The sequence below is a fragment of the Macrobrachium nipponense genome, chromosome 6 (genome assembly GCF_015104395.2).
Source record: "Macrobrachium nipponense isolate FS-2020 chromosome 6, ASM1510439v2, whole genome shotgun sequence".
Classification (NCBI taxonomy): Eukaryota; Metazoa; Arthropoda; class Malacostraca; order Decapoda; family Palaemonidae; genus Macrobrachium; species Macrobrachium nipponense.
Window position 1 is genome coordinate 19,895,546 of NC_061108.1, and position 72,089 is coordinate 19,967,634.

General features: G+C 41.9%; 2 protein-coding genes across 2 annotated transcripts in view; one reads left to right on the top strand and one right to left on the bottom strand.

Annotated features, from left to right (window-relative positions):
- Positions 1–43,011: 43,011 nt before the first annotated feature.
- On the bottom strand, positions 43,012–59,938 carry LOC135216686 (serine/threonine-protein kinase ULK3-like). The gene is made up of 2 exons (XM_064252092.1): positions 58,866–59,938; positions 43,012–46,433 (listed from the first exon to the last, which is right to left on the bottom strand). The coding sequence occupies exons 1-2, from the start codon at positions 59,774–59,776 to the stop codon at positions 45,875–45,877; spliced, it is 1,470 nt and encodes a 489-aa protein (XP_064108162.1). The 5' UTR covers positions 59,777–59,938; the 3' UTR covers positions 43,012–45,874.
- Positions 59,939–70,746: 10,808 nt separating this feature from the next.
- The window catches only part of LOC135216736 (uncharacterized), a 23,307-nt gene continuing 21,964 nt past the window's right edge, over positions 70,747–72,089 (top strand). The window contains exon 1 of the mRNA XM_064252205.1: positions 70,747–70,953. Within this exon, the coding sequence (XP_064108275.1) occupies positions 70,905–70,953 (49 nt within the window). The 5' untranslated portion in view covers positions 70,747–70,904. The remainder of the gene's footprint in view (positions 70,954–72,089) is intronic.

Sequence of the window (72,089 nt, forward strand, 5' to 3'; positions counted from 1 at the left end):
CGGATTTGACTCCGTTCGGTAATGTTAAGCTCCGTGCATGCATGATGACACCACAGATACGAGTTCCCGGAGTTGTGAACTGTGCAACTTATCTCCGATAAAAGGTATACGTATTAAGTTCTATATCAATATGATCTTGGATCACTCTGTTGTTGTTGTTTTAGATTTAGCTGGCCTTATGCCAGCACGGGCTCTTGCTCCTAGAGCAACCTGTAAAGGATAATTCGGTAAGTGCATTTTTTTTCTTTTGATCATGCGCAGTCTAAATATATGTGCATCTTTCAATTTTTTAAATGGCGTTGGCCTACATAAGTGGTTCCAATTAGACAGCATTAATTGAAATGAAGCATAGACTTATGCAGCCAGTACCGATATAAGGATTGATTTGAATATAGAATTTAGGCCAAAGGCCAAGCACTGGGACCAATAAGGTCATTCAGCGCTGAAACGGAAATTGACAGTAAGTTTGAAAAGTGTAGCTAACAGGAGGAAAACCTCAAAGCAGTTGCACTATGAATCGGTTGTTAGGGGAGGGTGGAAACTAAGATGGAAGAAGAGAGTATGAAAGGAGGTACAGTAAAGAGCGAAAAGGGTTGCAGCTAGGGGCCGAAGGTACGCTACAGAGAACCTCAAGTAATGCGCACGAGGTGCACCTGACGGTACCGATATTACAGAATTATAGTTCATCATAACCCTGCATGTCAAATGCTATTATCATTGTGGAATTGGGCCTACATACCAAATTTCTTATATTTTGAGGCAATGAAAGGGCATAAGTCTACACGTCAGGGCACAGGGTTACACGTCAATTTCTTATTGTAAATAGTTTTCTACCCTACCTGTTAAAAAGAAAGTTTTTAATCAATATAGTAGCTTCGACCCCACGATATATTATGTAAATGCACAAGGTGGAATGTACACGTATAAGCACATACATATACATTTACGTGTACACGCCTCGATGGCCATATTAATCATAACGCCACTTAAACCACTGAGAATAAGAGTAACATACGTATTTGGTCACGGATGCGATGGCACACAATCTGATCGTAGGGAAGTCTCGGCCACGGTCTAGACCGTGGTCTCAGCCTTGCACACAACTATTGAATTGCTTTCAATAAATTATATAGAAATATATTTACAAAAAGGAAAACAAATTATACTGCTGTAATGACCAAATTTAAGGCTGCTGTAGCATTTCTATGACAATGAAGATTATGGTAGGAAGCATCATAAGATACATGATGAAATCTGAGAAAATAATAGCTGAATGGCACATTAATGATACTACCCAATCGTGTCTAAGAATAGACCACGATTCATTTGATTTTCGGACATGCTTGTAGATTACTCTGTTGGACAAAAAGATAGGTAAGTGTGTGTGTGTGTGTGTGTGTGTGAGTTCAGAGAATATCCTAGCATGGACTGTAAATGGTAAATTTCAACTAAAAATATTAAGTAGATAAGTCTTTATTATTTTATGAATAGATCTATGTTTATTCTGCACTTGCTTCATGATTCTATTATTTGGAAGAGATACTGTCATCGGGAAAATTTTCAGCAAATTATATCCTGTATGACTCGTATAGCCCATCATACTGTAACTAAGTTAAACATAGGCATATTCCGGTTTTGAAGAGTGCAGTCACTGCTTGTCATCCCACTGAAATGTGTAAACGATTGCAATCAAATATATTCTATGACAATCAAAATGTAGTAAAATTTCCTGAAATCAATATGGAATACCAGTCATAGTTTGGCCAGAAAAAGGCGTGACTGGAATGTTGAACACGATTACTCGAGAGGTGACACACAATCGTGCTACCAAATATACCACTGAGGATTGTCAAGGTATCATACTGAAATTGTTTTGGATCAATGCACAAAATACCCATACTGAAAACACTTGCAAAATCCCTACAGACTGGCTTACTCAAGACCTTGACTACAGTAAAGTAAATGTCGATGGCTTAAGTATTGACCTTAAGTATCTTAATCACACGTAAACTCCTTGCACATATATGAGTTCTTGGATATCTTCCTCTTCAATTTCTAAATCCGAACTTCTCCGAAGTGTCATGTTTTCTTTCTCACCGTTTCTTTGTGGCTTGGGTGTTCAAGACCCTATGTGCGTTATTATCACTAGGTCATTCTTCCTGAAGATCCAGACCTAGGCTTAAATCTTCTCTGCCTTCATAGAATTAGTTCATCTGTGCTTGTGTTTTTTCTGGTCTGTGTGAGAAGAGAAAGTGGTGTCTCCTAAGCATTCATCTTGTATCATTTGCTGTCTTCCTCTATAACTGTAGAGAATAATTCGTGATGTACTATTATGTGGTTAAGGAGTGGGACCAACGGCTTTACATGACTTCCGAACCACGTCGAGAGTGAACTTTTATCACCAGAGATACATCTCTCTCACACCTCAATGGAATGCCCGAGAATCGAACTTGCGGCCACCGAGGTGGCAAGTCAAGACCATACCACCTCTCGGGCCTATCGCTACCACTCCTAGAAAGAGTAGCACTTACAGAAGGAAGAGGAATGGAAGATGAGGGTAGGAAGAACTAGAAAGATTTTGAGGCTCCCCAGAGAAATACACCTCCTGATACAGTTAGCAAGTGCCTTTTATCCTTCCTCCTCTTCCCAAAATGTGGCAATTCCCAAAAATCACATTCCATGCAAGGCAAAGCACTTCAATATGATTTACCCCATGCAAGAAGCACAAAGTGGGGATTAGTCATTACAGTTGACATGAACTGTCCAGGGCAGACAAGTCCTTCACAAAGACACTGTTCATGGTTTTTCTCTATCTGGGGGAAAAAAAAGCGAGGTAACAATACGACACAATCAACAGGCAATAGAATGACATGAGCAAATACTCATCCAAACAAGCCAAGCTCTCAACCACTGGGAGGGACGGAAGAGCACTACATATCGGCATGAAACTGCAGTCAAAATACAACTGAGTTTCAATAATTAATTTCCAGCTTCTGCTGAAGGACATTCCTATATAGGTGATGGGTTGTATTTCCACAGTAACAATGGAAGTAAATAAAAAAAAGCTTAACACATCAATCTTCTTCCTTTCATACCATTGAAAAACATGCAAGAAAAACATGATACTCAACCCCAAAACAAAATCTAAGAGAGAATCAGGCAGGGTGGTGAAACCAAAGCAGTGCTTCAAAGTACGTATGCCACCATAGCATGCATCATTCATACTTACAGCATTCTTCAAGAGAACTATCATTAGTTGTATAAGTTGTTCGGAGCTGATGGCTCTCTTGCTTCTATTGAAATTTAAAATTATCATGGCAGCTAACTTCAACATCTGAATAATTAACATAAGTATTAAATGCTCATATTTTTCTCTTTCTATTACATTGGAATTTTAAATCTGTAAAGTTCTCGGAGAAATGTTTTCCTTCCACGATAATATTCCTCATGACACGAATTATGTAGCTGCAGTTATCAGAATGGAAATGTTTCAGATCCTAAATACTACCAGATATGTGTATCTGAAAACTTTGCAGTTACCAGTGACTTTCTCATTATTTCTTAAAAATTTGAATATCAAAGCTTGGACTATTTTATCTAAATTGAGCTGTAATTTTGGTCTTTAAAATGGTTTTTTGATAATTTCAACCCTCTTCTGAAAAACTTTTTTGAATAAATAATACTAACTACTTCATGGATAAATATACTTATGACAAGATCTCTGGATTTACAATAGCTAGGTAGACCCTTGTGAGTTCCGCACTCCCTCTAAAAATATCTTTATCACCATTACTAAAACATAATGCAGGTTACATGCACAGAAAAATCTCCAATACAAAAACAATTTATCCATTAAATGATCATGATTTAATACCATGGAAGTCAGTATGTCTCTGGCTATCTATGACAGCATAAGGAAAAAAGCCATGCAAACCAGTCAGAAGTGGAAAAACTATATACATAACCAAAATCACAATTTTTGAAAGTAAATTGTATTTTTCCTAACTACCACACAAACCTAGGTCCTTTACAATAGGAATTACTTAAGGCATAGCCTGGACACGGCTGCTGAAGTCTCAAACAAGGCAGTTTGGTAGTCAGCTACGGGTCCAGTCGTTGGTAGTCTCTCTGACTGGACGTAAACATTCTGATATGCTTTCAACCCAGGTAACAGATTGAGGGGTGGCATGAGGTGGGCACTAAATGTAAAGGACCTAGGTTTGCACAGTTAGGAAAAATACAATTTACTTTCAAAAAATCACAATTTTTGAAAGTAAATTGTATTTTTCCTAACCATACAAACCTGAGGTCCTTTACATAAGGAATTACTATCAGCGCCAGCTGGACCGGTCGTGAGATTTAATGACAAGGTAGTTCGGCAGTAAACATTCCACTTTGCTTTAGACCCAGGAACAGAGTGAGGGGTGGCATGAGGTGGGCCTATATGTAAAGGACCTCAGGTTTGTATAGTTAGGAAAAATACAATTTACTTTCGAAAAGTGTTATTTGTTCCGACACATTTACAAACCATCGGTCCTTTACATAAGGAAGACTCACTTATTGGTGGGAGGAATCTGAGTCTTCGACAGACTGGTGTTCGCCCAACCTGGATTCCCTCCCTGGTCGTAAGAGCTAGTTCTGTCCAACTGATCGGAGTGAGAACTGCAGGATCAGCGCCAGGCTTCTGGACCAATTCATAAGAGGGAGGCATGCATACCTCTTATGAATAGCAAGCAAGAACTTGAGTCATAAGTAAGAAGCCAAATATAAAGCATTGGGTTTGTCTCTTACTGCTGTCCACTTCCCCCCTTGTTATGGAAGGGACGGATAAATGCTTCTATCCCTAACTAAAGAGATAGAATGGAGCTCGGTTACATAGCTTACCTGCACCGTCGTCCTGTCCAGCATGTGACGACTGCTACCCTCTGCCCGCAGGAAGAGGGAGGAAATGGGAAGGAAGAGGAGCCAGTCACATTCATTCATTCTCCATTCATGCGATATCACGAGGACAAGATGCAACCTTGTCCTGTTAAAGGAGCTGGGTAAGCTACACAACTTGTTGAGCAGCCACCATGGGTCCCAAGGAAAAGGTGTCCAAGGAACTATGGGCAATATCCCAAAGGCAGAAGGAGGTAAAGGTGGTCTGGTTGGACAACACCCCTGCCTTCAGCACCTGTGCAACTAACAAGTTCTTGCAGAATGCAAGGGTTGGACCAGTACCTCTAACTTCGTGGGCTCTGGGACAAAAGGTACTGGTCTCGGCACTCCACTCAGAGTCATATGCTTTCCTGATAACCTCACGAAGCCAGAAAGAAACAGTGTTCTTGGACACTTCTTTCTTGGTCACCCCGGTGCTAACGAAGAGGCGTCAACACTCAGGCCTGAGGTGTCGAGTTTTCTTCAGATAGCGCCGTAGCACTCTAACAGGACAAAGTGGCATCTCCTCCATATAATTATCAGTAAAGTCCTCTAGGGAGGGGATCATGAAGGACTCGAACTTGGCGTCAGGGACCGAAGGGTTCCGAGTCTTCGCTACAAAATCCGGGACGAAATCGAGCGTAACTGATCCCCATCCCCTCGAGTATTTGACATCGAAAGAAAGACCATGAAGTTCTCCTACTCTCTTCACCGATGCTAGGGCCAGCAGAAAGACGGTCTTGAGTGTCAGATCCCTGTCTGATGACTCTTGGAGAGGATCATGGGGTCTACGAGTCAAACTCCTTAAGACAAGAGTCATGTCCCACCCCGGTGGCCTGAGTTCCCTGGTTGGGCAAGACTTCTCGAAGCTCCTCATCAGGCGAGATATTTCCATGGAGGAGGAAATATCTCTCGGCGAAGGAAGATCAGGAAATCTGCTACCTGCTGAAGAGTGGCTACGACACCAACCACAGAAGACAGACCACTTTCCCTAGTATACTGCTGCAGAGGACTGTCTGAGGTATCCAGCCATCTCAGTTGCTGCTTGGCAAGAGAAGCCTCTCACTTGCGAGATGGTGGATAACCGCCAGCTGTGAAGACACAGGGAATGTACTGCCTGGTGGTACCGTTCTACATGCGGTTCACACAGCAGGTTGTGCAGTAGGGGAATCTCTCGTGGTGCCTCTGAGAGAAGAGCCAGCAGGTCTGGATACCAAATGGCCTGAGGCCATTTGGGTGCCTCCAGAATCATCCGAAGATTGCTGGTGACCAGCACCCTGCTGATCACCTTGCAAATCAGACAGAATGAGGGAAAGGCGTAAACTACAAGGTTGTCCCACGGGATTTGGAACGCGTCCTATGCAGCCGCCCATGGGTCCGGCACAACTGAGAAGAAAACCTGAAGTTTTCTTTTGTGCCAGGTGGCGAACAGATCCACTAATGGACACCCCCACAGGTCGAACAGCCTTTCCGCCACGTCTGGGTGTAGAGACCACTCTGTCTCAATCACCTGATTCTGGCAGCTGAGCTTGTCTGCCACTACATTCCTCTTGCCTGGAATGTATCTGGCTCACAGCTCTGTACACCTGCATCGTCAACTGGTGTAACGGGAGGGACACTAGGCCCCTCTTTGTTGACGTATGCCACTACCGTGGTGTTGTCACTCATCAACACCACCTAGTGTCCCATCAGCCGTTCCCGGAATTCTTGGAGCGTGAGAAACATTGCCTTGAGTTCCAGGACGTTGATGTGAAGGTGCTTGTCGTGATGGTTCCACACTCCTGCAACCAGCAACTCTTCCAGGTTTGCACCCCAACCCTCCCCTCGGTCGATGAGTCTGAGAACAGAAGCATCTTCGGAGGGGGAGTGCGAAGTGGCACTCCTACTAAGAGGTTCCTGCCGCCTAGCCACCAGGACAGATCCTCCCTTACTTCCTCCATGAGAGGAACCAGGAAGGATTGCGGATCCCGCGCCTGTGATCAGCACTCCTTTAATCTCCATTGCAGATGACAGGTGACCCATCACGACATGCCACTGCTGAGCTGACTGTTCCTGTCGTGACAGGAACCATCGAGCTGCTTCCCTGAACCTGCTGATCCGCGAGTCTGCGGGGAAGACTCGTACTGCTACTGTATCGATCAGTATGCCCAGGTACTTTATCCTCTGCTTGGGTTAGAGATTCGACTTCTCGAAATTTACCATGATCCCCAGATCGCGGCAGAAGTCGAGGAGGCGATCTCTGTCCTGTAGCAACTGTGAGCAAGAGCTCGCCACGACCAGCCAATTGTCGAGATACCTCATCAGACGTATCCCGACCGAATGGGCCCAAACTGACACCAGAGTGAACACTCGCATGAACACCTGTGGGGCGGTTGAGAGACCGAAACAAACCCTGAATTGGTACACCGTCCCGTTGATGATAAAGGGAAGGTACTTCCTGGAGCACTGATGGATGGGTATTTGAAAATACACATCCTTCAGGTCCACTGAAAGCAGGAAATCGTTCTCCCTGATAGAACCAAGCACTGAACATGCCGTTTCCATTGTGAAATGCGTAGCGAATGAAACAGTTCAAGGGAGAGATCTATCACTGTTTTCCAGCCCCCCTTAGACTTCTCCACCAGGAAAAGTCGGCTGCAGAACCCCAGTGATTGATTTCACATGATTTTCACAGCTCCTTTCCTCAGCATGGTCTGCACTTCTTGAGTCAGTGCTACGTCCCTGGCAGAACTGAGAATGTATGTTTGAAGGTGGACCGGGTGGGAGGTGAGGGGTGGCCTCGACTTGAAGGGAAGTAGATATCCCTCCCAAAGGACATCCACTACCCAAGTCTTTGCTCCATAGCGCTGCAAAGTTGCCCGATGGCTCGCCAGGCAACCCCTGACTTCCGGCAGCAGGTGAGAGGGAATGCCATTCCTAGTGTTTCCCTCTCTTCCCTTTCCGCTTAGCCCCTTTCCTGCGAGAGGAGGCGGCTTGAGGGGAGGGCTGATGCTCACCTCTCGAAGTGAAAGAGGAAGGCAGGGTCTTTCCTTGCGCTACCCTTGATGGCACTGACGTCTTGGGAGCGGAGGAAGCGCTAACTAAACTCCAAGGCTTAGCCATAGCTGAGCGAGACTGCCAAGAAGTCTTCGCAACTGCCTGGCGTACTAAGCGATCGCTGTCCTCAGCTCTACATTTTTCCACTGCAGCGTCCACCATCTCTCTGGAGAAGAGAGAAGAGGAACCCAGCAACGGTCCGTTCCGCAGACCCAACGTTACCTTGTGACTGGCCGCCCTGGTTACGCGAGTCAGGACTGCGTCCCTTCTTCTCAAAACCTGGTTGGCCCACAGGTTGGCCGTCTGGTGGGCGAGGTAGGAGATAGCCCTACTCCAGACTGGCAGAGTCTCCCGAATGCCGAGTCTTCCCCAGGAACTATAGCTCTTGAGGAGGCTGTGACTCTGGATACTGTGAGGGACCACAGATCCAGCCAGGAGACGGCCTGGAAAGCTGCCATGGCAGTGGATTCCAGAGACAACGCCTCTTGTTGCGAGAACCAAAGGTTCTCTGACAGCAGGTGTTGAAGAGGCACTCTCAGAGTTAGGTGAGCTTACTCCGGATCAACCTGCTTGGTCGGCAGTGGGTCTGTCGAAGGCACATAGAAACGCCGCTGACGAGACAGAGGAGGGGAAAGCAGCTTGTCCAACCTGCTGGCCCTGAGTGAGGCCTCTTGTCCGGAGACAAGGGTTCACTTGGTCCAGCACTCTGTCGGCCAAGGAAGACCGGGGTAGCCCCACCGTTGCTCTGGGTTCCTTCTTAGGTCCCCAGAACAACTCTAACCTCGATGGACAGTCAGAGGGAGCAACCACCGATCCTTCCCCAAGGTCGTTGTGCTGACGGATCACAGCAATGACCTCTGCAAAGGACCTCTGTATCTCAGAGGTGATTGCGTCCTGAGGCAATGGACCATCAGATCCATCCAGGCCAATCACCTCCCGAGACAATCTTCCTTCAGGAAGAAGAACCTCGCAAGACCCCTAGTGGTCTCCTCTAACTACTTGAGCATATGATCTGTCCAGTCCCAAGACCGAACCAGGCTCACAGGCTCTCGTGGCCGGACCGTAAGGAGCGTACTCCTCACAGTCACTCCTATTTGTGGTGGTGATCGAGCTGCAGGTCTAGACCAACGATCTCCCTGAGGAGAAGCGCTAGACTGAGGACAGTAGCGTCGGTCTCGTGCATCAAGGAAGCTGCTACCAGCCGTGCGGACCATCCGATCACACTGATGGGATCGACAGTAGGGAGACTGGTAGCGTCCACCAATGCAGTGAGGGCGAGCATAGTCCTCACAATGCGCCACGGTCCCAGAAGCAGCCAAAGCTGTTTCTGGTGACCAGGGGGACCTCTTCCCAGCCTCGACACGTGAACGGTCTGATGGGACCGTCACGTCAACCCTGGGTTCCGGATGATCGCTGCGCAAGCAATTGCCGGTCTGGCGAGAGTCACCTGAGCGACTCTTACCATCCTTCCACTCCGTGCCTGGGTCTTGACTGTAAGCGTACTCAGCCGTCTGGACCTTGGCTGCACAGTCACCAGCAGGCGACCGTACACTCGGCAACGCTCGCTAACGAGCGGCTGAGACAGTTCCCGGTCCGGTGGTGGAACCTCTGGAACCAGGAGCAGAGGTACCAGTGGTGGCTGGTACCTCCACAGTACCAGTGGTGGCTGGTTCTTCCATGGTCCCCGTCTTCCTCTTCACTGAGGAAGAAGAGACGATCCCCGTTCCCAGAGGAACCAAAGGACCAGCAGAAGACCCACCTGTCTCACCAGAGCGAGACAGACCCTTAGAAGTCTCTGTGCGAGACTTCTTAGGGGAGCCGAAGCCACCTTCTTCCTCGGCTGGGGGGGTCTTGGAAGTTGAAGGAGAAGAGGTGGCAGAAGATGACGACAAAGAGTAAGACGAAGAAGACTACGACGACACCTTCCTATTCTTCTTGGACTTCTTTGCCAACTTCCTAAGGACAGCTGACAAGTCTCCCATCCAGGCTGGAGCTGGGGTTGCTGCGGTAGCAAAGGGGACCAGCTCCACCTGGCTGGGAGGACCTGAAGGAGCAGCAGCACTTCCACGGGCAGGAACAGGGGCAGTAGGCACGGCGACCGCAACAGGTGGACAATCCAGGGGCAAGCTCTTCGGGCACTCAAAGTCAGGAGGAGGGCCGAGGACAGCAAAACCTGGAGGAAGGGGTAAATACTCCCTCTTAGGTACATAAGGTAATGGAGCCTGTGCACCGCAGCCGTGGGGGTGACCATCGTCACGTGCTGGGGGTATACCAGGCGAAGGGGAGCAGAGTATCCCTGGGTCAAGACTGTCGTAGTCGTCCTCGTCTCCAACCTGGAGCCCCTGAATACTAGGATTGCTCGGAAGACTCAGCGAGCACCACACCTGCTGAAGGTCCCCACCCGCAGAGGCAGACACACCTGAGGAAGCAACCGGCGGTTTAATGGGGGGGGGGCGGTTCCTGTTCGTTCAGCGGGAGAAAGATCCCCCCCCGAGCGGACAGAAGACCCCAAGTACAACTCAAGGCCGGGATGTCTCCCTCCCTCCTCTGCACTCAACAGATCGAGTGAAGAGGCGAAGAGAGACATGTTCCCCGAAGGAGAGAGCACCATACGTGGGAGCTGACGAGGAGGGAGAAAAGAAGACAACGTATCCGTCACCAGAGGTGTCGAGGAGTCGAGGAAGAGCTTCCCAACGACACCTTGGCGGCTTTATGCAGCTTCTTCCTCTCGTACTGCTTCTCCAACCAAGAGACACAACAATCACATGTTATATCGCGAGCACATTCATACCCTTGGTAAATTGTGCACAGGGCATGAGGATCCACAAAGTCACTTGACCGGAAAGCCTCACACTTTTGGCCTCCCACTCCAGGACACACTCTCCGGCTGGATGGGGGTCGCAAGGGCTTATCTGAATCATGGGATTGCATGGTTCTTTCTGTGCAATACCAAAAACAAAAACAAATTAAATACTTACAGTTTCATACACTGATACACAAAGAATTAGGCTGAAAGCCAAAAAGTACATAGGCTATCTCACAACAGAAGCGGGCAGAGCGGTCAACATCTGCATCCGACGGCGGTTGAAAGCAAAGTGGAATGTTTACATCCAGTCGGGCGGGACTCCCGACCATCGGACAAGCAGTTACTGCCGAACTACCTTGTCATTAAATCTTACGACCGGTCCAGCTGGCGCTGATAGTAATTCCTTATGTAAAGGACCGATGGTCTGTATAACGTGTCAGAACCAATCGTGATTTGTTCCTACAAGGTACACAAACTGTCGGTCCTTTACAATGGGAAGACTAACTGATTGGGAGAGGAATCTGAGTGAGCTCCAGTGAACTGAATGGGGTTCAGACTACCTGGGTTCCTTTCCTGGTTGTTAGAGCAAAGAAGAGGATCCAGCCACTGGCATCTGATCAGTTATGGAACTGCGAGATCAGTCAGTCTTCTGGACTTTTCTCAAGGGAGAGATGAGAGTTGCCCTTATGGGAAACCGAAGAACTATATGTCAGTGACTATCAAGCAAATACAAGTTATGGGTTTGTCTTATGTCAAGGCCCCCTTCCCTGCCTTGTAAGGGAGGGGGTGGAAATTGGCTTCTATTTCTAACAAAAGAAATAGATAGGTTACTCTAAGAAGCGTCTTACCTGCATCTATGCCTGGTCCAACATGTAACTGTGTGCATTACTCTACCCGGCGGAAAAGAGTAGGATGAAAGGAACGAAGAAGAGCCAGTCACTCCGCATTCATACTCAACCATACCGTACAATGAGGTAAGATGCGACTCTGTCCTGTTTAGAGAAGCAAGGTAAGCTACAAAACTTGTTGAACAGTTGCCACCAGTACCAAGGAAAATGTGTCCAAGGACCTGCGGGCAATATCCCGAAGGTAATGAAAGGTGAAGGTGGTCTGGCTTGCCCAGACCTGCCTTCAAGACCTGTTGAACCGACAGGTTCTTACAGAATGTGAGGGGCGGGGCAATGGCCCTGATCTTGTGAGCTCTTGGATGAAGTGTGCCGGTGTCGTCACCATCAGCAGAGTACGCCTTCCTGATTGTCTCACGAACCCAGAAGGAGACAGAGTTCTTGGACACCTCTTTCTTGGAACCACCGGTGCTAACAAAGAGTCGTCAACACTCAGGCCAGAAATGGCGAGTCCTCTTCAGATAGCGCCGTAGTTCTCTAACTGGGCCAAGTAGCATCTTGTCTGGATCATCATCAACGAAGTCACTCAGGGAGGGGATGGAGAAGGACTCAAACCTGGCGTCAGGGACTGATGGATTCTGAGACTTCGCTACGAAATCCGGGATGAAGTCGAGTGTAACCGATCCCCAACCTCTTAAGTGTTGGACATCAAAAGAAAGACCATGCAGTTCACCTATTCTCTTTGCCGATGCCAGGACCAGCAGAAAGACGGTCTTGGGGGTCAGATCCCTGTCTGAGGACTCTCGAAGTGGCTCATACAGGGCACGAGTCAGGCTCTGTAGTGCAAGAGTCACATCCCACACAGGAGGCCTGAGATCCCTGGGTGGGCAAGACCTCTCAAAGCTCCTCATGAGATGGGATATCTTGAAGGAAGAAGAGATATCCATACCCTTCAACTTTAGGACCAGGATCAATGCAGCCCTATAGCCCTTTACGGCTGAAACGGGGAGGAGTTTCTCTTGACGAAGGTACACTAGGAAGTCCGCGACCTGCTGAAGAGTGGCTCCAACTGGAGAGATACTCAGTCTACGACAGCAACCACAGAAGACGGCCCACTTTCCCTGGTATACTGCTGCAGAGGACTTTCTGAGGTATCCTGCCATCTCTGTTGCTGATCGACGAAAAGCCTCTCGCTCGCAAGATATGGTAGATAACCTCCAGCCATGAAGACCCAAGGACTCTGCCTGGTGATACTGTTCGATGTGTGGTTGACACAGCAGGTTCTGCCATGGGGGATATCTCTCGGTGCCTCGGGAAGAAGAGCCAGGTCGGGATACTAAACGGCCTGAGGCCATTTGGGTGCCACCAGAATTATTCAAAGATCATGGCTCGAATCAGGCAGAACAGGGGAAAAGCATAGACTTCTAGGTTGTCCTACGGATGTTGGAACGCATCCTCTGCAGCTGCCCATGGGTCAAGAACTACAGAGCAGAAGATTTCCACCTTCCTGTTGAACCGGGTAGCGAACAAGTCTATGACTGGACACCCCCATAAACTGAAAAGCCTTTCCACCACGTCCTGGTGTTGGGACCATTCGGTTTCTACCACCTGATTGTGGTGGCTGAGCTTGTCTGCCACTACATTCCTCTTGCCTGGGATGTACCTGGCTGACAGCTCTACAAAGTGAGCTATTGCCCACTTGTGTACCTGCATTGTCAACCAGTGTAGCTCGAGAGAGGCAAGTCCCCCTTGCTTGTTGACATATGCCACTACTGTGGTGTTGTCGCTCATCAACACCACGGAGTGTCCCATCACTCATTCCTGGAACTCTTGGAGGGCCAGGAAGGCTGCCTGAGTTCCAAGACGTTAATGTGAAGGCACCTGTCGGTGAAGGTTCCACACTCATGCAGTCAGCAACTCCTCTAGGTGTGCACCCCATCCCTTGTTCGATGCATCTGAGAACAGGATCATGTCCGGAGGGGGAGTGGACAGATTCACTCCTTCGACGAGGTTCCCATTGTCTAGCCACCAATCAAGTCTTCCCTTACTTCCTGCAAGAGAGGAACAAGGAAGGACGGAGGATACTGTGACTAGGACCAATACTCCCTCAGTCTCCACTGGAGAGGCCGAAGGTGAAGGAACCCATGAGGGACCAGCTTCTCCAGTGATGACAGGTGACCAATCACAACTTGCCAGAGCCGAGCGGGTTGTTCCTGTCTTGATAGGAACAGCCGCACTGCCTCTCTGAGCCTGCTGATACAAGAGTCCATGGGGAAGACCCCTACTGCTACTGTGTCTATCAGCATGTCCAGATACGTCGTCTGCTTGGGTTCGAGATCAGACTTCTCCAGATTTATCAATTTCACTAGATCCTGACAAAACTTGAGAAGGCAATCCCTGTCCTGTAGCAACCGCAAGTGGGAGCTCGCCAGAACCAACCAATCGTCGAGACCTCAAAAGATTTATCCTGTGTGAATGTGCCCAAGCCAAGACTGGGTTAAACACTTTCGTGAACACCTTGGGAGCGGTCGAAAGTCCGAAGCATAGTGCCTTGAACTGGCAGACCGTTTCCCTGAGGTACTTGCAGGACGACCGATGGATGGGTATTTGGAAATACTCGTCCCTTAAGTCCACCATAAGCATGAAGTCTTCTCCCTGATAGAAGCCAACACTGAACATGCTGTCTCCATCCTGAACTGAGTCTGGCAAATGAATCAGTTCAGAGGAGAAAGGTCTATGACTGGTCTCAAACCCCCAAAGTCTTCTCTACGAGAAAGACTTGGCTGTAGAACCCGAGAGAGCAGTCCGACACGACTTCTACAGCGCTCTTGCTCAGCATCTTCTGCACTTCTACCATTGCTTGGTGTTTTGATGATCCCATGATGTAGGAAAGAAGATGAACCGGTGGTTGGTGAAGGGTGGCGTGACTCAAAGGGGAGTAGATAACCCTCCCAAAGGCCATCCACTATACCTAAGTCTCTGCTCCATATTGCTGCCAAGTTGCCCAATGGCTCGATAGGCACCCTCTCACCAATGGCAGTAGCTGGAGGGGAACACCAACCTTAGCATTTCCACTTCTTCTTACCCTTACCCAAAGGCAAGGTTGGCTGAAAGGGGCGTGACAGTGCTCCCTTTGAAGAGGGAGAAGGCTGGGTCATTCCTCGGGATCCTTTAGAAGCGGAAGACTTCTTTAGGCCCAAAGAAAAGCTAGCCAGACTTGAAGGTCTAGCCGCAGTGGAATGCGTAGGCACAGAAGCCTTCACTACTGCCTAGTGAACAAGCCGGTCCTTATCGTCATCCCACCGCTTGTCCACCACAGCATCTACCTGTTCTCTACTGAAGAAAGAGGTAGAACCCAGCAAAGGTCTGTTCCTTAAGGCCAAAACCAACTTAGCACCAAGCGACCTTGTTACTTGAGAGAGGACAGCATCACGTCTCGAGCACCAGGTTAGCCCACAGGTTAGCAGTCTGGTGGGCCAGGTAAGTAATAGCCCTACTCCCAGGCTGACACAGTCCCCCGAAGGCAGAGTCTTCCCGGGGTAATGGCCCCAGAGGAAGCAGCAACCTTGGACACTGTGAAAAGACCACAGGTCCAGCCAAGAGACTGCTTGGAGAGCTGCCATGGCGGTAGCTTCCAACATTGCTGCCTCCTGCTGAGAAAGGGAAATACCCACGCTAGTCAGGTGCTGAAACGACAGACCCGGACCGAGACAAACCAGGTCTGGGTCCACCTGCTTGGCCAGGAGGGGGCTTTCCGAGGGCGTATAGAAGCGCCTCTGGCAAAGTAGGGGAGGGGGAAGTAGTCTATCTGATCGGTTGGACCTAAGTGAAATATCTTGTCCTGAAACAAGATTATTCACCTGATCAAACACTCAGTCAGCCAAGGCTGACCCCGTTAAGTCCCGTCGAAGCCCTGGGTTTCCTTTTTGGGTCTCCAAAAAGATTTGAGGAGGGAGGGGCAATCTCTAGTAGGGGAGGTTGCAGCTGCTTCCCCGAGATTGTTGCGCTGACGTATCAGAGCGACAATCTCCGCAAAGGTCCTCTTATATCTCGGGGGTGTCCGAATCCCTTGGCAAAGAACCATCCAGTCCTTCCAGGGATTATTCCTCCCGATCTACTGCCCTGTGAGGGAGAACCACGCCAGACCCCCTAGATCCATCCTCGATGACTAAAGCGTATGTTCGATGGGATCCTAAAACCCCAGGGACATAGGCCGCTGCCGCCGAATCCCGTGAAGTGGGCTCTACGAGGAAGTAGAGGGAATAGGAGAGGTGCATCAGATGCTCTTGCTCCTCCTAGCAGCGCTGCTGCCGGGGGGAGTGCGACGCAGCCTTTCACCAACCCGTGGTGGTGACAAGTGCGTGGGTCTAGGAGAGTGCAATCGTAAAAACAATGTACTGTCCCGAGGACAATGCATCAGTTCTCGCCGTGCTGTACAGTGCTGGTAGCAGGACTGGTAGCAGCGCTGGTGGGAGCAGCGGCCTTCCCAGCAGCGCTGCTGCTAGCAGTGATGCAGCTCCCTGCCTGGTGAAACTGAGTATCGTCCTCACAACGCATCCCAGTACTCTTCGAGGCTGAAGCCCCTAGTGAAGAGCACTGAACAGGGGAACTCCTCTTATTCTCTCCTGATGCTCTATCCGGGACCGTTTCTGCCTACGCCCTTGTAGGAGCTCCAGTGTGTGTGATCCCCTGGCTGCAGCCGACACACAGGGTCCGCTATCCGACGAGAAGTCATCTGAGCGGGGGCGGGATCATCAAGGGCGGCGGCGGCAGCAGGGGCGGCAGCAGCGGCAGCAGCGGCAGCAGCGGCAGCAGCGGCAGCAGCGGCAGCAGCAGCAGCAGCGGCAGCAGCAGCAGCGGTAGGAGCAGGACGACCGAAGTTGGCCCTCCTAACATCTCCCCTTTCCTCTAGGGGCAGATCTGCAGTTCGGGGCAGGGGGGCAGTGATGGAAGGCCACTCATCAGGATTACAGTTGATGAGGGCATTTCTGGCTACCTCGAGAAACTGGATGTGGGACAACCTCCGGACATCTGGATTGTAGTACCCACAGTAGAGGATGTAGGTATTCTGGAGGGCCAACTGAAGAATGTATTTGAGGAGCTTCTGTGTCCACCTCCTGGTTCTCCTGGCAAAGGGATAATACTGGATGAGTTGATCAAAGAGATCAACTCCTCCCATGTGCCTATTTAGTGCCCAATGATGGTAGGCCGCTCGACACGAAACTCCTCATACATAACTCGGCCCTGCCGACGTGTCCTCCTGGATGATCTCCTCTTGGATGGGTCCATGACTCGTCGTAATCATGGGGACGAGTCAGACCCCCTTCCAACAGATGACGAAGACAGCTCCCTTCCGCTGCCACTCTGTCTCTCCTCTTGCCAGATATTGCGGCTGGCTAGCGAACCTCTTGAGGACATTCGGGGCCCCACGCACCAACCGAAGGGTACCACTGATGTGCACACCTGCTTCATACAGTTCCTGGGCCAGGGTTACCAAGTTATAATAATTATCTATAAACAGGTGGTATCCCTGGTTACGGAAATGATCCACAAGACTGTGTCACGCAGCGGGGAGAAGACCCCGGAATACACCGAAAAGTCCATGACGTATCCAGTGTTGGACTCCATAATAAAAAAAAGTTTCACTCCAATTTTTTCAGCTTCTTGGGGTTATACACTTTAATGCTAAGACGTCCTTTGTAAGGCATCATACCCTCATCCAAAGAAAGGTTCTTGCCAGGAACCACAAAATTTTTGCACCATTCACAAATGTACTCCAACACTGGGCGGACTAAGATGAGGCAATCGGGGTTATTCCAGGGTATGGCCCTTCGGTTGAAGGCTTTGAAATACCTGTCCAACGCCAGTAAACTATCACGGGGCATAACGCCGGGCACATTGGGCATACTTAAAAAAAATTCCACCTCCAATATTGCCTGACATCGGCAGCAGGCATCATACCAAAAAAAAATGTGGAGCCCCAAAAAATGCGCCATGTCGGTGAGGTTGCAGCCCCACCAGCGATACGACAATGTCGTCCGTAGTTCATCACGGCAGTACTGTGTGTAGTCCGCCGTCTCTGCTACCAGGTATTCAAGCAATTCCCGCGTAAGGAACAGCTGAATGAACCCCAGAGCAGTGAGAGGAACAGATACGGTGAGCCCGGATGCTGCCGTGAATGGGTGCATGTTAGGTGGGTTGGGGTCCTCCAACCACCCCTCGTCATTCTTGGACGACCGACCTTCACCTTGGCTGGCGCGACACCCCGACCTTCTATGTGCACGTGCGTGTGCATTCCCCCCCCACCCCCCCCCCCCCCCCACTCCCCACTCCCCCCCCCCCCCCCCCCCCCCCCCCCCCCCCCCCTGGCCCATCTCCCTCACTTAGGCCCTCGCTTTATGTGTCGTCATCGGTGACAAAACTAGACGACGTTATCTCCTCCTCCTCCTCCTCCTCCTCCTCCTCCTCCTCCTCTCAGATTCCCCTCATGCGCACTAAAACCTCTAAATTCAAGCTCACTTTCGGGATGTGACCCTTGAACGGACATTGGGGGCAAATATTCATCATCACTAACATCAGGAGTGATGTCCTTGTCACTAGATGACCAACCGCCATTAAAATGAGGACTTGCGACATGCTGCCAATCGAACTCTAATAAGTAATCGTCAATGTACTTTGGTTTGAGGCCTCCCAAATGCCTATGAATGCCCCTAAGGACACCCCGATGCTTCCTAGGGGTTACTAAAGGCACACGAGACACACGTTGTGGTCCTTGAACACTTTCGTCCACACGGGGCCGCACGGAACGGCGTTGAGGCGCGAGGTCATCTTGGGTACTTGGTCCCTCGCCAGCATCCAAGTCCAAAATACGTCTCACAAGATCCCTCCCGAGGGGTAAAACGTGCCTTCCGCGCTCCATACTACGTTGAGACATCTCTATGTACATCTTGTACCACCACAAATGCTCAAACTCTCGCAAAAGTTCGGCAAAACATGATTGCGGCAAAAGATCGCTCTCGGACGACGCGTTGCTGATGCTGGCTGATGCGAGAAGGAGGCATTTCGTGCATGTGCACCTGGGTCACGCTTGTAAACAAAACAACAGCTTGATCCGTGAACTTCCAGCATCCCCCAAGGCGCGTGATTCAAAAGTTTTTGTTAGTAGGCCTATAACTATTTTTCTGCGAATTTTTAAAAAAACTTTTTTTCGTCGACGTACCATGCGTCAAATCAGCATACGACAGACAATTTTAGTCGACGTTTAATACGTCCAATCAGCATTGAAGGGTTAATATAAATTTCTCTGGAATCTTGGAGAGCAAAGGGAGAATAGAAATTCTGTGGATATCATACTCTTAAGAACATCGGGAACAGGTAGAACTGTATTACTAAGTTCCACTTATCCATAAAGATGCTGTGTTGACATAAAAATCTATAGAGTTTACTAATCTTGGGAGACAACACAATAGAAACCTTTTTAAGAAACAAAGGGAAGACCCCCATCTCCCCACTACCAAAATTATCAAGAATTTTCTTACTGTCCCTACAGCGAAATTCCAATTTTCTAAGAATAGGTTAAAGCGACAAGTATCAGGGAGAGGGACATCCTCAACTGATTGCTTACTTCAAAAGCTTGAAGCAGTAGTTCAACCATTCCAAGTAACCAATCTACCATCATCTCTTACTAGCAGTGGAGTGGAAGATGGGCCTGACCTAAAAATAGATGATGCCAATTTGGTTCTCCACAGATGAGGCCGAGTAATTCCTTCCAGTTTCCTCTTGAAGGAATTATTGGAATTTCTTTCAGCTATATAGTAAATTCTGTTTGTAGCCTGGCAAGACTAAACAAAAAATGTTATAATTTTCATGTAAACTATTTCATCTCCATGTTTAAAATTTGGTATGTCATGCCAAGCTCATCTACAGGTCACATCAGGACATGGCTGGTCATTTGTTCTGAATTTGAGTACTTCTCAAGGGACATACCTAGCTTACTCAGCCATCAGCATTTCATTTGACTTCCTCTTGGGATCTGGATATGATAGAGATTCTGAAATATTAAGTGCCTGACAAACTAAAATAATGCCATCCCAAGTGGCCCTAGATTTCAGCTAGACCATTTTTCAAAAGGTGTTATTAGGAATGTACTGATTGACAGATATGACCATATCAATGGCACAATGGTCAGAAGTGCCTAAATACTTGATGATAGCTGATAAATCTTTGAATATGAGGTTTAATCCATTACCAGATATATGCATGGGTTCCTCAATAAGCTGGACAAAATTGGAATATACACAATCAAGTGCACAACAGGCATTTTGATCTGCGGAATTTGAATTATGCCAGTTGCTGTGCTTTGCACTGCAGCCTCCACAAATAAAAAAATGAAGCATTGGAATCCAGTAACAGAGACACTGTAATGTACTCTAAGCGACAGTCACATCAGATCATCAACATTTGGATTGCGGTAAACAGAATATATACATATGCATTGTAGACCTCACAAAAAAAATTTTAAATACTAAAGTACATGGCAACAACACTCCAAGTTAAAATCACATAGAACCTATGAAATAGTGGCCAGTAAAAAAAACAAAAAAATACTCAAAATTTTGGCTAGGAAACAAGTCACATTAATTTATGGAGGCCGGTAATAGTCACAAGGAAAAATTCACTATTTCTTGGGGGTCATTATCTTTATATTTAGTCTTTTGTTTATGTTTTTAAAGCAATGCCCAACAGGCTTGTAATAAACACATTGCAAATGTGGATACATACTGGGTTAAAACCCTTGTGGGGTCACTATCTATGAAACTATTTTTGGGGACTTTTTACCTGTGACACTTTTATTTGGATTCTATAAAACACTGTAGTTCCTACTAAGAAAAACTCAAAACTTTACACAGAAATCAACACATGTGGCTCAAAAAATATATCCTAGGGTTACCCAAACCTTAAACAATTAGTATAAAATACCTAATGCTCCAGCAGCAGGTGCAGCAAAACTTTTCATTTAAGAACATAGCTATATGATGGCCTATGCTACTAGGTACTTGACCTAGACCAATTCTTGAAGAGAAACAAGAATTTCAGTTCACAACTACCCACAAAAATACTGTACATCCGCTAAAGAACTTGAAAATAAGGGGAGGCGGGGAATGTAAGCAATACCGGAGACTATTGGGGAAAAATGCTGATTGGCTTAGAACTGACTACCCGCTTAGTGACGCACGCTCTCATTGGCTCACTCTTAGCTGCGCACATGCTTCCTTGTGGTTCTAACTGAGCTCTTATGAGGCTGTAGCCTCCGCGCGACACAACGTTCATTCATGTAGACAAAATCGATAATTCCTACTGCTCAAGTAGGGATTTCGACCTTTTTGAAAATCCTGAATAGCATAGAAATGCAACAAATATACAGGGGAAACGTTGCCAAGTCTACTGGTACTCCTAACTCAATATTGGTGGGGGTGGCGTTTACAACTCTGTGGTTCTGAGGCCCTCATATAAAATATATATACGTATATATAGATCTATATATATATATATATATATATATATATATATATATATATATATATATATATATATGTGTGTGTGTGTGTGTGTGTGTGTGTGTGTGTGTGTGTGTGTGTGTGTGCTTCACTAGCTTACTATCAAGGTGCACCTTCGTTCTCAAAGACATGGGTTAGTGGATGACCAAATATAATTCATTCACTTTATTGTCGATCCCCTCATGTTTGTTGCAGAGCTGTGATACTAAGCAAAAATATTGCTGAAACACTAGCATTCCTTGCATAGAGATTGTTAAGTGATAAATGTATTTTTTTCTTTCTTATGGAATATTTGCGGTTTGATCTATGAAGTATACATGTGAAACATCTATCCTTTTCTCACACATCTGCAGAACTGACTTGCAAGTTGTAATGTTTTCATGAACATAAAAATCTTCATAATAATTATCAAGTTCATTGTCAAAACTAAATTCCAAATATAATAGTGTACAGTTTCAACATATTTGTTAAATGTAGTGGAGTAATTGGTGGTGTGTGTCAATACAATTTTGGGCGATGTCACGCCCATACAGTGTTCTACGCACATACACATACCCTCCCATAGAGGGGCACGCAAAAAAGCAGTCAGATGGGCGAATTACCACCCTTCCTTTCTCCTTCCGATCTCTTGACCTCTCCTAATGGCGCCTCTGGCGAGAGGCACAAACAAGATCTAATAACACCTTCAACTCGTACCATACGTATTATGCGCAATATAGCCACCAGGAGCAATTTCATATATATATATATATATATATATATATTATATATATATATATATATATATATATAATATGGATAAATGATTTATTCATAACTAAGACAGTAATTATACTGCATTACTAAAACGTCTACTGACGCTCGTATGTCAAAAGACTTCATCTTTGTGTAAAACCATCTTTTGGTGCTAACCACACCACAGATACAACGCACTAGAACATATAGCAAAATCAGATAAGATAATGTTAAGAGTGTCATTCTCGAGTAGATGTGGTTCTTTCGCCCTTATTCTTCTTCTTCTTCCTAGCTTAAACCCATTTTTATATGGGGTCGCCATTGCGAATGAGTCGTCTCCATCGATTTCTGGCCTGTGCCTCGTTCTCATTTATACCTTTCAATTCCATATCTTCCCCTACACAATCACGCCATCTCTTTCTTGGTCTTCCCTTCTTCCTTCTACCCCGCACTTCCATTTCCATCGTAGTATATCTTCCTCAGGATCCATACAGCTCCCCCCTTCGTAACAGGTGTCCATACCATCGAAGCCTTTCTTCCTGTATTTTCTTCGATATTTCAGCTACCTTTGTCGATCCTCTTATATACTCATTTCTAATCCTATCTTCCCTTGTTACTCCCGACATCCATCTCAACATCCTCATTTCTGCTACATCCATCTTCTCCCCCCCTGTTTTCCTCATACTTGCTGTTTCTGTTCCATATAACATTGCTGGTCTGACCAGTGACCACCGTCCTATGGAACTTTCCTTTCAATTTCAGAGGGACCTTCTTGTCACAGAGGACCCCTGATGTAGACCTCCAGTTATTCCATCCTGCCTGAATTCGGTGTCTCACCTCTTGGTCCATGCTTCCTCTATGCTCTAATACGGACCCTAAGTACTTGAACTTCTGTAATTTCTTTATTTCTTCCCCACCCAATCTTATGCTACTTCCACCGTCCTCAGTAATACTGATCTGCTTATTCTCATTCTCTTTCGCCCTGATTATGTCATGCAATATAGACGTGCATATTTTTACAAAATATATGGGCATGCAAATACATTTGGTTTTTACATGAATACAAATACAGTAACGTTCCTAGCAGTCTGTCGATTACCTGACAGACGGCAATTTCGTAATGAAAATAACAATCAATAATTTCCTATTAGACAGTTAATAAGAGATAGATAACACGGAAACAAGTGAATACACAAAAACATAAGAAAATAAAATCGTTGTGAGAGGAAATCCTCGCAACCAGTCTGTTTCCTCGGTTATTTTCTTAACTTTTTTTTTTTTTTTTTTTTTTTAGCAGACACCTAACATATTCGACCACAAACCCCGGTATCCCATAACTGGAGTGGTGTTGTTATGGATTAATCAAATATTTCTGACTTAGGTATATTAAAATCGGATTCACAAGAACAAAATTTGCAGTGATAATAATCATTCACCTGTATAAAAATTGAATTGAAAAAAATGAAATTTGATCGAGTAACAGTAACTAATTCCTCTCTTTGAGTCCAGCACAATCTACTTAAGTATCGTTTTCTTTATTTAAACTTTCGTACCATAGAAAATGGATATTTTCAGGATGCATAGGTGCACGGTGACTGTGGTGGTAACAACAACAAAATCAACAACTAGGTATACTCTGTTTTTTTTCCATCTTTCCACCCGACTGTGGTGTTTGCGTATGGTAACACTGCGTCCCGGGCTTTACATAGTTGCATTCAGCCTACATTCAACAATAATAACAATATCCTATTTCGAATATTAACGGTGTAATTCGCATACAGTACATTATTAAAACACCTTCCAGTTAACTGCCTATGTACACCCAGATATTCTTTTATCTACCTAAAACTTACACATAGCGAACCTATCTAAAGCCCAGGGCGCAGTGTTACCATACGCAAACACCACAGGCGGGTGGACAGATGGAAAAAACAGAGTATAGGTTACTTACTATTACTAGTACTCAGCGATAGAAACAACATTATTTTCCTATGAAAATCCATTGCGTCGAGGATCATGACTTGTTTTTCTGTTAAATACGCCACTGACATATTAAAAAAAATTTATGGAATGCTGGCCAAAATTCTTTCAGTTTAAGAATAACTATGTAATAATAATTGTTGAAAGAGCGTGTAAAACTAGAAAAGCTTTCGAACCCTTCTCTGGGTTCATAATTCAGTCCAAATGAGTAATTTAACATAAAAATGCAATGCCACTGAAGATTATCGATACCGGCTTGCAAATGCAAATGGACGAGGTAATGAAAAAAAAAAAAAAAAAAAAAAAAAAAAAAAAAAAAAAAAAAAAAAAAAAAAAAAAAAAAAAAGGAGGGCAGTTATTTTAACCAGGTGATTTCCTCTCCTTTATTCACGATCCTGGCTGCAGTTCTGCTTGATCTCCATATGGGTTGACGTTATGTTGCTGGTCCTTCATCTGGTGGAGATGTAGATTGGGCACCGTAACCCGACTCCCATGGCGCAGTGGTTACCTGGACAGGGAGAGGCAAGGCTGACACAGCATCAGTAGAGGGAAAAACAGACTGTCCTAAAGTTGAATTCTTTTTAAAACAAACTTATAATATAAAAATTAACAAGTGGGTCTTCGTTGACAAAAGACTTGCCTTTGAATGACTCTTTAAGCTTAGCAACTCCCTCAACTAGCCGCACATTCACATTGTTGGTTTTAAAGATAACATTAGCCAAATTCCAATTGGGTCTATGGTCATTACTGAATACATGTGCTACTATTGCGCTGTTTTGTGAATGTAGCTCATATGCCCGTTAATGTTCTCCTAAATGTATACCTACCTAGTCCTTGTGCACTTTCACAAAAATATTTCCCTTTACAATTCATACATGGTAGTTCATAAACACCTGAGATGATGGGATTTTTGTCGTTGTTATTGTTTCTTACGAGGTTGTGTCTCATTTTCATATTTGAATACAATTTTAGAGGTCTTCTGACCTTTGTTTACATGACTCCTTATATTCTTCACATGTGAATTAAAGGAAAGCGGTACATATCCTTTTAGTTTTTCTCTGTTGTTATCTTAAGTCCATAGAAACACCTTGCTCGCAAAATTGCTTTTCATGGAAGTGTGGGGGCGGGAGGGGGAGGGATACCTACCTGAGGCTTCTAAAAGTTGCTGAGATGTGTTGAAGTTCACTATCTATATATTCAGGGTCATAAATTCTGAATCCTCGTAAGGAAAATTTCATAATGACATTGCTTTTTTTTCTTTTTATATTATCGCTTCCCAAGGGGAGTCTGGTTATGGTGCCCAATCTACACTTCCAGATGAAGGACCTCCTGCAATGTTGCGTCAACTTGTATGGAGATCGAGCAGAATTGTAGCCAAGAATGTGAATACAAGAGAGAAAATCACCTAATTAGAATAACTCCTCTTTCTTCATTACCTTGTCTATATGCAAGCTAACTACCAGTGTCAAAATCTCCAGACACTTTGTATTTTCATTTTTATGTTCACTTCAGTATACATTCAATGATAAATTACTATCTTTGATTGAAGATGAACCTAGAGAAGGGTTCGAAAGCTTTTCTGAGGTTTTACATGAGCTTTTAACAATTATATATTATTGTGAACCCTTTAGAACATTTTATGACCTCTCATGATAGAGTTTTTCTCAAAAAATTATTTTGCTAATGTTAATAGTGGAAATTGGATTGACAAGAATCACATGAAGGAAAAAACTCGATCTATGGTGTTGCCAAAAACATCATGGCCATAAAGCATTTAGGTTCACAACTTATTGTCAATACAACTGAAAGTTATCTGTAATTTTTAGCCTACATTACAAAAATAAATGCATTGCAAGACTCTGACAGACCTGAATATATTTCTCATAGCTACGTGTAATCGAATTGGTTTCATTTAAGAAAGCACAAAATTATTTAACATATATTTACATGCATACATATTTATGGTAGGTATAACCGGACAATTATATTAGAAAGCATGTTGATTAGTTCTGTACAATACATAATCATATCTTTAGTAAAGTTTCATAACTACTAATATTATATAATTATTTAGTACACTTAAAGCTGGTTACTTATCTGTGGGCATTGAGCATATACGAAGGGGCATTGGTATATCAGCAAGCTCTGGTGGATTTTGGGTATTCTTACCCAATATCCACCAGGATGACAAGAAATACCACAGACTGGTGGAACCATCATGAGAACCACACCATCTACAAGGATGAAAGGACCACACGTTGTTGCACAGGGGCTGCATGAGCACTGACTACAAGAAGGGCGAGGGAGGCTGAAGAACAATAGGTGCACCAACTTAACCCCTACTGATGCAGACACGAGAATGAACCTTACGATCTACTACACAGATTGGAAGACTGCCCCGTACCTCATGAAGAACAGCCTCCATTGTTTGCAATGATCCAGTGAGGAAATTTCTTGCCCTGAGAATGGATGTTGCCATTCCTCTATTGCTGTCCACTTACATGAACCATCCACCAGCACTTCATGGAGAAACATGGCAATGCTGGCCCCCAATTCCCCATTACCAGATTGTAAGGAATACCAAGGGCCTGGATGGAGACAAAGACCATTGCTGCTTCTGCATCCTCCAGTGGAAACCATCTCTGAACATTACCCAGGAGATCATTTTTTATCCAACCACCAAAAGGAGAACAGCAAGGCATACCATTGGATAACCCTTCAACTGCTCAAGTAATGAGCCATGCAAGCAAGACTCGCGGAACCCCACATCAGAAAATCAGCGCTTTCAGCACTCTTTTAGACTCTCCCAGGTTACTCGGCCTAATCTCAGCCAGTAGGAGAGCCATTCTGGAAATTCCTGAGAACTCTGCAAGCCCCCGCTTGCAAATTTAAATATGACTTGCTTGTTCCTCTGGTGTCATTCACCTTCTGTATATGGCAGAAAGTACTACCAAAACATCAAGGAAAACAAATGAACTCCAGCTATCTTGTTCATAATTTACACGCTCATATACATAATTTGTGGAAAGAAGGCTTAATTTACTGTAGAGTACTCAAAAACTTTTAGATTGGTTTTGAATGTTCATATAGCACTTTTCGAGTCTTTGAAGTTTACAAATTACTGTGGTGGCATATTTTTAACAACCTTAATTGCTGAACTTTGTACTTGGTTCTGTTGTTGAAGTAGAAGCATTGTAGTATGTACAAGTATGTCAAGATAATTGATCCATCTTATCAAACTATACAGAGATTTAGTCATCAAGATAAAGTGCTTGGCATGAACCTTTGTAACTCATCTTCTATTGTATATTGTTAAAAATGCCCAAGTTTATAGACACAATGTTGTGTTAAAAGGTACTGATTGTAATGAGTGTGGACACTGTGGATAGTTGGAGGAGGAGGATCTCGTAGTCACTATCAAACAGTGCAGGGAAGGTAATACATAATATTAATAATTTCACTTTAAAAATAAGGGCAGTCACACTCCACTAATGATAAATCATTTATTAATGCAAAACATATTATGAATAAATCACAAATAATCTGCAGCATGCTAGAAAAAATTACTTTCAGAGGATGAACATCAAAAACTACTATCAGTACCAAAGTCTTGGTGAATCAATATTTAACAATTATACTACTGTATACTTTATCACAGCTTGCATACAACAAGTGACAGCATTTAAATGAATTTGCTAAAGTGTCTTTTCACTTTGAAGCTTTGCAAATTAATATCACTAACATTAGGTGGTTTGACCAGACAAATGAGAAAAAAAAACTTAACTCTCATAAGGCTAGCCATTATATAGCTTAAACAAACAAACAACAGGGAAATCATGTGTTTTCAAATAACCTGTAAAACTAAATTTAATCTTGAAACAATTAAGGTACCAAAAGTACAAAACTTATGTCATTTTGCCTTTTCCTTCTTTTTTTTTTTTATTTATTTACAGTGATATGCAAGCCTTTTCACAAAGCAAAAATACATTACAACAAAATATGAATGCATAGAGTGATGTGCTTCAATACTCTTGAAAAGCTGATGTTCTGTGGGAATGCAGAAATGATATCTAATTCCTGAGATACTTAGCATTTGAAACTGGAACAAACCCTTGGTCATTCTATCTCCATATACAGCAGACACAGACTATTTTTTCAATTTACAAATAATTAATGATTGGGTACTGAACTGTTAAATTTTTCTGTTTTGAGGTGATGACCAGCACTAAAGTAACCATGCATGAAACCATTGGAACAGCAAAAAGAACAAGATCAAACTGATAATTTGTAATGGCATGTTGGAATAACTAAGGAAAATGCATATTACACTAATTTTGAAACTTCAGAACAAGTTTAACACACTGAATTGATTAAAGTTTAAATTCTAAATTAAAGTAAGAAAACAAGCCTTATAAACTATGAACAAAGCACAAACATCTGATGTAATACAAAATAGAGTATCAACCTTACATATGGTTTCAGTAAAAATTCTATATCGGTTTTCAAAGACAAACAAGCATAAAATAATCCATGATGAAAGCTTTTCAGCAGGGCATTTTAAAATTTGAAAAATAATGCAGCAATACACTTCTTAGTGTCACTTACACTTATTGATGCTAAATAATTATTTTTCAATCTAATGAATTACACTTTCAAAATGATATTGTTAGTATACAATAAAGTTTTGTACATACTTACCTGGCAGATATATACGATTGATGGCCCGCCCAGCCTCCCCTCAGGAGACAGGTGGAAGAAAATAACCTGACAAGAAAGGGGGACTGGTTCTTACACCCGCCTCCCAGCGGCGGGTAAGGTAGATCACCTGACCTACCTGTAGCGTGTGCCGCGAGTTTTGAATTTTCTGTCGTGACGTCAGAGACCTAAGCTAAGTATATATCTGCCAGGTAAGTATGTACAAAACTTTATTGTATACTAACAATATCATTTTTGTACATGAACTTCCCTGCCAGATATATACTTAGCTGATTGACACCCTTGGTGGAGGGAAAGAGACACATACTTACTTAGAAAGTGGGGACAACACATGTTAAAGGAATACATAATATAAACCTCTGGTTCTTACCTGATTTAGGCAGAAGACTTGATAGTTACTGTCTATTAGTCTGCGTTGCCTAAAGAGTCTCAGCGAGGGCGTGACCTATGGCTGAAGAACTCTTTGGGTCTACCAATGGGAACTGAGTCCACTTACTTGGCAGAATCCAAGCAGGATCTGGTCAATGGGGATCAACCCGCTTACATGCCAGAGCCTATCACTACCAATTGCAAGGAGCCTTAAGCACAACCGATCACCTAACCAAATACTAACATTAGTATACGAAAGAAGGAGCTGCCTCCTGCAACCTCCTTCGTACAACCAAAAAACTCAAACTTAAAACTAACAGGGAAAAAGGATTAAAAAGGATGTGTTTCAGCTCCCTGCCCCAGCACTGAATCCGCCGATACGTAAGGGCCTAGCCCAAAACACTTATCATACGTAATCGATACGTCCCTTAGGTAGTGATTAGAGAAGACTGATTCACACCTCCAAAAAGTGGCCTTCATAAGGTTTTGTAATGACAAATTCTTCTTGAAAGCCAAAGACGTCGCGATGGCCCGTACTTCGTGCGCCTTGACTTTCAGAAGGTTAAACTGTTGCTGATTGCAAGAAGTGTGTGCTTCTCTAATAATATTCCTGATAAAGAATGAGAGTGCATTTTTAGATAAGGGCCTACTGGGGTCCCTTACAGAGCACCAGAGATTGCTTTCATTAGCGGCAAGTCTTTTCTTCCTCTGAAGATAATATTTCAGGCTTCTCACCGGGCAAAGAGATCTCTCCTCTTCTGTCCCGACTAAGGAGGATAAGCTTTTGATTTCGAAGCTCCTGGGCCACGGCGAAGAAGGGTTTTCATTCTTGGCTAGGAAAGCCGGAAGAAAAGAGCAAACCGCGGAGCCTCCTTGGAAACCTACCTCACCTTCTAGAGCCTGCAGCTCGCTGACCCTCTTTGCTGACGCTAACGCACAGAGGAAAAGAGTCTTCATCGAAAGGTCTCTGAACGAAGCAGCATGGGGAGGTTCGAACCTTGAGGACCTCAGGAAGAGCAGCACGACATCAAGATTCCAGCTAGGCACTAAGGAGGAGGTTCTTTAACCGTTTCAAACGATCTGATTAAATCATGGAGGTCCTTGTCCTCAGATATGTTTAATCCTCTATGACGAAAAACTGAGGAAAGCATGCTCCTGTACCCCTTGATGGTGGAGACAACCAACCCGCATTTTTCCCTCAGGAAGATAAGGAAATCTGCAATCTGCGTCACAGAGGTACTGAGGAGGAGGAAACTTTATGAGTCCTGCACCAGCGTCGAAAAACATCCCACTTCGACTGGTAGACTCTAGATGTGGAAGGTCTACGTGCATTGGCAATAGCCCTTGCAGACTTTGCCGAAAAGCCCTTAGTTCTGACGAGACTCTTGATAGTCTGAATCCAGTCAGACTGAGAGCGGGGAGGTTTTTGTGAAACCTGTCGAAGTGGGGCTGTTTGAGCAGATCGACTCTTAGAGGTAGGGATCTGGGACATCCACCAGCCATTCCAGTACCTCTGTGAACCAGTCGTGGGCGGGCCAGAACGGAGCTATCAACGTCATCCTTGTTCCCTCTGACGCTGCGAATTTCCTTAACGTTTCCCCTATAATCTTGAAAGGCGGGAACGCGTAAAGATCCAGATTCCTCCAATCCATGAGGAATGCATCTATTGCCACTGCTCTTGGGTCTGCAATAGGGGAGCAGTATAGATCTATCCGCGCATTCCTGGAGGTCGCAAATAGATCGAGATGGGGCCTGCCCCACGTCCTCCACAGTTCCTGGCATACGTCCGCGTGCAGAGTCCACTCTGAGGGAAGGACTTGATTCCTTCTGCTTAGCAGATCCGCTCTGACATTTCCTTTCTCCCTGTACGAACCTGGTGAGAAGCCTTATGTTCCTTTCCTCTGACCACAAGAGGAGCGATCTCGCTGTCTCGTACAGGGAGAAAGAGTGAGTCCCCCCCTGTTTTCGAATGTAAGCCAGGGCTGTAGTGTTGTCGGAGTTGATCTGAACATATTTCCCTTTTACGAGGGGTTCGAAGGTCTTGAGAGCTAACCAAATCGCTGTTAGCTCCTTCTTGTTGATGTGCCAGGACACCTGATCCCCCATCCAGGTGCCTGACACTTCTCTCGACCCGAGAGTAGCTCCCCAACCTTTGTCCGAAGCGTCTGCATACAATACTAGGTTGGGGTTCCGAACCTGCAAGGAAAGGCCTTCCTTGAACAATAGAGGGTCTAGCCACCAACGTAGATCCTCCTTTATCTCTTGCGAAATCTTGAACGCAAAGTCCAGACCTTGATATTTCCGATCCCAGTTCCTCGTCAGGAAGAACTGTAGGGGTCTGAGGTGCAACCTTCCTAGAGAAACGAATTGCTCCAGAGAGGAGAGTGTCCCCAACAGACTCATCCACTCCCTCGCTGTGCATACATCTTTCTCTAGAAAGATTGCTACCTTCTCCAAACCTCGGGTATCCTCTCTGGGGACGGATACGCCCGAAAAACCAGAGAAGCCATCAGAATCCCCAGATAGATACGCTCTTGACTGGGGATTAGCTGTGACTTCTCGAAATTCACTAGTAAACCCAGAGAAGCTGCTAGATCCAACGTCACTCGTAAGTCCTCCAGACATTTCTCCTTGGATTTGGCCCTGATAAGCCAATCGTCCAAGTAGAGGGAAATCCTCACTCCCTCGAGATGAAGCCACTGGGCAACGTTCTTCATCAGTCCTGTGAATACTTGAGGGGCCGTGGAAAGGCCGAAGCATAGGGCCCTGAACTGAAAAACGTTCCCTCCCCACATGAATCTGAGATATTTGCGAGAAGAAGGATGGATCGGCACATGGAAGTAAGCGTCCTGAAGGTCCAGTGACACCATCCAGTCCCCGGGACGAAGAGCTGCTAAGACTGATGACGTCGTCTCCATAGCGAACTTCCTCTTCTTCACAAAGACATTCAGGGCGCTCACGTCCAGAACCGGTCTCCATCCTCCTGAGTTCTTGGGAACTAGGAACAAACGGTTGTAGAACCCCGCTGAAAGAGGGTCCTGAACCATCTCTATTGCCTCTTTCTCTAACATCAGCTCTACCGCTAGAGCGAGGGCTTGATTCATCAGTGGGTCTTTGTATTTGGCCACCAGTGCCCTTGGAGTGGTGGTCAAGGGTGGTCTCGAAATAAAGGGAATGAGGTATCCCCTCTAGATGATCGCGAGGGACCAGTTGTCCGCCCCCTTTCGTGCCCAGACATCTGCAAAGTTCAGAAGTCTGGCACCCACAGTTGTCTGGAGGACACCCGAACTATTTCTTGGCCCTAATAGACCGGGAGAAGGTCCTTCCTCTTCTAGGTGGTCTCGAACCTCTGGAGGAAGAAGAGCGAGACGAAGGTCCTCCTCGAAAGGGTTCTTGCCTACTTTGAGCCTCTTTCTTCGTCTTCTGCTGAAACGAAGGTTTCGGAATTCTAGCCGAGCGAGCTAGCATATCCTGCGTCGCTTTTGCTGATAACGAGCTGGAGATATCGTTAATAGTCTTCTTGGGGAAGAGTTGCGGGGAAAGTTGCGAATACAGCAAGGAAGCTCTCTGTGCGTGAGAAACCGCCTTGGTAAGAAAAGAGCAGAAAACGGCCCTCTTCTTTACCACTCCTGCACCAAAAAGAGAAGCAATTTCCCCGGAACCGTCTCTCACTGCTTTGTCCATGCAAGACAGAACTGCGTGGAGGTCTTCAGGCGAAAGAGTGTCATGCTCTTGAGTCCTCTTAGCCAACACTCCCAGGGTCCAGTCAAGAAAGTTAAAAACTTCTAAGACTCGGAACATTCCCTTCAGAAGGTGATCCAACTCGCTCATACCCCACGTCGTCTTCGCAGAATTCAGCGCCGAGCGACGTGCGGAATCGACCAACGAAGAGAAGTCCGAGTCTGCAGAAGAGGGAAGAGTTAGACCCAAGGGCTCTCCTGACTCGTACCAGAACCCCATCTTACCCGTCAGCTTGGACGGGGGAAAAGAAAAAACTGTCTTGCCCTTCTCTTCTTTTGAAAGCAACCAGTCGTCAAAGTTCTTCATAGCCTTCTTCATAGACACTGTAGGCTTCATCTTAACGACCGAAGACTTCTTAGCCGTATTGGTCGTTGAAAATAAGGACGGAGGAGACGGAGGAGCAACGGCCGAAAGAGACTCCCCAAAATCTTGCAAGAGGAGGTCTGTAAGTCTCTTATACGAAGAAACCGAAGCATCCTTGGGCAAATCTTCCTCCGAATCAGCAACAAATTCTTCCGAAGAATGACGTCTAGAAGCTCTACTGCCCGGAGGAGAGCTAATCCTTGGAGAGCGCCTGTTCGGAGAGCGCCTACTAGGCGAGCGCCTACTGGAAGAAAAACCACCGGGAGAGCGCTTACACGGGGAGCGCCTACCAGGAGAGCGCCTACCAGGAGAGCGCCTACTTTGAGAGCGCCTCCCAGGAGAGAGCCTACTAGGAGAGCGCCTAGTTGGAGAGCGCCTACTAGGAGAGCGCCTACTAGGAGAGCGCCTACTTTGAGAGCGCCTCCCAGGAGAGAGCCTACTTGGTGAGCGCCTGCTAGGAGAGCGCCATACTTGGGGTGAGCGCCTACTAGGCGAAGCGCCTACAAGTGGAGGCCCGTCTGTCGGAAACAGATTCTAACTCCACAGAAGAGCGTCTGGATAAGGGAGAGCGCCTATCAGGCTCTCTGCGCCTGCTAGGCTCTTGGCGCCTGCCATCCTCAATACGCCTGCCAGGCTCTTGACGCCTGCCACGGGGAGAGAAAACATCCACAGATGAATCCCTGTCAGAAGCGCGGCGCTTACAAGGCTCTGAGCGCCTATCCAATCGGGAGTGCTCTAACGGAGGAGAAAACTTCCGTTGCCGCCTACCAGGTTCTTGGCGCCTACTAGGCTCTTGGCGCCTACTAGGCTCTTGCTGCCTACTAGGCTCCGAGCATCCGTCAAAAGGAGAGTGGCCACCAGGCGAAGAACTCTTCCTTCGCTCCTGACGAAAACTAGGCTCTTGACGTCTGTCAAGCTCTTGACTCCTAACTGAAGAGGAGCGGAAATCCTGAGGAGAGAGCCTGCCTGGCTCCTTACACCTTACATGCTCACAACTCTTGCTGGGAAGAGAGGAGAGCCTACTCGGAGAAAGATCCCGAGCTCCAGCCTGCACTTCTGAACTCCTACTAACAGGCTCAAAAGCTCTTCTAGCCAAAGGAGATTTAGCCGAAGGAACGTTCTTAGACTTCTTCACCGGAAGTGAGGCGTCCTTCCGACGATGAGAAGTCCCGGCAATAGACTCTGCTAAAGCCGCAATCTGCGCCTGCAGACCCGCCAGGATACGCGCAGGAGATCTCTTAAACTCCTCTACAGGGGACGAAGTCCGAGAGCGAACAGGAGAAGCGTAACAGGACGAAATCTTGGTTCTCTTGCGTTCCACTTCAGGCTCTTCCGCGAAGGATTCGGGGCTGGAAGGAAGGGCGCAAGGATCCTTCCAGGGCCTCTTGAGAGGGCGAGACGACTCCGATGCGCTCCATCTACGCTGAGGAGAAGGCGACGAAGATGACGAGAAGCACTGGCGCAATAACTCCTTCTTGGTTCGATCCAAGGCAGCCTGGGAACGAGCAACAGGAACTGACGAGGGGACGCCTGACCGGTGGGGGTTCTCCCTAACCTTCCTGCGGCTTTCGACTTTCCTCCTCCACTGGGTCTGGGAGTCTGGAAGAGGTCTAGGCCTGGAAGCGTTAGTGAGCCGGTCAGACGCACCCTCCACTGCACTAGGGGCACTGCACTGGATCACTTGCACTATCATCACTCTTACCTTGTCGAGAGCGAGCGAGGCTCTCCTTACTCCTGATCGAGGCTCTCCCAGAAGCAACTTCCGAAAACGAATCTTCGGGTTCAAAGCTGGGCGCAGGGGCTGAAACTGGAGAAGGAACTACTTCTACTACAGGATTCTCAGCGTCAACTTCACTCACCCTCGATCTAGAACTCTTTGAAGAAGCCTTGCGCACCCTATCTTTCTCTAACTTTCTCACATAAGAAGAGAGAGCCTTCCAACCATCCTCATCCAAATTCTCACACTCTTTGCAAGGGTTAATAAAAGAGCATTCATTCCCTCTACACGACTCACATACCGAGTGAGGATCTAATGCAGCTTTAGGAAGCCTAACTTTACATTCCTTCTCTGAACAAACCCTAAATAAACTAGGTTTCTTAACTTCAGAATCATCCATGATTATAGATATGTAAGAGAAATCCAAAAGAAAAATATAAAAAAAACAGTCCAAAAAGCGTATGCCAAGCCAACAACCAAAAGGTACTTCACCAAAATCCAAATCGTCGGCAACGAGAACGAATTTCAACTATCGTAAGGACTGAACAACAGGTGTTGTCCAGCCGGCGACAGAAAATAATCTGACAAGAAAGGGGGACTGGTTCTTACACCCGCCTCCCAGCGGCGGGTAAGGTAGATCACCTGACCTACCTGTAGCGTGTGCCGCGAGTTTTGAATTTTCTGTCGTGACGTCAGAGACCTAAGCTAAGTATATATCTAGCAGGGAAGTTCATGTACAAAAGTAAGAGTTACTATTAGGTCACCAGGCTTCACATGGTGTTTGGATTTATTTTTAAAGCTATGTCAGCCTTTCCTGCATGCAATCTCTTGCATTAATTAAGGATAATTAAAGCTAATAGGTAAAACAGTAACTTACATGACAATCTACAATAAGAATAATAATCATAATCTACAATAAAACTCCAAAAATATGAAGTATCATTCTGTACTGTTATACTTTCAAGCAAACATGGACAAGCATATTTCAGGACTTAGCACTAGCTTACAGAAATGCAGAATGTAAAAAATACCTTTTACTTTATTGCAAGTGGGAGATATTTCCTCTAGCAATAGATCTGAGTGAATCTGCTGTACTCTATTCTAAAGCCTCAAAGCTCTCCCTTCACCATTTGTCTCACAACCTTTCTATGATTATTCTAAATATAGGAAGCTTCACAACCTTCCACTAACTGGTCTAAAAGCAGTGCTACATCATGTAAACTCTATAATCAATAAAATCTGAATTAGTTCAAGACTACAAGTGGAGATGGTTAAACAAATTTGTGGCTGAAATTTTGAATACAAGCTTAAAGCACCTGTCCAAAGTTTATACTTTCTTCTAAAGAAATGGTCTGTTACACATGAAAAAGTCACATGGCACAGTAATGACTAGTTATGCTTCAGTGTACATGCACTATAATGCATAATTATCACTATTATTAAATAATTTCACTAGACCAATGAGTTAACATCTCTAACCCTCAGGGCTTCCTCTTAATTTACATAATCTAATAAATTACAACTCCATAAAAAAATTCAAGTTTGGCAAAACCAAAATTATTAAAATCCTGACAAACTTTTCTTAAAGGAATTGTATACAGGACATGATATTCACTGTTGGTTGAATAATGTACATTCAAATACTGTAAAATATGTTTGACTTTAAGGGTTTTACCTATATATATTTTGGAATTGGGGCATGTGGGTTCTTCATCAAATACCTATGGCTTTAAAGTCATCCACGTTAGGAAGAAGAGCACCACAACCAACAGTGGATTAATCTGTCTATTAAATTTCTTACTGTCATTAGCCAACAGAGCTTGTCATTTATCAAATAATACGGGTTTTAGGGCTTGTAAAAAAAATAAATCCCTGACAAGAATACATATACAATAGTTCCTCTGTTCTTGTCTTAGCTGGAATTTGCATAAAATAGCATACCCCACATGCATAGTAAAGTAATAATATGGATACAAATGTGGTATATGATAGTTTCTTTTTCTAAATTACTATATAAACATTAAAGAAAACATAATACACGTATGTAGTAATTAGCAAAATGGAATACATACTTTAATTACTTTGCATTCTCCAGCACTCCCCATTCTTCTCTTGCAATCATAAATAATGATGAAGATAATATAGTTACAATACCTTTGCATGATAGAGCAAGACAATATTTGTACATTGGCAAAACACTCAGCTTGGATATTTAACTTCTTCAGTAATACGCAGTGGCAGAGGTTGTAAAACTTCAGTGATTTTGCTAAGATTTTGTTCAATCTATGCCACTTTTGCTAAGTTTCTTTTCTTTCCATTGTATTCTTTAATTAATTTTTGTAGTCTCTGATACTAAGCCATATAGTATTCAGATTTCTCAACCTAAAACAGATATAGGAGCTAAATGATTTGCCCAGTCTCAGCACTCATTCAATTATCTATGAAGCATAGAACTGTTGTTTAGTACAATACCAAGGGAGTTGGTCTGTTATTTCCCAAGTTATATGCGAGACCTGTCTTAACAAGGTTAAAGCTTCTGATTTTGGGTTTTATGCACACAATGTGCTTCTAGTTATGTACATAAGAAACGTTGAACCTGAGAATTTATGAAATTATTCATTACTGTAGTTCAATATTATAATTTTTTTACACCTTTTGGAGTCCCTAGTAAACTGGAAGCCTACTGATGCCAACATTAAGAACACACTGGATGTGTTGTAGGCTTGTGGAAATGTAAAATAGCAAGGTCATCAACATGTAAATTATAATTAAATCACAGCACCTATGCATTTGATATCCAGCCCTGTCCATTATGACACTCCTGATTGACTAGTGATGAGCCAGTCACAGGGCTGGAAACTGAGCAGTTCACCAGTATCTTCCCAGCAGTCAGAGACTACACATCTCTGCTCTGACCTCCCCTGACTAAAATTCTTTCAAAAGTTATAACTTTCATTATGACTCAGTTTTACCCTAAGAAAAGTAGTGTTCCCCAATTTCATCACTAAGCATCATCAAGACAATGATTTAAGGACTAAAATGACGAGTGAATTATGTACTTAGTATACTTAATGCTGAAATATGTATGTATATAGTGACATAAACATTCATAATATAAAAAATACTCTTCCACTCTTTACATGACATTACAGTGTATTCATCATTTATCGTCTTGTGTTTCATACAGTATCGTAGCTTAAATGTCATGGATGACAATGCTACTCAAAAATTATTGGTAGGAATTGATTAAAAATTTAAGAAAACTCTTCAGGCTGCAATAAAAATTGGCAGAGAAGGATTTGATGACTGATGAAGTGGTGTAAGATCAATTAAAACTATGATGAATTTCAATAAGTGATGAATGAGAAGAACTTGCTACACCAAACAAGGAGGAAGGAGTGAAGACAAAGACACAAACATCCCAGCATTATGGACTTTAGTTCAAGAAATCTAAACAAGTTTTTAACACTTCTAAGGACCTACTTGGCAATATTAAGAAATATGATCCTTGAATGGAACACTGTGTGTCACTCTTATGATCACTTTAGTTTTACATACTTCTTTAGACATATTACTTCAAGATCCATAACCTAACACTGTCTCTTACAATGCCTATTTTGTTCATTACATCTCACTATGTAAGTGTGGTAACTTCTGAATTTCATGATAATCATCAACAGCAATATTTATTACAGTGTTAAAAGAAATTTCCAGTTTGCACAGGAGGTTTAGGGGCAATTGTCACGTAAACAATTACGTATATAATTGTATAAGAAAGTGACATTTCTAGCACTGCCGGGAACTGCTTAACTTCCACAGATGCAGCAGCCTGTCATGTAGCCTCTTGCAGCTAGGTCTCCATAGAGGCATATCAGTTACCTTGTGCCTTGCATGGAAAACTGAATATGATACCCAGATTCTTTGCAGTATTTACTTAAGCTGGATGTTCAGTTTCTTTAAATTTAGCCTGCTTCAATTTCCTCCTAGCATTCAAATACATACTGTTTGAGCAACATAGCAGTCCAGAAAGAAAAATGTTCTCCTCGCATCTGAAAACACGTCCTATGTTTTAGCCATGTAAAAGTCCAGAAAGATGAAACACTGATCCCATTAAATTACTTTTAATTGATATTGTGCTGCTTAGTGCCCACTCAATTGTCATAGAAAATTAAGGAGCTGTTTTGATGCAGACCACATGCATTTAGTTGATGACAGAAATCTTGCTTCTTACGTACTAGGTCATCTGAATTGATCTCACAATTTCTACTCATCTAGGAAACTTATTGTCATGATGCCAGCTCCTTTGTCTGACTCGCTGATTGTCAGGTACTGACCAGTGTATCTTTTTAGCAAACTTCAAACTCCTCATGTGCCTATATTCACTACAGCTAATCTTGTAAGAAGATTTCTGTATATTGCCAAGTTATCTCCACTTCATGATCATCAACCAAACAACTCTACATGACTTATTTTTTTCGAGACTATCTTACCACTTGCTCATCCATTTTGTTAATTGTGCCCTCCCAACCTCCCACTGGTAATTGAATAATTGACTTCTGTACACTAGAGAGATGAAAGAAACTGGTTGTACATTATCAGAAGTTTACTTTTCTTGAAACATATGAACAACACAACTCTACAACAAATAAGCAAGATCACAGTGTCTACATCTGACAAGCCTTGAGGGTAGGCTAATACTGGTTTAATTTTTGCAAAAATTAGAGCATTAACTACAGTATCTCCTGCTAAGAAATAAAGGAATGGCCTATGGAACAAAGCATCAAACAAAACAATATTCATTATATACAAATTATAGTAAAACAAAGATCCTTGATACGCACATTACAAATCTCACATCAGCATTTAAGAAGGAACTAGTTGAGTTATATCAAGATTAAAATAATAAAAATTCCTATTTGCAAGGTAGTTCAACTTCATTTTGAATGTTACAAAATCAATTGGGCATTTCAATTATACACAGAAAACTATAAAAAATAACTTATGAAGAATATCTGAAAAGTCTGTAAATCCTGTTCATATATGCAACTTTAGAAAAAGCTTAGATACTAGCATAAAGTTCTTCAAATTTCTGATGCTAATGACAAGAAATAAAACACTAAAAATAATGTACTAATGACATAAAACAAGTCAAACTATTACAACTCACAGACATGTTAACAAGTAGATACTTTTCTTTTACTTTTCCATTAGTGAAATTCAGCAAGTGTACTATCCCTTTGTCTCTCTTTTATAATGAAATGAGTAAAATAGAACCAGACACAACTTATTGCATAGTATGACCAACTAACAAGTAAATATTAACCACACTGACACCATGATTCAAAAGGAATTAAAGATGAGGTACAGTATATACTGTCAATCAATGGTAAGGTATAGATAGTTTTCCTATGACATCACAGCAAACGAGCACTAGATAAGCCACCGCCATCTTTTATATCAAGCATTGTAAACAAAAGAAATATCAAATTTTGTTATTCTAAAGAATTATGAACCCTATCACAAAAAATGGCAAGCGAGGACAATTCACAAGCAGCAGATTGATTACATTGAGTCTCTTGAGTCTGCAGTGCATGAAAGATATATAGTACAAATAAACTGAAACTTGTAAATAACAGACCCGTACAAGTTGACACCTGAACAATGGAGTTCTGGTGTGGATTTGCTGCCAGCAGGTATCCGGATATCGTGAACTATTTGGTTAATGATGTAAGCCACTACACATTGGACCAGCTCAAGGCCTATTGTATATGGCTGAAGGATCTAAATGCATCAGAGCAACAGTTTACTGATGTAAACATAGGGATAGCTGCCTTTGTTACACTTTTAAATGTGATTTAATAAATATCCCTCCATAGATTTAAGTGGTGAATGCAATTTTGGACATATGAAATATTGTAGTTTTTGTGAATGTCGATATTGAAGAAATCAAATAGGTGAAATGTTGCACAAAAAGGTTATTTGTGAGTGACGCTTTTAGACTGATGTAATGAGATTTTCCATGGTTTTTGAAACTTTCCTTTCTTGTCTTTGTGTGCATTTGGGACCTCGTAGCAATTGTTTTAAAGTTAATTTCCTTTTGTAAGTTGTCCATTGACGCAAGTCCGCCTTTCAGTTCATGTATTTTGTTATATTTACATAGTTTACTTTTGTAATAAAATTGTAAAACCCAACTTGATCTTGCTGGATCTTCAGTGAGGGGAAATTTCTGACAAAACTAGGCATTTTTTGCACTTTTTATATTTATCATAAATTTTAACAAATAAATAATTCACTATCCACTATGTACTTCAAGTTTTAAAGATTTGACCAAAATAACTTCCTAGCAGCTCTTAATCATCTATCATTTGATAGAAAACACAGTGGCTGTTAATAAATGAATTATGAAATATTTATGCCCTAGGCCTCTTTAATTATTCACCATTACTATCACTAATTTTACACTAACAACTAATAACACTCATCAGTCATGAAGTGATCTGAGAAGATTTTTATGTCTTGATCGCCAAAAATTAGCCCTGTTTATCCTGGAAATCCAAAGTGCTCCCTTTCTTTCACTAATCTCTTGAGTTTTATCTCCTTGATTTCTCACAACAGCAGGGAGTGAGTATGTATAATATGATTTGCTGTCTCTGTTTGACCAATAATGGCACCCAAACACACGGCAAGTGTTCACCATATTTAAAGGATTAATAGGTACAATATCAATGCAAATTTCCAAAAAATATTTCTTATCTCAACACACCTGCCCTACAACATGGCTGACTTCTGTGTGTACATCCGGGCCTCATCCTGGATCAAAAACTATTTATATGTACAGTACATACTTATTTAGATAATATTCTTGAAACCATACATTGGAATTGACTTGGAGTAAAGCATTTTCCAAAGCACAAGGCACATTCAGATAGAGATTTCTAAATACTCTGAGCAAGAATCCAAACAGCCCCAATAACTTGCAACCAAACAGCACAGAAAAAATGTTATCAGCATAAAAAATCTCAGTATCAAGGACACAGACACCTTTGAGGCAGAAATTTGTTTTAGGATTTCATATTTGCAGTGTTACTCCAATACACGGTGGATCCCCGTCTATTTCCGGTCCTGGATTCGTTGATTTTTTCTGTGACACATACGTACATTTATTCACATTATTCGCAAAAAAATTGCCTATTCGCGGAACTATTCATAGAGAAGTATTAATATAATTTTCTTGACTAAATGCATTTTTATGATGAAACTATTAAAATGGTCACTTACTGCATATGAATTTTTGGCAGTTTTAGAGGGGGTCTTTAATGTTTGAACTATCAAAATACGACAATTATAAGTGTTTTTTTGAGGGATGTCAAGTATTCACAGATTTTATTATTCACAGTGAATTCCGGGGTCCACTGTAAAAACTGTTCAGTATGACCTCTAAATCCCAAGGATTGGGGAAAACAGTGCTTCAAAACAAGAGAGATATGCTAATTTTGAATGCTCTAGTCCTTTCACAGATTTCTTTAGATCCCAAGAATTGAATTTCAAGTAAAGCTTTAGTATTTGTAAGTTAAAAATTCAGAGGTCCAGATTACACAGTACGTATCTGTAAAAGATTACAGTACAGTGGGCCCCCCGTATTCGCGTTCTCCGGATTCGCGGATTCACACATTCGCGGATTTCTCTCGGGAACGTTTCCCCGCATTATTCGCGGAATTTTTCTATGAGAAATATCCACAAATTCATGGTTTTTTTGATCAATGTCATCATAAAATGCACTTTTTGTGATAAAACTATTAAAAAAACCAAGTATAAAAATTTTTAGTGGTTTTTCTTGAGTTTTAACTAACAAAATAGGCTGTTTTTAGCGTTTTTATAGGGGTTCCAAACATTCGCGGGTTCTAACTATTCACGGGGGGGTCTGGTACGCATCCCCCGCGAATACGGGGGGACCACTGTATACTGAAATAAATTTTAACCTCCCAATTTGAACATTTGTGGTACAGTTAAATTATAATAATATACTTCAAAATATTTGAATTATGTACATTACCAACCAATATACTATACAGTACCTGATATGAAAAAAAAAAAAAAAAAAAGGCAAGTATGATACCCATGCTGACATTTCTCATAAAACTTTACATAGAAATTAATCTCAGTGCCTGACAATTTGTAACATCATATAATAATGCTAATTATTTACAAACAAATATTTTTTTATGCATATCAACTATTAGTTACTGCACTATAAAGGTTGGGAAAAAATAAGTGTACATAACAAAGTGCTGTAAATTAATGAACAAACAAATACAGTAACTTCCACTGATGTGCTTATATTATACATTTATAACATAATTAAAAGAATATCTAATAACTAATTCCTACAGAAAATAAAAGTAATTTAAATTCCTATAAATTATTAAAAATATAACATTTCAAAATCAAAATTAATTTTCTCATGACTAAACCATTATTGTACTTTACACTAATCACATGGGCATCCATGCAAACTTCAAACTCCACAGAAGAAGAAAAATAAATACTCCAATGTATTTTGGCAGTCCATGCATCTGGAATTCACTGGCCCACTAGTGGCAGACTGAGTCACTACTTGTGTTGCCTAATCAGTTGCAAGGAATGGAGATTGGGAGCGGGATGGGGTGAATTCCTGGAAATTTATATGTTTACTTTGTAAAACAAAAAATATTTTTTTACATTATACTTGCTTCATCACAATTACTACTTTCTATTAGTCTGAGTAACCAACTAGGTTAATACTTTTGTTGCTGCTGTCCTGCATGATAGCTATATAAAAGCAAGGCCTGGTCGAGCCAAACAAGCTTCTAGAGAGATTGCACATATCCACAAGTTCTAAGGACTAAGATGGGATCAAGACATGAAATGCAATCTTGTTAACATGGCCATGGGCATTACTGTTTGAAATGTTTCCAAGATATCAATATGGATAGTGAGTCTGTTACTGTATATTCTTCACAAGTCTTTCAAGGGGTGAAAACACTAAACCCAAACCAAATGAGATGTTAAAAGATTTATGTTATAGAATGGAAAAGTCAGAAATGTCCCAAAAATGTTGAAAATTCTGTTCAGATACTATTTCAAAATGAGTTATATCAAAACCACTAAAAGTCGTAATTCCATGGTGTGTAGCAAGCTCTCAAAAGTAGTTGCAGAAGTATCTGGGTTACTATTCATAAATCCCAAATGATGTGTTGTTGAAGAGACAAATAATATGTTTGAAGGGGAAAAAGTAGCAGCTGTATGAACATGGAGCTAGGAAAGCCACTGGCACCAACAAGCAGAGTGAGACAAGTGAAGCAGAGGAGGCATATGCTTCAGCTGAGCCATCATATAGAGTATACATTATCAAGCAGATGGTGCAAAATCCACTAGTATACCTGTTGATGCAGCAATGAGACAGTTTGATCCTACATTGCTATTTCTGAAGGCTTAGAGGACTTACACCCAGTGGAAGAATACTGAACCTACGGCCATTGAGACTGAGACTGATTTTTTCTATTTAATGCATGTACATTTCTATTTGATCTATGCCATTGAAATATGGTACTAGTACTTAACAGGAAGATCAAAACTCACTGTTAGGATACTATTCAGTATTACTAAAAGAGTAATAATTTTCTGACAAGCTTAATGGTTTTTGGTGTACATTAAGGTCTTGGCTTACGCCCCACTCGACCTTCCCCATTTCATGATTATGTCTCACAATCTCTGCTAAATTTAGAAAAAAAAACTCTTGTTCTGCCATTTGGAAGAAAATTCAAACTTCGAGCAGAACTATTTAGTGCAGAACGAATGAATAACATCCTCTCGCTCACTATATGCCATCTTGAATTATATTTCATCCACTCTCTCATTTGTGTACCTTTTTGGGTAACTTTTCTGGTTGCATTATGACTACGAAGAAAAACCATCTCCATGAAAGTGAATGTTGACATAATAAAATTATTCTTTCATATGTGTGGCCAGAGTTTTGCTTACCACAGGATCAGGTACTATATGCAAACTGATGGGGTTGGGTTAACACCTCATAATTATAAGAAGGGGAATAAAAAAAAAAAAAAAAAAAAAAAAAAAACTTTTAGTGCTAGGTGTATACAAAATACCAAACACAAAGAATCACTCAGTTTGTCATAAAAAAAGGACAGGTGAAGCTTGGATGAATGGACTACTAAGTGGGACTAGAGGATTTTTTTTCTCTTCTGTGGAATGTCTGAAAGTACACAAGGAAGCACACAGGGTTGCTGTAAAGTAGTAGGTTTGTGGTGAAACAAAACTTCTGTATTTCTCACACTAATGTTGATGAAAAACTAAAGGTTATACTCTTGGACTCCATATAAGTCTGTGAGAAAAATATGTCAATAGTAGCAATGCCCTCAGGATAAGAAAAGAAATTCTCTTATAATATTATATCATACTGAGTCATACTTACACTAAGAAATCCAAGTTTCTCATACCTATGAACTGTACACCTTCAATCAAATTTAAACTGATAAAAACTAGCAAAATCTATTTCCTTCATGAACTACACATTATAATGTAGCAGGATGACTAAATAAACCCATGCTAAAACAGACTTTTATACAGTACATGTATGAGAGAGAGAGAGAGAGAGAGATTTACAATAATTAAAAATAAATCATATTTACTATGATATTTTCAGATCAATCATACAATCTATATATCTTAAACATATCAATATTTTGCAAAGGCCACTTTTATCTTGAAAACATGCTATTAGTATGTCTTGTACTCAACTTTTGTAAAACAATATTAAAGAGGCTGCTGACTACAAAGGAGTGCACCATCAGCATTGCTTTTCTGAAAATTCAACTTTTGTGTTTATGTACAAAAATATACTTTGTATCACAGATACAATATTTTCAATAACAAGGCTGCACATTGAAGAAAACACAAAAATGACATATTAGCTAATATATCACTGCTGACAATTCTAATCATGCCATTAGTATTACCATAACTATGAAAAACTACAAGGCAGTACAAGGTAAAAGACAAAAGAAAGCTTTAAAATGTAACCTATTCCACATATCTACTGAATGCAGCAATTTTTTTCCAAGTCTGTTTCTGGGACATTCTCAGTTTCAGCTGTATGTTTTGGAGATGATCCACCACTGACTAGTTCTTTCAAACATTCTGCCTGAGTCATCCATCTATTTACTTCTTCAGCCAATAATTCTTTTCTACGACCTTTTGGTTCATTTTGTAACAAATCAAGAAGTTTTCCTAGAGCTAAAGTGTATTTCTCTAAAGCTGTGGCATAACTTCCTTCATGGGCATATAACTCACCTGATGCTGCAATTTCCATTGCAGTCTTGATCTGAGGTGTTGTTGCTGTTAACTTGATAAGTTCATCCCTGTTGCCTTTGTACTCTGCAGATGATGCTGCTGCAGATGGAATAGAATCCTGCTTCTGTAACTTTGGAATTCTGGCATTCTTAACAGCTTCACTATTATTATCAACTATCTTCTTCAGCTCTTCAGTTCGATTCAAATACTCACTGATTTTACGTCTTAAAGTGCCTCTCTTTGAAGCATCTGGTTCCACATGGAGGGCAGGTACAAGATACTGAAGAGCTTCACTATAAAACCTGAAAGAATATGCCAAAGATAATGGCTCTGTCTCTACAATTACTATCACTATTCCCTGTAAGTAATACCTCAGCAAGGATTCTGGTTGGATTTTGAAAATAAAACTCAAAATAAATTCTTATTCCTTATGCTGTATAATGGAATTACCCTTCAGCCTGTCCTTTCATTTTGTTGGCATATTTTCTCTTCAAACAGATAAAAAATGAAAAGGAATAATAGGTGACATAGTAATTTCAATTTTTTTACTAAGAATGGCAGGAAAAAATATATCCTGAGGCTAAGAAAGTGAGCAAAGGACCAGACAACAATTGCAAATCTTACAAAGAACAACTAAAAAATGCCAAAGCTTCTTCGGCGCAATTGAGTTTTCTGTTCAGCACACAGTAATACCTTGAGATACAAGTTATAATTCATTCCTGGACTGAGCTCTAAGTCAATCTGTTCATATCTCAATTCAGTTTTTCCCACATAAAATAACTGACAGAAATTTAATCCGATCCGGCCCTTTAAAAACACCCTGCCGGCTACTTCTTAATCCACAGCAACAGAAGCCTCTCCATCTCATTATTTATAATTGTCCGTAACTTAGACATGATAGTTATGCCTTTGGAAGTCTATGTGCTCTTGACAGCATCCATCTGTTTGAGGATTGTACATATCATCGATGTACTCCGCTCATAACTGCATGCCAACTCACTCAAGCAGACACAATGCTCATGTTTCTCAATAATTTCATGCTTCATCTCCAACTTCATCATGCGTTTTTTCTTCTCATTGCCAACCTTACCACTTGCTTTCTTAGGTCCCATCACTTATTACAAAGAATGTTTATAAATACAATGAAAATCACATAAATGACGTAAATACAACACCGGAGATGTGTACGGAAGTCGACAACCATATAAGCGTGCTCGTATCTTGGAATGTTCGTATGTTGGAGCGCTCATATGTTGTGGTATTACTGTATAATGCTGTATGAAATTCCTAGCCGCAGCCCATGAAACTCTCAGCCGTGGCCCATGAAACTTTCAGCCACAGCCCGGTGGTGGCCTATGTTGTTGGCACCTAAAGTGGTGCCGGATGCACGATCATGACTAACTTTAACCTTAAAATATAAACTACTGAGGTTACAGGACTGAAATTTGGTATGTTTGATGATTGGTGGGTGGATGATCAAAGTACCAATTTTCAGCCCTCTAGCCCTCATAGTTTATAAGATCTGAGGGCGGATGAACAGACAAAAAGCCATCTCGACAGAGTTTTTTTAGACAGAGAGAGAGAGAGAGAGGAGATGGTGAAGAGGAGAGCGAATAGAGAGAGACGAGAGAGAGAGAGAGAGAGAGAGGAGAGGGGAGAGAGGGGAGAGAGAGAGCAGATTTTTTTTTGAGGAACTTCCTCTTCTTCTCAGGTATCATGTCGCAAATGAAGAAAATAATGGTGACCAAGGGCGGTCAGCCCTGTTCTGTCCTTGACTAGCAACAGAAATAAAGAGCCTCAAACTTCTGCATGGCATAGGTGAATAGTTACGAACCTACCTCTCCTTGGCTGAATGACAACAGACCAAGGATGATACTGCATGGTTTTGAATTGTGGATTATCCAGGATGTTAATATGCACAGGAGTGAGTTATTCATGGTCCAGGATGGTACTGAGCTTGGAAAACAGTCTTATTGAAAAGCCCTTAACTCTGACAAGACTTTGAACAGTCTGAATCATGTCAGAGCCAGATAATCTGGAGAAGACTTCCAACACCCTGGCAACCAGCGGTGCCAAAACGTAGAAATGTGGCCTCCGATATGGAAGTTTTTACGCACAACATAATCAGGTGCAAAACTTGCATCTTCATTTTATGTGATAAAACTATTGTGGTAAAACTATTATAAAAACCAGGTATAAACATTTTTGGTGGGTTTTTCTTGAGTTTTAACTAACAAAATAGGCAGTTTAAAGCATTTTTATAGGGGTTTCAACTGTTCACGGGGGGGGGGGGGGGGGGGGGGTGGGGGGGGGGGGGGTCTGATACACATCCCCCGCGAATACGGGCGGAACACTGTATACATGGCCCCAGATTTATTGTAGAGAAAGGTTTAACATTGTGTATGAACACCTGTACAGAGCTAATGGTGGCAACTTCTAGGCTTGTTAAGTGTAGTTGTTGTAGCCGGAGAAACAAAAGCAAGTAACCATTTGTTCAAGTATCCCTGAGATACAGAACTACATGCGTATAACAAAAACTCATTAGTTAAAGGACCAAAGAATTACTCATTGATGAAGTAATAGCATGTTGACAAACAACAATACATACAACAAAAATAAATAAACACAAAATCTTCAAAAGCCTAATCGAATTCCATGACTAGTGCAGCAAGGGAGACATCTTGATTCTATGGCAAAAAAAAGTGATGTGTTACTGACAGGTGAGGGGGTGATACCCCATCCCTAACTTACCTGACACCATTAACTAGCACCTTATTACTGAGCTCCCATAACTGAACCAGCTGTTACTAAAGGTAGATCAATACAAGAGGGGAAAATGTGTATCCTTTTAACAAATTTATTTTACCTTCTGGATAAGTTTCCTAAAAGCAGGACTGGGTAGTCACTAAGTCAAAAACTCCAGATATCATCAAAATTGATATTACAATCACAACCATTATATAATTAGGTAAAAGCCTGCATATGAACAACCATAAGCAATAAAAAGTAAAGACTAATTTTTAATAACCTGATAGTCCAAAGACTACTTACTATGTTCTTTTGATCCACCGTGTAACAAAATTTTGACATTTTTCTGTCTTTGATCAGTGAATGTTATTTCCCATTTCCTTTCATCCAGAAAAAGAAGAAAATAATAATTATTCTCGTTAAACTTTGTTTTTTCTGACCTGGGCAGCAATGTTTTGAAACTAACCTACTTTCCCTTGCAATCCAGACAGATTCCACACTAATTTGGTGAAGGAAAAATTTAAAGAGCTTTCTATAAGTTTCCAGAACCTTCAAAAGATTCTAAATGTTCCACAAACTTCTAGAACATTCTGGCAATGTAGATGGCAGCATAAATGCAGGGAATGTCTGCTCAACAGATCAGTTTACTTCTAGCTGTCACAATCAAGAAAATATCAAACAACCTGATTAGAGATCTTGGTCTCACAAAGTCAAATGGTGAGCTTTTGTCGTCGAGACTCAAGCCGCCAACATTTTTCAAGCTTTTTCACAATGCGACCGGTCTGTTTGAGGCAATTGGAATCACCTTTAACCCAAACGAGTGGCAGCTCTTTATCAACAGCTCATGCAGGAGCCTCAAAGCAGTGCTGCTTCATAACGGGAATATGTTTCCATCTCTCCCCCTTGCTCACTTTGTCCAGCTCAAAGAGGAATACAGTGGTGTCAAGATCTTGTTAGATGCCTTGAAATATGAAGAGCACTGTTGGGAGGTTATCGGAGACTAAAATGGTGGCTTTTTTGATGGGTCTCCAAGGCGGGTTTACCAAGTTTCCTTGTTATCTTTGCTTTTGGGACAGCAGGGACACCGTGGTACACTACCTCAAGCGGGACTGGCCACAGTGGACCGAGTTTAACATGGGGAAGAACTACATCAAATGGGAGTCATTGTTGGTGCCCAGAAAAGTACTACTGTTTCCTCCACTTCACTTAAAACTGGGCCTTATGAAACAATTTGTTAGGGCTCTAGATTAGGAGTCCCCAGCTTTCAAGTATGTCCAAGATTTTTTCCCTAAGCTGTCTGCAGCAAAAGTTAAAGCCGGTGTCTTTATCGGTCCACAAATGAAAAAGGTCATGGAATGCAAGAAGTTTCCCAAGAAACTAACTATGATGGAGAAAGAAGTGTGGGACAGCTTTGTCACAGTGGTTCTTGGCTTCTTGGGGAATCATAAAGCTAAAAACTTTGTGGAGCTTGTCGAGACCTTGGTGACAAACTATGACAAGATGGGTTGTAGGATGTCCCTCAAAGTCCATATCCTTGACAATCATCTTGATAAATTTAAGGAGAACATGGGGGTGTACTCCGAGGAGCAAGGTGAGCGCTTCCACCAGGATATATTGGACTTTTAACGCCACTACCAAGAGTCATATAATGAAAACATGATGGGAGACTATATTTGGGGGCTGATTCATGAAAGTAATCTACAGTACGTATAAGTAAGTGTAAATTGCGGAGAACTACTAGGTTCTAATGTTTCTGTTATCTCACTTGTGTAATTCCAGAATAAATAAATGCTATTATTGTATCATATGTCATTTTGTATCTACTTTGTGCAAATCAGAGTTCAAATTTGCCACTTTGTCCCAATGAAAATATGACAAATTTTCTAAGACAATTTGTATTTTTCATAGCTACAAACCTTTGGTCTTAAAAATAGGTTAATTTCTAGCGCCTAGCTAGATCCGATTAAATTGCAGATGAAAACAAATAATCTTGTGAGATCTGCCAATGTGTGCATATATTGGGTGAAGAGTGGACAAGGACCATGCACCCACGCCACCGCGTCAGTCTTTTCTAGACCTTTCTCAGCCTTTACCCAGTTCATTGCCCATTTTGCTTGTGTGTTAGTGTGTGTGTGTGTATGTGCTGTTATTATGGCTTCTTCTGCTCCATCTTGGCCTCGTCAACGTGTGTGCCCCTGAACTCCAGGTTTTCCGTGTTCTCATTTTCTGGCTTCAGCTGCAACCAACCCACACGTCACTTGCAGTAGATGTCGCTCTAACGAATGTACAATAACGAATCCCTGCAAGGAATGTCATGCGTGGCCTAGAGAGCAGTGGAAGTTATTGTATGGTAAGAGGGAGCATCGTGGGGTTTCTACTTCCTTCGTGGGAGGGGTTTTTCTTCTCCTTTTCCCAATGCTTCGTCTTCTGCTGATGTCGCACCCCATACTAGTGTTGTGACTTTGTCCCCTTCGTTTTCTTTCATCGATTTGTCGTTGGAAGTATCGGGAGGCCCTCAGGCTGGTTTATGTAATGTCGCCCCTTCTTCTTCGGGTGTTACTAATTTGATTCCCAAGAGGGAGGCGGCTTTTTTATCAATGTCTTTTATTTCAGAGTTGGAGGCGTCCCTTGGAGGGTTTGCGCTGACGCTCTTCATGGATGCTTGCTAACCACCTCCTCATGCTGTCCAGGCCCTCCCCCCTCCTCCTGGCCTCGTCTTCGAGGGTAGCAGAGGTCAGCTATTTTGTATTGCTCCGCCAGTGATGATGCAGCTTTTTCGGGTCAGAGGGAAGCAGTGGCGTCAGCCCCACTAGTGACGTCACAGGGTCAGTCATTTTGTATCCCTACGCCAATGGTGTCTACTTCCCGTTCAGATTGATGGGTAGCCGTGACGTCATCGCCGCTTATGACGTCACTTCCATCAATGACGTCACTTGCAGTCGTCTCCGCTGCGCTGCCTCACTCGTCTATGTCATCATCGTTTGGTGCCGTGACGTCATCTCTGCCATCCAGTTCGCTGCATCTCCCTTCCATGTCATCAGACCCTTCTCTTGCTGATCCATCTGAGGCTTTATGCTAGGCGGTTCTTAAGACATTGGACTCTGTTTTAGAAGATAAGTTGGCTGCCACGTCGGCAGGGAGAACTGGAAGCAAACGTATTGCATCGCCCCCAACTCCTGCGAAGAGATTGTGGCAGGAGCCGGTGCTGTCTTCCTCTCCTTCTCTCCCATCTCCGCTGCGTCGGTGTATCAAGCGTTGGAAGGCTAAGGACTTTGCCCTTTCTTTGTCTGTGAGTGAAATGCAACACACCCGTGTTACGGAGAGTGTTAGTGTATCTTCCCCTGTGTGATCTGCAGTGGCAGCTTTGCCCTCTACATTGAGTCGCGAGCATGTTGCAACCTCCCTCGTTCATGCACATGTTGCAGGTGCTTCCATTTCTCCTTCTCCAGGCCCTATTTGACGCCGTAACGATCTCAAGGCGCCTATCAAGAGGTCAATGTTGTTAGCACGGAGTTGGTGCAGCAAGAGTGTTTGCCTGCCCTTCTCCCTGGTACTTCCAGGAGTTCGACTCCGAGGGATTCTCATTATATCTCGAGTGTTCAGGATTCCTCAAGGACACACATTCGTACGTCTGCCTGTACGCAGTCATGTTAGAGAGTCATCTGTTGGGAGAGTGCATAGTAATGTCCCTAGTGTTGTGGTTGGTTTGTTGCAAGAGTTGGCGCTTGGATCCAGCCCATACAGGTTAGTTGGTATTACGGGGCTGTTTGGCTGCTGGTTATTCAGTTAATCTACTCGAGGAAGGCGCTTTAGATAAGCCTGCACAACCCTTCTTGTCATCGGTCTCCGTTGCCGGAGCAGGAGGAGGGAGACACCCAAGAGTTTTTTTCTTCTTTTACAGAAGTTGTCTATCTCAATTGTGATTCAACAATATGGAGAGTAAGACTCAGGCTCAGTTGTCTTACACTCCTTCCTGCTTGGAAGCCTTGCTGGGAGCTACACAGGATCCCAAGTCATCGTTTCAACTTCCTTTGTCAGGGCACGGCCAGTCAGCCTTGAATAAGGTTAATGCTTCTGTTTCAGATCGGGGCAGTTCGCTTCACTCTAGGGGCTCTGCCAAGCTGCTACCCCCGCCTCTCACGAGGCATAGGAAGTACTATGCTACGAACTATGCTTTTTTGACGTCGCGTCATCTTAACCCAGACGTCATTCATCTGAAGCCGAGATTGACTTTGGAGCAGGTGAGGTCGGTGGCTCTGTCTTTGTCTCGCACAGGATGCCTCAGCGTTAAGAGTCTACAGCAGTCTCCATGTTGCAGATGGTTTCTTGGCTGGACTTCTGGTCTATGGTCATTGCCAAGGTAGCTTCTGACAGGTCCCCAGAGGGGTTGGTGAGTGCTTCCTCTCTTGCCAGTTTTTTGCAGTCCGGAGGCATGGTGTTTTCGTATCTGGCTCACCTCAGTCTTAATTTATGGGCTATAACCTTCTCCTGATAAGAAGAGATGCAGCTTTATCCAAGGTGGAAGGATCAGTTGACCCTGAGTCCTTGCTGGTATTAAGGAATGGAGATCTTTTGGAATCACAATTTCTGTTCCCTTGGACCGAGCTGGAGGATGCGATAGACCAGCGCCGGGCTGACACCAAGGACAGATTAGTGCACCAGGCTGTGTCTAAGTCAGAGTCTCGTCCTCGGAGACGTCCGGCTCCTCCTCCTCCTCCCCCTGCCCAGCAGCAGTCACGAAGACCGTCGCCTGGTAGACCATCAAGGAGTTCGGTTTTGGCAGGGCCTCTCAGTTTGTCCCAGCCTACATCAGAGGACCAACGTCCCTTTCGCTCCACTCCTTTAAGCCGAAAAAGGGCCCCAGGAGCAGAGGTAAAGGGGGTCATCCATAGGTTAGGCACCTCTCCCTCTCCTATGCCATGGGTGGGGGGGTGCCTGGCGGGCCATTGGGCCAAGTGGCAGATTTATGGGATGGAGAAGTGGGTGGTAGACGTCCTTTGGGTGGGGTGTCTACTACCGTTCGACTTCTCTCCCCCTCTCTCCGACAAGTCGCTGCTCAGGAGGGTGTATCCTCCAGATTCTCTGAAGTTCTTGGCTCTACGGGAGGAAGTGCAGGAGATGTTGGACAAGGATGTGATAGAGGAAGTGGTGTGCCCTTCTCCAGTGTTTACAGTCACATTTTCTTGGTGTCTAAGGCATTGGGAGGTTGGAGACCTGTGATCGACTTATCCACCTTGAATCACTTCATCAGGAAGACAAGGTTGAAGATGGAGACCCGCGTTCAGTGTTGGCAGCTCTGAGGGAAGGCGACTTCATGCTGTCGATAGACTTGAGGGACGCATATTTCCAAATCCCTATTCATCTGACGTCCAGGAAGTTCCTTCGCTTCTCTCTCGGAGACAAGGTCTTCGAGTTCAAAGTCCTGTGCTTCGGGCTGACCACAGCCCCTTAAGTGTTCACTAGGGTCTTCTCTCTCATCTCAAATTAGGCCCATGCTCATGGGATCCGTTTGCTGAGGCACCTCGATGATTGGTTGGTCTTGGCAGGTTCCAGGGAGAAGCTATTGCAGGACAGAGATCGTCTGCTTCGGTTTTGTCTGGAACTGGGCATCGTGGTCAACCAGGAAAAGTCAAACCTCATACCCAGTCAAAGGATTCTCTACCTGGGTTTCATAAATATCATTATCCTGGACACAAAAGCAAAATTAAAAATGAATATGAGTATTTTTTCATGTCTCTAACCAAGGACAAAACCTTTGTTACACAGTGAATTACCAACAGTAACATAATAATATTTAACATTTTCCTTCACTTATTGCTGTATATGGTCCAGTACCTAAGTACAGTGGTACCTCGAGATACGAAATTAATCGGTTCCGAGGCGGCCTTCGTATTATGAGCTTTTCGTATCTTGGACCACATTTTACATGTAAAATGGCTAATCCGTTCCAAACCCCCAAAAATAACCCAGCAAATTTCATAATAAAGCTAAATTGACCTATAAACAATGAAATACTACAACAATTTGGACCATTCAATACCCAACTTAATACGTACTGCTAATACGTACACCTGTAAATAAAGTGTATTAGTGTACATGGTATACAAGAAATACTGTACGTACATACGTACATATGTAGTAAAATGTGGAAGCTTACCTTTCGAGTGAGGCCATCTCCGAAAGTGGCGACAGAGGAGGAGGACACACGGCAGATACGTACGTACACTCAACTTTACGAAACACATAAAAAAATGTAAGGAAAACATAAAATAAACTTTACAAAACACATTAACAAAACTGTACCACTTAATTTTACAAAAAAACTTAAAATTAAAATTTTTATTTTGTCTTTTTTTTATTTTTACATTTTTTTGCTTTTTCACCACTTTCAACTTTCTGGTTTTTAGTAGTATGACTTGGTTCTTCCTTTTTGATTACTATTCCTACTAAAGGCCTCTTTAAAAAATAACTATCTAAGGAAGATTGCTTCTGCCTACTTTTCACAATGTTCCTGAAACGACTCAGGCAAATGTCACTGAACTGTGCAAGCATACGACATTGTAATCCTTTTCAGGGTGTCTCTTTTCTACGAATGATTGCACCTTATGAAAAGCAGCTAGAGCATCCTTAATTTCTGCCGTTGTCATAGAGTCGTCGTCCTCCTCCTCGCCGCTGCTAGAGAACTCCTCTTGAACGACATTATGTTGCATGGCCTCCAACTCCTTCAGGTCATCCGTCGTAAGCTCCTCTTGGTGCTCCTCGAGAAGGTCATTGATGTCGTCCTTGTCGACGACCAGCCCCATGGACTTGCCGAGTGCAACGATCTCTTCAAGATCTGGTTGCGAAACAGTTTCAGGATCGTCAACTGTTCCTGAATCTGCAGCACCAGCTTCGCCCACATCAAATCCCACGAAGTCTCAGGCGGATACGGCATCAGGCCAGAATTTCCTCCATGAGGAATTCAAGGTTCGCCTCGAAACCTCCTGCCAAGCTTGGTCGATGAGTCGGATGCATATTACAATATCGAAATGCTCCTTCCAAAATTCACGCAAGGTGAGGTTTGTGGTATCGGTGATGTCGAAACATCTCTTGAAAAGATGTTTCGTATACAGCTTCTTGAAGTTTGATATCACTTGCTGGTCCATGGACTGGAGGAGAGGGGTGGTGTTAGGCGGAAGATAAAGAACCTTGATGAAGGAATACTCCCTAGGATATCTTTCACGAGGCCAGGAGGGTGAGCAGGGGCATTGTCCAACACCAGCAGGCATTTCAGAGGGAGGCACTTCTCTTCCAAGAATTTCTTCACTGTCGGGCCGAAACACAGACTTACCCACTCCGTGAACAAAAGCCTCATTACCCTGGCTTTCGCATTAGCCCTCCACATCACTGGAAGCTTCTCCTTAAGCATATTGTGGGCTTTGAAGGCTTGAGGAGTCTCAGAATGATAGACAAGTAGGGGTTTCACCTTGCAATCCCCACTGGCGTTGGAACAAAGTGCGAGCGTAAGCCTGTCTTTCATAGGCTTATGCCCAGGTAGCTTCTTCTCTTCCTGCGTGATGTACGTCCGACGAGGCATTTTTTTCCAAAAAAAGGCGAGTCTTATCACAGTTAAAGACTTGCTGAGAACTGTAGCCTTCCTTCATCATCATCTCGTCGAACGTCTTTTTAAAGGCTTCAGCCGCTTTCGTGTCCGAGCTGGCCGCCACCCCATGCCACACTACCGAATGAATGCCAGTCTGTTTACGGAATTTCTCGAACCACCCAAGTGAAGCCTTGAGGTCTGGGGTTGGCGTTGATGTCCCTTCTCTTCCGTCGTCTTCATCCTGGGCAATCAAATCACCGAAAATAGCGCTGGCGCCTTGTGGGAGATTGCCATCTCAGTTATCGTATCGCCAGCGATTCCTTTGTCTTTTATCCAGACAAGAAGAAGACATTCCATTTCATCGTGCATGTGGGTCCTCTTGCTGGACAAAATAGTAACGCCCTTGGAAGGTGTAGCTGTTTTGATCACATCCTTCTGCTAAGGATGGTGCCTATTGTCGACAGATTTCAGCCGTATTCCTTGGCGATCACACTCAATCGCATACCAGCTTCGTACTTCTTGATAATCTCCATCTTCGACTCCAAAGAGAGCATCCTCTTCTCTCTGTGAATTTCAACTTTCTTGGGACCCATGACTACGTATATACTGTATGTAATTATGTTATGTAGTACGTATACGTATGTAGTAAAGTTCTCACACAACACGATAAAGTATACTACAACGAAATCACTAACGAATTTACGTTAATAAACGAAATTGCTAGAACGAACGAATACCGCGTGCTTACGATACCGATGATGCCGTATCGGTGGTCCGGGCGAATCTCGGACTTTATAGCAAAAACCTTTCGTATCTTAAACAATTTTCGTAAGTAGAGCCGTAAAATTTTTCGTATTTGCTTTCGTATCTCGAATTTTTCGTAAGTTGAGCCTTTCGTATCTCGAGGTACCACTGTATATAAGAGATCAAAGTCAAGGAATGCTTGGCAAACTGCAAGGGCCTAAGTTAGGCATTTGTGACACAAACAAGTGTAGCTAATATGTACAGGTAAGGCACCTGACTCACTAATGATATAGTCATAGGATGGTTTAGACAATGTTAATTATTTTTAAAACTAAATCATCACTTATGGGATTAGTAATTTAATCTGCAATTGCCAGTATGGGTGGAACTGCTGTTCTTACTCTAATTAAACAGAATGTATTTTATAATGTCATGTGAAAAAAACTTAATATGGTTCAAACCATGGTCAAAATAGCCTTATAGCTATACCCATTCAAATAGAGTACCTAATAACCCAAGTGTACTGTATATTCAAGCTTTTAAGTTTGTCTACTAGAAAAGTGGGGATTTCCATTATGCTACCAGATGTCAAAATAGAGCAAAGTACATAATACAAAAAGGAATATGGATGACCTCAGATATGACAATGCCTTTTATACTCTTTTGACAATCTTAATGGAAGTAAATGTTATCTTACTCAATATCAAAACATATTAAAATACAATATGATGTTCACTGAGCAATGAATGTTATATTTGCAATGCAATCTTTAATAAATTGAACTCACATGTAATGTAAACTTTATACACCTTAAAAGCGCATATAGCATAGTCTGGGCCATGACAATTGTAGTAAACAGCCTACCTCAACTTATATGCAGATAGTGACTAAGTATGCTGCTTAAAATTTTTCCACTATTTATTCATGTGTACATATGCCACAGGAGACACTCACAGCCTAACTATGGAATTCTAAAATTGTGTTAAGCTATGGTCAAATAAGTAACACCAATACATCACATACTTTTAAACTGGCTAAATAACTCAGCCTCGGCATACTTAACCTAATATAATAACATAGCAGGCCTGTACCGAGGGGGAGTGTCGGGGGGTCGAACGACCCCCTCACCAAAATTTCTGGAAGTCCATATTTTCTGTGACAATCCTTTTCATTGAACTGTACTTACATAGTAATAAATAACAATATTTTATTTTTATTGCAAGTTTTTTATATAGGTATATTTTGTTATTAAACATAAACATCATTCTTTAGTATAGTAGGAAATATAAGAGTGATAATAGGAATATGGTATAGGCCACAATATTTGTGAGTGATTTTAAGTAGTACTTTTAATAAATCTAATCGGGTAGAAGTGCATAGAACGTATACCCAATTTTTCTTCTTAATACAACTAAAAAACATTTTCAAGTATTTCATCTTGTATATACCTATACATATATGCAATGACATTTTTAGAAGAAAGGGTTCAGTTTTGGGAAAAACAAGCCCCCCCCAAAAAAAAAACTCTGGGTAGGGGCCTGCATAGCCTGCAATGCACTTCAAGATCAGCCTGTAGGCTATGAATATTGGTATACCTATGTTCAAATTTAGCCTATTTTCCTAGTGACTTCTAAAATGGAATGAAAAATATGGCAAATACCTGAAAGCCTGTTCATATTCTTGACAGGTGTCATGATTCACTGCAGTTGTCAGAAGTTCAGTAGCTTTGGCAATGCTGTTTGGTCCTGGCTTGTGGTCAAGATCAACAAAAGAATGCTTGAAAAATGCATCAAAATCAATCCTCTTCTCTACATCCCTTTCAAGACACCTCTGCAACAGATCTCTGCATTCCATCGATATATTAGTTCCGTATGGAACTTCGATAGGCTTCTCTTTTTTTATCTTTTCTATCAGTTCTTCCATTGTCTTTGATGAATATGGAGCTTTTCCAAACAGACACTCATAAAGAATGACACCAACAGACCAAAGGTCAACCTTGGCATCGTACTGCCGCTTTAAAACAATCTCTGGTGCCATGTAGAGTGGGCTACCCTTAATTGTACTGTTGGTATCATCCTCAGGCATCAGCTGAGCAAGACCAAAATCACCAATTTTAAGGATGGGTGTACGACGAGATTTCAGGAATATATTGGATGGTTTCAAGTCTAAGTGGCTGACGTTTTCCTCTCTCATGTATTTGAGTGCTGAAGCGAGCTGCTGGAGAAACCTCTGACAAACAGCCTCTGGCAGTCTCTGTCGCGACCTGACAAAGTGAGACAAATCGCCACCACTGCAGTACTCCATTATGATATAAATATATTTATCATCCCACACAAAGTCTTTCATTTCCACAATATGGTCATGCTTAAGCCTTTTCAAGATACCAATTTCCGAGATAAGGTTGTCAAGGGCAGATTTTGACAAGTTGGATTTCAGAACACACTTCACAGCGACAACTTCTCGGACTGTTCCTTTTCTATAGGCTTTGTAAACATCTGCATAACTACCAGAGCCTATTTTCTCCGCTAAAATATAGTTGGGTACCTTAGGACCGCCACCAGACGATGCCATTGCAAGTCAGTTTCAGTGATTTCACTTCCTACTACGAGCTACCGACCTTCTATACCTATTACCGAAGTGACAAGTTTTTCGTCCTATTTGTTTACATCTGTCATAGATATCAAGTAGAATCTAGACGCACCACTACAATTTCCAATGTTGAAAGAACTTTGCAGCCATTTTGTTTTATATTCCGTACTTCCATTCATGTACGATATTTGTAATTTTGTAGCTAAAATGTTCTGATGTTCATGTCTCTTATAAGCATGAGTCAATATTCCAAGAATTCAGTAATAGAAGACAACTCATGAATGATACGAGGCATTAAGCTGTCTTCCTCTTAAGCGATTTGACTGAAGAATTAATATCTAAAGTACTATTTGCTTCCCATGTGCTGGTGGCCTGTTACTGCAACGTTAGATGTAAGAGATGGACACTCTAGTTACGTAATTAACAAAAGGAAAGCAAAACCCCCATTAGAAACTGATATCTCTATGATATATGTATCATTCGTATCATAATAATTGATAGTCTGCTCTCAGGCACCTTTGCCTTCGTCTCCTCGGTCAAATTCACATGACAATTGAGGCCAAATATGCATAAGCAAGGTTCATATCTGTATCTTTACATTTACAGCAAGCTCATTTATTCATGCTAAACTGGTATCAACAAACAGGCAACCTGATTACACTTTTCAGTCCAAACCTGGGAGAGAAAAAATAGTGAAAGTGGAGGAAAGATCTTAGTGGTCTAACTCGAAGGAACGAGAGGACTAAGGATTAAATAAAACAAAGAGTAATAATACCAGAAAGGTATTAACAATATTACCGGTAGACAGAAGACTTGCACTGAGATATAAGCTCTTTTTTTTTCACCCCCACGTACTTCACAGCGAATGTTTTCATTTTTCTTTTAAAGGCACTTTTTAATTCTGGCATATTTAGTCGCGTCTTCATCATCATCACCGCCTCTCCTATACTTAAGTCATCTATACATTTCTTTCTACCTCTCTTTGGTGAATCACAGCTAGGTCATCGCTCATTTTTTCATATATATTTTTTCTTTTTCGTTTTCTTTTGGAACCCTATTGTTTATTTTCCTCTTCAGATTTTGCTTTGTTTACCCTTTTATTTCTTCTACATTAGCTCTGTACTTCCCAGCAGTCTTTATAAGGGTTCCTTCTTTGATCTTCTGCTGCCTTCTTCACTAACTTCTCACTATCTGCTGGCATGATGATGACGAACAATATTCCTTTCTTTTATATTCTACTCTGCTTTCAGTACTTCTGTTTCAACTATCAGCCCCCAATATGGCGTATAGATGTTGGTTGTTCCAAAATTTCTTGCATGATTCTGTATTGTGTCACCCTCGAATTCCTATCCAATTCCTCTATTCTCCCCTAATTAGTCTCCACAGTGGCAGAGATAGTAGGGATAGGGACCGCCATAGTTCTATATATTTCATTTCTTACTTCTAAGCCCATGTCCCCTACCTTTCCAACGTTTCCACGTTCAACAATTACGTGGGTCATGAATCTAATTTTTCCCTGTCACCTACGAAACAGTGGGCGTAATAGAACCGTCAGTACGAAAGAATTAGAGAAGTTTTAAGGAAAGGGTTATTAATTAGATGATAGGTAAACTGAAAAGGTAAACAGAAAAAGGTATACCTATTTTTAGGAGCGATATTTTAGACCGGGTTGGACAAGATCAATACGAAGCTTTAATAGTAAGACGAGAACTTTAATACTGAAACAGTCGCATAATAGAAACATTTACCCAAAGGATATTATCAAGAAAATAAAAGCTAACTTGATCAACCCAAATGTTATAGGAATAGTAAGCCTGGGTTTCATTTTCGTCAATCGACATATAAGAACTGGATTGGAATACAGGTGGTGGAATAAAGAGAAACTTCTCAAGGTCAGACCAACGGAAGCGTAATGCAAGATTGAGTGTGAACAACAGGATGTACCAGTCGGGTGAAGACAGATGTAAATGGAAGGTTGAGTCATTGTCAAACTCTTGAGCAGAACTCGAGTTTGACCAGATAAGGGCGATGATAGAGAGGAGTAAATGCATGAAATAGCACAAAATACAAATGAAATTAATTAAAAAGAAGTCGTCTCAACATTATAGTGTGAAAATATAAAACCAAATCTTAATGAAATGGACCAAAATGTTTAAGATATTAATTTAAGAATGAAAATTAACAATGCCAAATGCAGTGCCATCCATTCTCCTTCTCTATAAAAGGTCAAGTTTTTTTTTAGTAAACTTTCTACGAGCATGATTTAAGGCTCTAAAACAAATTTGTCCCACAGGAAAAATATCTATATTAAACCTATAGACGGTTGTCAGCAATTCCCAGTAACTTTGTTGACATCATTTGTACCGTTTATTAGTTTCAGTATCAAATATGGCCTCTTTTTTAAAAAAAATCAAGGTTTGTTAAATCTAATGTAATGAAATAAGACTTTCAACTTTCTAGCAATGCTCTCCACACAGATGAGGGTTGGTTTGCCATGGCACACTAAGAAAAATTAGAAACTTTTTATTGGTGATTAGATAGAATCTCATAAAATTAGTTCCCGAAGCTTCTTCATCGAACAGTATATTATAAGTAAGAAATGGGGACAGAAGAGGGGATATTCAGTAGAATGAAAAGATGAGGAAATAAAGAAAATGGGAGGTATAAAAAAAAAGGAAGCAAGAGGTAGATAGTAAGCGAAATTTAGAAAATTAAAATTATAGAAGACAGATGCAAGCATCTGTTACACTTCCTATATTTCACCGTTTTCGTCACTCCTGAATTAATAAGAGAGGAGAATGTGATGATTTGGCGAAACTAAGTGACAGACAATAATGGCAGAAAGATTATTAAGCACTGACAACACTTAAACAGATACGAAGCTAAGCGAAAATACAAGATTTTTTTCACATGCCCTCGCTAAAATTTTTTTACTTTCAGTGATATGAAATATATTATGTTTCCACACGGCGCCTTCTACATCTTGCACACGACACGCTTCTGACTCTAATCAACACAGCATGTGTTAGCCTAAGGCAAATTTTCCCTCAGAACTCGAAGTGAAAGCAAAAATACGCTGTTATCAGAGCCACGAATATTACCTTGATGATGATAGCGTCGGTTTGGTTTTGCATCGTCGATTGCTTAATTGTCGATAAGGAAGTACGTGGAAGAAACTGCAAGCATTTGCAAATAAATGTTCAATTGAGCAAATACCTGAATATAATTATATTTACGTTAAACTGTGTAAAATTGTCTTTAACATCAAGAGGCTTTGACGCAGACATCGTGCGAAACACTTTCTGTGGAAAAGGAACTTATTACAACTGTGATTCTACGTGAAATGTTGACATGACATACCCTTCAAGAACTGGAATTGGAAGGAAAAGTGCTCATGTATTTTGAAGCAAAATAGTAACTTTCCCTTAATTAATCCGGACACGTCGTAAGCACAGGCGTAATTTAGTACAGTTGGTGGGATAAAAGGTTTATAAGGCATGCAATTTTGTACGAGTGAATATTAGCAAGTACTCATCCATCCTTCTTAACCAACCTTTTCTATGTTGTTCTATGGATGAATTGCAGTGGTTTAACTGCCATAACATTCTGTTGCACCGTAACTGACACACTGTTTTCATCTGTTAGATTGTAGATAAAAGCAATAGTAAGAAAATTAGAGAGAAAAAAATCCTCTATGCTGAGGAAGTAGTGCGTTACTTGCTATACAAAGCATCAGCATTTTAAATTCTTTTGAGATATCACTGCATAGTTTTCCTGGAAGTACCAAGCAGGCAAATATTTTTGACCCTTTGAACTAGCAGGCTAATTCCAAAAAACGGGGTCAGCGCCTGCATTTCTTTAATGAGGATACCAATTATATAAACACACACACACACACACACACACACACACACACACACACACACACACACACACATATATATATATATATATATATATATATATATATATATATATATATAAGTATATATATACATATTTATTATACATATAATATGGTATACCTTTCATGTACTTAAACTGAAAGAATATACTGGAGAATGGAAGGAACATATATTATATATATATATATATATATATATTATATATATATATATATATTATAATATAATAAAGATACCTTTCATGTACTTAAACTGAAAGAATATACTGTAGAATGGAAGGAAAACAAAATGATGTTAAGTGTAATAAATTTTTTTCCAAGTTAGTCATTCTTCATTTCAAAAGGAACTGTAACCTCCTATGGTCACTACCAAACTTTTCAACTACCTTTGGAAGAGTCAAAAGAATGAGTAATTTCTTTTCCAGGATTTCAAGGGGCGTGGGATAGGGGGAGAAGTATCCCCCGCCCTCGTCCCTGCGTACCGCCGCCCATGGTGTGTAGCCATACAATAAGAAAAAATAGAGTAATATAAAAGGGACAGTCTGTGGTAGCATGCGTCCCATTTAGACTTACGGGACCAAGTACACTGAGTGTACCAAGACTGCATATATACTCTATAGGCAGGTCAGGAACGAGAGGGGTTGGCTCTGTGGAATTACCTGCAGGGTATCATCTCTACCCTAAAAGACTTTGCATGCTGACCTGAGGCTTGAGCCATGTTATCTTTATTCTGGGTATTTTATAGGTCAGTAATGAATGGGTGAACCTCCTGTGTAGTAAACATCTACAACTTCATACACCTACAAGGAAGGCTCATCTGTTGTGCGCCAGACTTCCCAATGCGCACTGAATGAGTCACATTCATCTTGCATACACTACTGTACCTACAGCTTAGGAATGAAACCCTTTTCTTTCCAATGCATCTGTCACCCCATCTATCTATTAATTCTTTGTCTACCTCTTTTCTCTCATAATAGTAAATCCAAATAATGTCGCCCCTGAACACCTTAATAGTTATGTTGATCTTAGGTCGCCTTTTGAATAAGTCAGAAGTTATAATTTCTGGAGCAGTGCATAAAATGCTCACAGGTGAAGGCTACATCCCGACAGTATATGGAACACTCAGTACTCAGGTCGTCTATAATTCTAATATAAAGTATAAAAGATTTGGTTTCATTTATTCCAGCAGTGAGGAGGAACCAACTTTAACCTAAGAATCATTGGTTTTAGAGATACCCTCAGGAATGAAAATACATTGCATTACAGCATCTCTGTTGTAATCGTATCAATTCTCGGGGCCTTTCTGTTCTTCAACTCCTTCATTGCCTTCCTAATATTCTTAACAGTCACTTCCACAAGCAATAGATCTCATTCAAAGGAATTTGTATTGTCATTCTTTTGGTCTGGTTTATAGTTGTGGCTGGTTGAACTGTGCTTTCAACCTTCCACTTTACCTCTTCCACTCTTGGCGTCATTCAACTCTGTCGTTACTACTCATATTCAACAGAGCTTCAGAGTACTCGTTCCAGTAACTCAGGATTGTATTCACTTCAAGCAGCATCACTTCATCTGAATTTATATATATATATATGTATATATATATATATATATATATATATATATATATATATATATATATATATATATATATATATATATAATTTTGATCATTAACATCTCTCTGCAGTTACAGAACTTATTTTTCCTGAAGTACTTGCTCACACTCACCCCTCTTTTGAAATTACCTGTCTTAATTTCGTTCAGCGTCTTATAAGAGAATGGTTTGTACTCAGTGGAAGACAATAATCATGAGTTCAAAGGATAATGAAAGATATTCAGCAGATAAGGAATCGTTACCATTGTCTTTCACGTTGACTTGCAAAATGCAGATGAAATTCCCTGCCCTGTGGCTGGCTGTCATCGCTCGCGCAAACATCCCATCCTCTCAAACAATAAAACCCCGCACCGAGAAAAGATTTCATTTTTTCAAGATGTAACCTGACATTTTAGAAATCTATATAAAAAAAGATGATAAATCATAGAAATTCCTTTAGGCAACAAGTTTACGGTAAAAGATGTTTACAGCTGTCACAGACACAAGAGGATGATGCAGAAAAAAGTAATAGAATTTTGTATGCATCCCAATATTGATATCAATGAGGAATAAAGTATGTGGAAATTAAAATTGGACCCTTGAAACTATATTAGGGTAAGCTGTATTAAATATATATGAAAAATGTTAACAGCAGTAAGAGGTTTTGTTTTCATGGAAAATATAAACACAATAATGATTCTGAAAGGGAGGATTTGAATGCCGGTTGTCAACAGAATGTATTGCTCCCTTCACTGAACCTACTGTCTTATTTTATCGTTTTCCCTTTGAATTGTTCCTTCAGCGCTATTTTTATCGTCTTTCTCTCTTGAGTATTCGGTTACACCTGCCACGCCAATTATACTCCAATCTCTCAATTCCGTTATATTTCCCTACTTTCTGTGTTTTCTGAGGTTTGTCAGCGCTCGTTGTCATTTCGTGCTCTGGAACAGTGTCATTTGAAGATAAGACAATCATCGTCGTTAACGAACCTGAAAATACACCTGATTAGAAGTACAATGATCACAGCACAGCTATCTAGGGATGACGAGAGTATTCTCGTCCCATCGGAAAGAATTCACGAGTTTTGCATCGATTTCAGTTTCCATTTTCACAGCAAAAGAGTAACTTGCGGAGAGCGCGTAGTAGGTACGTCCTTTCAGGGCCAAGCTCCTTTAGCCCTTAATTTTAGACTTACTCGTTATTCAAATTTCTTTCGTTAATCATTTATTGACTTTTTTTTATCTAGTTAGACAGTCAGTTAGTCAGTTAATACAATTTCTTTCACTGTTATCATTTTCAAAGCTGTGGGAATCAGTGGTCGATTCCGCCTGATTCGCACGAACACTGTGATTTGTAAAGCTGAAGTTTTGAATAATAATTTTAGTTGGTTGTTTTTAAACCTTCCGGTTAATGATTATTCACAAGGGTGCAATCAGTCTATATTTAAATAAACATTCTAACTCTTCTATAACCAAGATTAAAATTTCCTATGATTTCTCTTGTTATGTCCCTCAGTTTAGTGAAGTCATTGTTGTACGGAATCTTCCAATGCCTGACGAGAATATATGGCCTTATGCCAGCACGGGCTCTTGATTTCAGTAAGAACCTAAATGTTAGGGACAGGATAACTCGCCCAATCAATGACTTTACCTAACATAAGGTGTCTGTATAACTGATTCACTTAAGGTAGATTCTCGGATGAGCCTTATTCTTACGAGACGTTTGTTTGGTGGCTGCTGATTGGCTGGTACCGGGAGGTAGGCAGCTCCCAGCCAATCAGCGCGCCAAACTAACGTCTCGTAGGCATAGGGCTCACTCAAGAATCTACCTTAAGTGAACCAGTTATAGAAGTATTTATGAAGCAGGTATGGTTCAATGAACTCGCTGCGGGTTCTTTGCTTTATCCGTTCACTTTTGTCAGCTGTTTTATTATTTCATTGCATACTTACATTTCCAATCTTTTACACTTGATTTTAGTCCTCTGATAGCTTCTACCTCTTTCTCTTCCCAGTCAACGTTTGCACTTTAATTCTACATATAAAGGAGAGTAGGTTTAACATTCCTGTCATACATTCCTATTACTATTTTTGTACGCAGTTCCAAATACTGTTTGTACATAGTCCTCTTCTCTTTCGAGCCTTTTTATATATATTACTTCTTCATATATTTTTTGACACGCTTTTTTCCGTTTTTACTTTTGTATACAGACTACCAATGTTACACGCACTCATGTTTATCCATTCTAATTATTTTCATATTTAAGATGCTGACCATGGCAACGTTTTATAGTGCCTGATTATATCTATTTTAATTAAGTCTCCCAGTTGCTACCTCAGTCCATCTCTCTCTCTCTCTCTCTCTCTCTCTCTCTCTCTCTCTCTCTCTCTCTCTCTCTCTCACGCTGTGGGGCAACATTAAATGATTTGACGCTGTTGTCCTAAATGACTATGCATCGTCCTTGGATCTTAGACAATGTCGAGCAAACACTATTTCTTTAGTCTCGTAAGACATCCAGTATCAGCAGGGCCATGTGAAAGGCAATCCCTCGGTTGCTCAAGCGTCTGCTATAAAAAAAACGAGAGTACTGTTATCGAGCATGAATTGTATATTCAGCGTTACCTACTATATTTATTCACCTTTTTATAGGCGACCTTGTTTTAGCGCAGAGAGACATGAAATAACAATTCTTGTTCAGCGAACGTGTCGATATCGCTGGAGTGAAAGAAATGACATTTTCTTAACCTTTGCCCGCTATGATTACTTATTGCAAATTGAGGGTTTTTGGGGTGTCTTTCACTGTCGTTGAGGATGATAACTGATAAAGCAGGAATTCACTTGTCTTCTTTGAATGAAAATATTGATTACAGGTACCGAAGTCAAGGAACACACCGCAGTTTCAGGAGGATCCTTTCGGCCTCCTTAAACATTACTATAGATGACCTGATAAACATTTATCAAAAGTCAAAAGGATGCGACTGCGTCGGTTCTTCTGACGTTTTTCTGTATGTAAATGAAAAGGTTTGACAAACTGACTCAAACGTAAACATAAGAAAAGCGATACAATCAATTGTACTAAAGAGAAAATCGCACGCAAACAGTCCTCTCTCTCTCTCTCTCTCTCTCTCTCTCTCTCTCTCTCTCTCTCTCTCTCAGACATCTGTTAGTGTAAGCGTATGCTTATAACGTTATGAAATAACAAAGGGCGAGGATCTCAGTTGTTAACGGTAATGATACAGCTCCACTGGATCTACAACAGTTTATAGGTTTTTCCAGCTTATATATCGATTTACTACGATCAGTATTGCTATACGGCCATGAATCAAACTATATCTAAAAGATTCTGTCGAATTCAGAATAGAGTTTTAAGAAAAATATCAAGAGACGGATAGCAGGATAAAGTTCACTGAAGTTCTTTATAAAGGTGAGACCAAGTTGAAGATGAGATGGAGATGACCTGGACTCGTCATTCGACTCTCCAAGAGAGAATAGTGAGTGACAGTGTTAGGTCAACACCATCTTAAATTGAGAATTCAAGATGGCGTTGGTTAGGTCCACCAGGTCCCAGGAGAGTTGGATGGCAACAGAGAAGAGAGGCTGGGGATCTGTGGAAGTGAAGGCACAGGGACAGACACGAATGGTAGAATTGTAACTATTATAACTATAACAATGAGCCTTATTCATCACTAAATATATGAAATCAATTTTCACCTTCATTCTCTGAAGGTAAATTAGTACACTGACATTTTTTATTACCAGTTTTGCATGCTACGAAACTTTACATTGAAGACCTCACTCATTTTCAAAGATTTTACTTAGTAACTGAGTCTGTGTTGTGAATACTTTGTAAATGTTGATGTACAGATCTTGGTATTCTGGTATTCCGTGTTATTCTTGAATGATCTTGAATGATTTCAAGGCATTTTATTGAGCGGACAATGTTCATGAATGCCGAAATGTCCCTTTCAGAAACACGAACCTGGCAATCATTTGAGGATCCTCTGAACAACGCTTTTAGCAGTTGACGTCAGTCTTATGATATACCAAAATAATTCACATGTTTTTCATCATTGTCCATTTACGCTAGTTGTTATCGTCAAGTCTAGTGCCGGACATAAAAAGTACGTGACTATGTTGAGAAATATAAGTGGCACAAATCTGATTAGTAATGTGCTTAAAGCCATCTTGTTTTTTCGGTCATCATCTTCAACTTCGTTTTTTTTTCTACAGCTCTTTATTCATTAAAAAATTAGTTTTTGTTTTTTCATAAGACTTCATTTGTTTTTTCAATCTATACTCTACTCTATACCTTACTTCTGTTGGCTTGGTATTTCAATTCTAAAAGATATTAGTTGAGGTCCTATATGATGAACAATAGCTGTAACAATAATATACAGCAGTTCTGAAACATCTTCCTTTGCGCGTGCTGTACTTGTGACCCTAGTTATGCTGAAAACAGCTTCAGAACCTATTGCTAAATTGTTTCAATATCTTAAATTATGCTGCAGTCTATCTTGATCCCCAGATGTTTACTTACTAGAACTTCCAGCAATAGAAACGGATATTGAATAAAAGATAACGGTTCTTACTTTTACTTTTAGTTTAAATAGGAGGAAATAAAATGTATATATGTTAATATGCAACAAGGCTCAAATCACCTTGCGTACTTATGAGGATCATCAACATCCATAGCCATGTAAGGCAGGCTGTTCCTCAGTTTTCATTAATAATGATAATAATAATAATAATAATAATAATAATAAATCAATAATAATAGAATAATAATAATAATAATAATAATCATAATAACTAATAATAATAATAATAATAATGAATTAATTAGTATGGTCTTTATGGTCATTCAACTCTTGCCAAAGTATGATTCCGAAACGAAAACAGAAGAAAAAAAGTATTGCTGCAATTATCATTACTCATTTGTTTCTAATTGTTCCATTGTTCCACACACACACGGAAACATTAGAACGAAAGAATAGTAAATGTGAATGACGGATTGAGGCGAACGTCGCACTATGAACACCAGCAGGGTTGACGTGCTGCTGCTGAGGCTTTCGTGTAGGTTTATGCAGCGCCTGTAAGAGTATGAACGTTTTTGCCAAGTAGGTGTCTGCTTGATTTTGCAGCGTAAGGCTTAGCAGGTGGCAGTGACTGTCATCACGTTCTTCTTTGACGTCTCGGCTTCTAAGGGAAAAGTATTTTGTTCCAGTTAATAATAATAATAATAATAATAATAATAATAATAATAATAATAATAATAATAATAATAATAATATGAAAAAATCATTTTTCGCAAATCAAGGATGACCAACGTTATGGTCACATTTTTTTGGTCACGTAGCACAGTCCTCGAACTATAAGCAGCAGCCTCTCAGGCATGAGAATGTTATGACGTTGGTCCACATGGTCTGCTCGTAATGGACTCTATATAAAGCCAGGCAGACGACAGACTCACGAGACGGAAAAAAAGGCCTCCCGCTTGCAGTGGACGCACGCGATTCTTGAGCAACAAAACCCCTCGGTCACCCATCCCTTCAGGTTTCTGCTCCAGTGAGGGCAAAACGTCGACTCAAATCAGCTCGTGAATTCAGCGGAAAAAAATGCTGCCGTTGCTTCTGCTGTTGTTTGCCATCGTTTCCAACGCCTCAGGTAAACCTCTGTTATGTTCCCTGACTTTCAAAAGTTAAAAGGGATTTTACGAAGTATTACATGTAGGTGATCATGACTATCATTGGAAATGATTCATTTCACTAACTCTCCATATTTGGGACTCCAATCATTCTTGGGTAAGAAATTGAGCCTTTACAGATTGTTAAGCAGAGGTTAGAAAAATGAAATCTTGTCTCTTATCGTGACTTCATTTCTTCATTCTGAGAGACATTTTATCTCCTGTGTAGCCTTTTATATAGACAAGCATGAAATAGAAAATATTGGGAGTTAAAATAAGAAGGGTAAGTCCTGAAAGAAAAAAAAACCGCCTTCTAAATGGGGGAAGTCAAAAGAATAAAGGAAAACGTAAGCAGGAAAAAGAAAAAGGAAAGAGACCATCATCAACCCGAACAAACCTATAGAGTTATTGATACCGAAGAGTATATGTGAAATCTGATGGCTTTTTTGGATGGCATATGATATTATGTTGAAAGTATGATGCTTTTCCCCTCAGTCACCTGGATCAGAAGCCAACGCATTATCTCGCAAAGAAAGGAAACGAAGGCTCCTTACTGCTCTGGAAGACAAGGTTCCAAGTAAGAGCATGGGCGCTCGCAGCGTATTTTCAAGGGAAGCCAGGGGGGGGGGGGGGGTTTGGGGTTTGTTGGAGGGGGGGGGGTGGCCAAATCTTAATACAAACATGTATAGTTTCCGGTATATAGCAGACCAACACTTTTAACCCTTTGAACTACATTGCAGGTTCATACTAAAAACAGTATCAGCGCTTGCCTGCATTTCTTTAATGGATAAAGCAATTACACACACACACACACATATATATGTATAGTATATATATATATATATATATATATATATATATATATATATATATATATATATATATATATATATATATATATATATAATTTTTTTCCAGGATTTCGGCGGGGGGCAAGTGCCCCGCTTTGCCCTTGCGTGCGGGTACCCATGAAGAAAGAATGATTTGGTGATGCAACCAAATATGCTGGCATATAAAGTCAATATGACTGTAAGATAAATTATGATTGTGTCAAGAAAATAAGCGGCTAACCTTCAGAGGCATAGCTAACAGAGTGGTTAGTGGCACTTTCAAGACA

Bases quoted from the DNA above. Each gene is read 5' to 3' on its own strand.
- LOC135216686 (XM_064252092.1), bottom strand. From the start codon at position 59,776: ATGGCATCGTCTGGTGGCGGTCCTAAGGTACCCAACTATATTTTAGCG. The intron at 46,434-58,865 runs GTATTTGCCATA...ATATTCTTTCAG, and splicing joins GAATATGAACAGGCTTTCAG to GTTTTATAGTGAAGCTCTTC.